The following is a 72,089-nucleotide window of genomic DNA, read 5'->3' on the forward strand; positions in this document are numbered from 1 at the left end:
GCTAAAAAGTCTTGGATAGATGAGGAATTCAAGGCCCATATATAAACATAATAAAAGCCGGGGCTGGGGATTTAGCTCAGTGGTAGAGCGCTTACCTAGGAAGCACAAGGCCCTGGGTTTGGTCCCCAGCTCCGAAAAAAAAGAACCAAAAAAAAAAAAAAAGCCATATACAGTAAACAGGTACCCAACATCAAAACAAATGGAGAGAAACTTGAAAGAATCCCACAAAAATCAGACACAAGACAAGGTTGCCCATTCTCTCCCTACCTATGCAATATAGTACTTGAAGTCTTAGCCAAAGCAAAGAGACAACAAAAGGAGGTCAAAGGGATACATACAAATTGGAAAGGAAGTAGTCAAAATATCACAATTTGCAGATGATATTACAGTATACTTAAATGACCCCAAAAATCCACCAGAGTATTTCTACACTTGAGAAGCAACTTCAGCCAAGTAAAGGGCTACAAAGTTAAGTAAACAAATCAGTAGCTATCCTCTCCTCAAAGGATAAAAAGGTTGAGAATGGAATTAGGGAAATGCCACCATTCACAATAGTCACAAATAATACAAAATACATGGTGTGACTCCAAATAAGTGAAAGATTTGTATGATAAAAGCTTCAAGTCCCTGGAGAAGAAATTGAAATAGATCTCAGAAGATGGAACAATCTCTCATGCCCATGGGTTGGCAGGATTAACATAGTAAAACTGGCCATCTTGCCATAAGCAATCTACAGATTGAATGCATTCTCCATCAAAATTCCAACTCAAATCTTCATAAATTTGGGAAGAGCAATTTGCAAATTCATTTTGAATAACAAAAAAACCCAGGATATCAAAAAGTATTTTCAACAGTAAAGGAATTTCTGGGAAGAATCACCATCCCTAACTATAATTTGTATTACAGAGAAATCATGATAAAAACCTGAGAGACACAGCCAGAATACAGCAAATACAGAGGCGAATGCCAGCAGCAAACCACTGAACTGAGAATAGGACCCCCGTTGAAGGAATCAGAGAAAGAACTGGAAGAGCTTGAAGGGGCTTGAGACCCCATATGAACAACAATGCCAAGCAACCAGAGCTTCCAGGGACTAAGCCACTACCTAAAGACTATACATGGACTGACCCTGGACTCTGACCTCATAGGTAGCAATGAATAGCCTAGTTAGAGCACCAGTGGAAGGGGAAGCCCTGGGTCCTGCTAAGACTGAACCCCCAGTGAACATGATTGTTGGGGGGAGGGCAGCAAAGGGGGGAGGATGGGGAGGGGAACACCCATACAGAAGGGGAGGGGGAGGGGTTAGGGGAATGTTGGCCCGAAAACCGGGAAAGGGAATAACACTCGAAATGTAAGTAAGAAATACTCATGTTAATTTAAAAAAAAAACTAATGGTATTGGTACAGAGACAGGTAGGTAGATCAATGGGATAGAACTGAAGACCCAGAAATGAACCCACACACCTATGGTCAATTGATCTTTGACAAAGGAGTTAAAACCATCCAGTGGAAAAAAGATAGCATTTTCAACAAATAGGACTGGTTCAACTGGTAGTAAGCATGTAGAAAAATAAAAATTGATCCATTCTTATCTCCTTGTACAATTCTCATCAATGACCTCCACATAAAACCAGATACACTGAAATTAATACAAGAAAAAGTGTGGACGATTCCCCAACACATGGGCACATGGAAAATTTTCCTGAAAAGAACACCAATGGCTTATGCTTTAAGATCAAGAATGGACAATGGGACCTCATAATATGGCAAAGTTTCTGTAAGGCAAAGTAAAATGTCAATAGCACAAAATGGCAACCAACAGATTGGGAAAAGATCTTTACCAATCCTACATCTTATAAAGGGCTAATATCAAATAGATACAAAGAACTCAAGAAGTTAGACTCCAGAAACCAGATAACTCTATTAAAAATGGAGTACAGAGCTGAAGAAAGAATTCTCAGCTGAGAAATATCGAATAGCTGAGAAGCAACTAAAGAAAAGTTCAACATCCTTAGTCATCAAGGAAATGCAAATCAAAACAACCCTGAGATTCCACCTCACACCAGTCAGAATGGCTAAGATCAAAAACTCAGGTGACAGCTAATGCTGGTGAGGATGTGGAGAAAGAGGAACACTCCTTTATTTTCGGTGGGACTGCAAACTGGTACAAGCACTCTGTAAATCGGTCTGGCAGTTACTCAGAAAATTAGACATAAGACTACTTAAGGAACCAGCTATACCTCTCTTTGGCATATACCTTGAAATGCTCCAATATAACAAGTACAAATTCTCCAACATGTTCATATAAGCCTTATTTATAATAGTGAGAAGCTGGAACAAACCCTTCAAGAGAGGAATGGATACAGAAAATGTGGCACATTTACAGAAAATGTGGCACATTTACAGAATGTAGTACTCTACAGCTACTAAGAACAATGACTTCATGAAATTTGCAGGCAAAGGGATGAAACTAGAAAATATCATCCTGAGTGAAGCAACCTAGTCACAGAGGAACACATATAGTATACACTCACTGATGAGTGGATATTAGCCCAAAAGCTTGGAATACCCATATCAAGTTTAAGAAGAAGGAAGACTAAAGTGTGGATGCTTCAGTCCTTCTCAAAAAGGCAATAAAAATGCTCAAGTGAGGTAGAGGGTGGGTGCGAGTCAGGAGAAAAAAGGGGGTGTGGTGAAATTTGGGCAATATCAGGTATGGGAGGGATGATATTCTGAGGGTCATGAATTTGATCAGAGGTGTGTAACAATGGGGGATGGGTAACTGGGTTAGCCACTAGCCAGATGCCAGGAAAGCAAGAGACTCCTAGGACCCAGCAGGGATTAGATTTGCTGAAATAACCAACAAAGTGAAGGGAGTACCTGTAGAGACCATATCTAGAGGTTAGGCATGGTTCCTGATTTGGCAATGGTGCACACACTCATTTCCAATTTTTCATTCAGAATGGCTACTGTCTTATTCAAATAGGAGGACAAATTGTGTAGCAGAGACTGACAGAAATGCCATCCACAGACTGCCCCACCTGGGGACACAATCCATATAGAGACACAAAACCCAGATAGTGTTGCAGATGCCATGAAGTGATTGCTGGCAGAAGGCTGTTATAGCATCTCCTAAGAGGCTCTGCCAGAGTTTGACAAATATAGAGATGGATGCTAGCAGCCAATCATTGGACTGAACATGGGGTTCCCAATGGAGGGATTAGAGAAAGATTTGAAGGAGCAGAAGAGGCTTGCATCCCCATAAGAAAACCACAAGGCCAACCAAACAGACCCCTCAGAGCTTCCAGGGACTAAACCATCAACCAAAGTGTGCACATAGAGGGACCCATGGCTCCAGCCACATATGTAGCAGAGAATGACCTTGTCAGGTATTATTAGGAAGCGAGGCCCTTGGTCCTGCGAAGACTCAATTCCCCAGCATAGGGAGTGCAAGGACAGTAAGGTGGGAGTGGTTGGGTGGAAGGACACTCATAGAAGTAGGGGAAGGAGGGATGCAATATGGGGTTTCCGGAGGGGAATCCAAGAAAGGGAATACATTTGAAATGTAAATATATGAAATATCCAATAAAAATATCAGAACTGTTTAAATAACTTCCACATTTGTATTATAGACATTTACAGTAAAGCACATAGTACATGGCATATTCTATTTCAGAAATCTTTAAATTGCTTATGAAAGGACTCACCTGTAAACCATAACATGTAGAGTCATTGCATTACTTTCACAATTGAAGTCATGTAACAGGAAGTAAAGCAGAAAGTTAGAAAGAACTCATATCTTGAATAAATGAGTATACAATTGTGGGGCAGCGGGAAGTGAAAATTACCCTGATTTCTAGTCTAGACAGGCTGAATTTTCAGGAGACCCTAAAAGGGATGGCAGATCCATCTCAGTCTCTCAGATCAGGGCCTCACTAGCTGCAGCCCCCCACAAACCCCTGTAGAGAGGTTTGAGACAGACCAGTCACATAGAGCAATGCCCCAGGCCCCTCCCCTACAGGTGAGGGCGTGACCTTAGGTTACATAGGCTAAAGACAGATCAGTCACAGAGGACAATACCCCAAAGTCCTCCTCCACAGGTGAGGACTTGACCACAGGTCATGAAGCCTCAAGACAGAATAGTCATAGAAAGAGGATCACGCCCCTGCATATGTAGATGAGGTCTGACCCACCCATAAAACTGTATTTAAGGATCATGTTCAGAATTAATGATATGAAGGAATTATTCCATCATCTGAGAGCTTCCATCATAAGAGCTCTAACACTGCAGCTTGGGGATCTGTACCCCTTGCTGGCTAGTAAGTCTCTTGCTGACTCAGCCCACCTGAGCAACCAAAGCAGTAGTCAGCGATAGAAAGGAGAATGACTGGCATCTAGGGGTAGGAAGGCTGCTCCCCCTCCTTGCCCCAGTTCTCCCCCCCTCACCCAAACCTGAGCCCTAGTATGGCGAGAGGACCCGGCACCAGAGCCCTACATAGAGTAACAGCACTCTCTGTTCCAGTTTCATGTTTTGCTTGTATTCCATCAAGTTCGATGAATATTACTCCCTTTCTTTCATTAAGAAAATGACTTTTTGGTTAGCTTTCCTTTCTTCTGCTCCTCGATTCCTCTGGGTCATGCCTGGCTGCACTGAGCAGCCTGCTATCCCCTCTTGACCTCAATTCTCTCCATACCTCTCCGCTCACCTTCAATCAGACCTGGGGACCCTGAACCATACAGGTTAGCTTCCCGTTACCAACCCATCTTTTCTGCTGTCTGAGGCTTCTGGCTCACCCCAAGCTGCCCTGATTATCCTACTATCCCCTCTGGTTCTCCACTCTTCCCCAAACACATCTCTTTCCACAATACTAGACTGACAGAGCTTGGCATACAGGTTAGCTTCCTTTCCCCAACCATCTCTTCTGCTCATTGAGTCCTCTCGGAGTACTCCAATCTTCCCTAAACCACCTGTTATCCCTGACAAACCTGATTTACCTGCCACCTCTCTGCATTTTCATCAGACTTGCTGTTCCTGAAACATACAGAACTGCAGATCCTGAACCAAACAGCCCAGGAATGTCTATCAAAGTCTTGCCATACCAGGATCATCCAGGTTAATCCTCCCACATAATACCTACTACAACATGAACATCCAGGGACGAAAGCCACCCAGATAGCTGAAGACCCTTGAAAGAACAAATTCAACAAAAACCATGGCAGTATGGTATCTTTGGAGCACAGATATTCTAATGAATATCCTAATACAATCAAAGCAAAACAAAGTGTCCTTAAATCCAATCTTATAAAGATGATAGAGGCCTTTAAAGATGAAATGAATTTCTTAAAGAAATATAAGAAAATACAATTAAATAGGTGAAGAAAATAAATAAAACTGTGCAATACCTGAAAGTAGATTATAAGAAGTAAATAAAACACAAACTGTGGGAATTGTGGAGTTTGAAAACCCAGGGTAAGAGAACAGGAACAAGAGATGCAAGTATAACAAACAGAACATAGGAGTCAGAAAAAGCAATCCTAGGTGTAAAAGACACAATAGAAGATAACAATGTATCAGTCAAAGAAAATGTTTAATCTAAAAAAATTCCTAGCACAAAACATTCAGGAAATCTGAGATACCATGAAAAGATGTAACTTAAAAACAATAGGAATAGAGAAGGTGAAGAGTTCCAGCCCTAAAGCCTAGAAAATATTTTTCAATAAAATCATAGAAGAAAATTTTCCTAACCTAAAGAAAGAAATGCCTATAAACATACAAGAAGCTTATAGAACACTAACTAGACCAAACCAGAAAATAAAATCCTCCAGGCACATAATAAACAGAACACAAAATTCACGGAACAAATAAAGGATATTAAAAAACACCAAGGGGGAAGGGGCGGCACAGGTCTTCCTGGTTGCTGCCGCTGCAGAGAGCCCCTGGGCAGCACCCCACGAGCAAACCTGAGCCTCGGGACCACAGGTAAGACCAAATTTTCTGCTGCAAGAAAGCTGCCTGGTGAGCTTGGGACACAGGAAAGCAGAATTTCTCTAGGACCGGGCACGTTCTGTGTTTACCGGAAGTCCCACACCTGCGGATCCCGGCCCGCAGCAGCTCTCTGCTCCCAGACCCGGTGAGAGAGACCCAACCGCCTGGTCAGGTGGGCACTCCTGAGGCTGCAGAGGGGAAGAGACCACCAACACTGCTCACCCCTGCCCACATCCCTGGCCCAAGAGGAAACTGTATAAGGCCTCTGGGCTCCCGGGGGGGGGGAGGGCCCAGGAGCAGCAGGACACCTGCCAGAGACACCGCTGGACCCTGAAGGAAACAGACCTGATAAACAGTTCTCTGCACCCAAATCCCGTGGGAGGGAGAGCTAAACCTTCAGAGAGGCAGACAAGCCTGGGAAACCAGAAGAGACTGCTCCCTGCACACACATCTCGGACGCCAGAGGAAAAAGCCAAAGACCATCTGGAACCCTGGTGCACTGAAGCTCCCAGAAGGGGCGGCACAGGTCTTCCTGGTTGCTGCCGCTGCAGAGAGCCCCTGGGCAGCACCCCACGAGCGAACCTGAGCCTCGGGACCACAGGTAAGACCAAATTTTCTGCTGCAAGAAAGCTGCCTGGTGAACTCAAGACACAGGCCCACAGGAATAGCTGAAGACCTGTAGAGAGGAAAAACTACACGCCCGAAAGCAGAACACTCTGTCCCCATAACTGACTGAAAGAGAGGAAAACAGGTCTACAGCACTCCTGACACACAGGCTTATAGGACAGTCTAGCCACTGTCAGAAATAGCAGAACAAAGTAACACTAGAGATAATCTGATGGCGAGAGGCAAGCGCAGGAACCCAAGCAACAGAAACCAAGACTACATGCCATCATCGGAGCCCAATTCTCCCACCAAAACAAACATGGAATATCCAAACACACCAGAAAAGCAAGATCTAGTTTCAAAATCATATTTGATCATGATGCTGGAGGACTTCAAGAAAGACATGAACACACTTAGGGAAGCACAGGAAAACATTAATAAACAAGTAAAAGCCTACAGAGAGGAATCGCAAAAATCCCTGAAAGAATTCCAGGAAAACACAATCAAACAGTTGAAGGAATTAAAAATGGAAATAGAAGCAATCAAGAAAGAACACATGGAAACAACCCTGGATATAGAAAACCAAAAGAAGAGACAAGGAGCTGTAGATACAAGCTTCACCAACAGAATACAAGAGATGGAAGAGAGAATCTCAGGAGCAGAAGATTCCATAGAAATCATTGACTCAACTGTCAAAGATAATGTAAAGCGGAAAAAGCTACTGGTCCAAAACATACAGGAAATCCAGGACTCAATGAGAAGATCAAACCTAAGGATAATAGGTATAGAAGAGAGTGAAGACTACCAGCTCAAAGGACCAGTAAATATCTTCAACAAAATCATAGAAGAAAACTTCCCTAACCTAAAAAAAGAGATACCCATAGGCATACAAGAAGCCTACAGAACTCCAAACAGATTGGACCAGAAAAGAAACACCTCCCGTCACATAATTGTCAAAACACCAAACGCACAAAATAAAGAAAGAATATTAAAAGCAGTAAGGGAAAAAGGTCAAGTAACATATAAAGGGAGACCTATCAGAATCACACCAGACTTCTCGCCAGAAACTATGAAGGCCAGAAGATCCTGGACTGATGTTATACAGACCCTAAGAGAACACAAATGCCAGCCCAGGTTACTGTACCCAGCAAAACTCTCAATTAACATTGATGGAGAAACCAAGATATTCCATGACAAAACCAAATTTACACAATATCTTTCTACAAATCCAGCACTACAAAGGATAATAAATGGTAAAGCCCAACATCAGGAGGCAAGCTATACCCTAGAAGAAGCAAGAAACTAATCGTCTTGGCAACAAAACAAAGAGAATGAAAGCACACAAACATAACCTCACATCCAAATATGAATATAACGGGAAGCAATAATCACTATTCCTTAATATCTCTCAATATCAATGGCCTCAACTCCCCAATAAAAAGACATAGATTAACAAACTGGATACGCAACGAGGACCCTGCATTCTGCTGCCTACAGGAAACACACCTCAGAGACAAAGACAGACACTACCTCAGAGTGAAAGGCTGGAAAACAACTTTCCAAGCAAATGGTCAGAAGAAGCAAGCTGGAGTAGCCATTCTAATATCAAATAAAATCAATTTCCAACTAAAAGTCATCAAAAAAGATAAGGAAGGACACTTCATATTCATCAAAGGAAAAATCCACCAAGATGAACTCTCAATCCTAAATATCTATGCCCCAAATACAAGGGCACCTACATATGTAAAAGAAACCTTACTAAAGCTCAAAACACACATTGCACCTCACACAATAATAGTGGGAGATTTCAACACCCCACTCTCATCAATGGACAGATCATGGAAACAGAAATTAAACAGTGATGTCGACAGACTAAGAGAAGTCATGAGCCAAATGGACTTAATGGATATTTATAGAACATTCTATCCTAAAGCAAAAGGATATACCTTCTTCTCAGCTCCTCATGGTACTTTCTCCAAAATTGACCATATAATTGGTCAAAAAATGGGCCTCAACAGGTACAGAAAGATAGAAATAATCCCATGCGTGCTATCGGACCACCACGGCCTAAAACTGGTCTTCAATAACAATAAGGGAAGAATGTCCACATATACTTGGAAATTGACCAGTGCTCTACTCAATGATAACCTGGTCAAGGAAGAAATAATGAAAGAAATTAAAAACTTTTTAGAATTTAATGAAAATGAAGATACAACATACTCAAACTTATGGGACACAATGAAAGCTGTGCTAAGAGGAAAACTCATAGCGCTGAGTGCCTGCAGAAAGAAACAGGAAAGAGCATATGTCAGCAGCTTGACAGCACACTTAAAAGCTCTAGAACAAAAAGAAGCAATTACACCCAGGAGGAGTAGAAGGCAGGAAATAATCAAACTCAGAGCTGAAATCAACCAAGTAGAAACAAAAAGGGCCATAGAAAGAATCAACAGAACCAAAAGTTGGTTCTTTGAGAAAATCAACAAGATAGATAAACCCTTAGCCAGACTAACGAGAGGACACAGAGAGTGTGTCCAAATTAACAAAATCAGAAATGAAAAGGGAGACATAACTACAGATTCGGAGGAAATTCAAAAAATCATCAGATCTTACTACAAAAACCTATATTCAACAAAATTTGAAAATCTTCAGGAAATGGACAATTTCCTAGACAGATACCAGGTATGGAGGTTAAATCAGGAACAGATAAACCAGTTAAACAACCCCATAACTCCTAAGGAAATAGAAGCAGTCATTAAAGGTCTCCCAACCAAAAAGAGCCCCGGTCCAGACGGGTTTAGTGCAGAATTCTATCAAACCTTCATAGAAGACCTCATACCAATATTATCCAAACTATTCCACAAAATTGAAACAGATGGAGCCCTACCGAATTCCTTCTACGAAGCCACAATTACTCTTATACCTAAACCACACAAAGACACAACAAAGAAAGAGAACTTCAGACCAATTTCCCTTATGAATATCGACGCAAAAATACTCAATAAAATTCTGGCAAACCGAATTCAAGAGCACATCAAAACAATCATCCACCATGATCAAGTAGGCTTCATCCCAGGCATGCAGGGATGGTTTAATATACGGAAAACCATCAACGTGATCCATCATATAAACAAACTGAAAGAACAGAACCACATGATCATTTCATTAGATGCTGAGAAAGCATTTGACAAAATTCAATACCCCTTCATGATAAAAGTCCTGGAAAGAATAGGAATTCAAGGCCCATACCTAAACATAGTAAAAGCCATATACAGCAAACCAGTTGCTAACATTAAACTAAATGGAGAGAAACTTGAAGCAATCCCACTAAAATCAGGGACTAGACAAGGCTGCCCACTCTCTCCCTACTTATTCAATATAGTTCTTGAAGTTCTAGCCAGAGCAATCAGACAACAAAAGGAGATCAAAGGGATACAGATCGGAAAAGAAGAGGTCAAAATATCACTATTTGCAGATGACATGATAGTATATTTAAGTGATCCCAAAAGTTCCACCAGAGAACTACTAAAGCTGATAAACAACTTCAGCAAAGTGGCTGGGTATAAAATTAACTCAAATAAATCAGTTGCCTTCCTCTATACAAAAGAGAAACAAGCCGAGAAAGAAATTAGGGAAACGACACCCTTCATAATAGACCCAAATAATATAAAGTACCTCGGTGTGACTTTAACCAAGCAAGTAAAAGATCTGTACAATAAGAACTTCAAGACACTGAGGAAAGAAATTGAAGAAGACCTCAGAAGATGGAAAGATCTCCCATGCTCATGGATTGGCAGGATTAATATAGTAAAAATGGCCATTTTACCAAAAGCAATCTACAGATTCAATGCAATCCCCATCAAAATACCAATCCAATTCTTCAAAGAGTTAGACAGAACAATTTGCAAATTCATCTGGAATAACAAAAAACCCAGGATAGCTAAAGCTATCCTCAACAATAAAAGAACTTCAGGGGGAATCACTATCCCTGAACTCAAGCAGTATTACAGAGCAATAGTGATAAAAACTGCATGGTATTGGTACAGAGACAGACAGATAGACCAATGGAATAGAATTGAAGACCCAGAAATGAACCCACACACCTATGGTCACTTGATTTTTGACAAAGGAGCCAAAACCATCCAATGGAAAAAAGATAGCATTTTCAGCAAATGGTGCTGGTTCAACTGGAGGGCAACATGTAGAAGAATGCAGATCGATCCATGCTTATCACCCTGTACAAAGCTTAAGTCCAAGTGGATCAAGGACCTCCACATCAAACCAGACACACTCAAACTAATAGAAGAAAAACTAGGGAAGCATCTGGAACACATGGGCACTGGAAAAAATTTCCTGAACAAAACACCAATGGCTCATGCTCTAAGATCAAGAATCGACAAATGGGATCTCATAAAACTGCAAAGCTTCTGTAAGGCAAAGGACACTGTGGTTAGGACAAATCGGCAACCAACAGATTGGGAAAAGATCTTTACCAATCCTACAACAGATAGAGGCCTTATATCCAAAATATACAAAGAACTCAAGAAGTTAGACCGCAGGGAAACAAATAACCCTATTAAAAAATGGGGTTCAGAGCTAAACAAAGAATTCACAGCTGAGGAATGCCGAATGGCTGAGAAACACCTAAAGAAATGTTCAACATCTTTAGTCATAAGGGAAATGCAAATCAAAACAACCCTGAGATTTCACCTCACACCAGTGCGATTGGCTAAGATCAAAAACTCAGGTGACAGCAGATGCTGGCGAGGATGTGGAGAAAGAGGAACACTCCTCCATTGTTGGTGGGATTGCAGACTGGTAAAACCATTCTGGAAATCAGTCTGGAGGTTCCTCAGAAAATTGGACATTGAACTGCCTGAGGATCCAGCTATACCTCTCTTGGGCATATACCCAAAAGATGCCTCAACATATAAAGGAGACACGTGCTCCACTATGTTCATCGCAGCCTTATTTATAATAGCCAGAAAATGGAAAGAACCCAGATGCCCTTCAACAGAGGAATGGATACAGAAAATGTGGTACATCTACACAATGGAATATTACTCAGCTATCAAAAACAACGAGTTTATGAAATTCGTAGGCAAATGGTTGGAACTGGAAAATATCATCCTGAGTGAGCTAACCCAATCACAGAAAGACATACATGGTATGCACTCATTGATAAGTGGCTATTAGCCCAAATGCTTGAATTACCCTAGATCCCTAGAACAAACGAAACTCAAGACGGATGATCAAAATGTGAATGCTTCACTCCTTCTTTAAATGAGGAAAAAGAATACCCTTGGCAGGGAAGGGAGAGGCAAAGATTAAAACAGAGACTGAAGGAACACCCATTCAGAGCCTGCCCCACATGTGGCCCATACATATACAGCCACCCAATTGGACAAGATGGATGAAGCAAAGAAGTGCAGACCGACAGGAGCCGGATGTAGATCGCTCCTGAGAGACACAGCCAGAATACAGCAAATATAGAGGCGAATGCCAGCAGCAAACCACTGAACTGAGAATAGGTCCCCTATTGAAGGAATCAGAGAAAGAACTGGAAGAGTTGAAGGGGCTCGAGACCCCAAAAGTACAACAATGCCAAGCAACCAGAGCTTCCAGGGACTAAGCCACTACCTAAAGACTATATACATGGACTGACCCTGGACTCTGACCCCATAGGTAGCAATGAATATCCTAGTAAGAGCACCAGTGGAAGGGGAAGCCCTGGGTCCTGCTAAGACTGAACCCCCAGTGAACTAATCTATGGGGGGGAGGACGGCAATGGGGGGAGGGTTGGGAGGGGAACACCCATAAGGAAGGGGAGGGGGGAGGGGGATGTTTGCCCGGAAACCGGGAAAGGGAATAACACTCGAAATGTATATAAGAAATACTCAAGTTAATAAAAAAAAAAGAGAAAAAAAATAAAGGCACAAGGTCTTCCTACCTTAAAAAAAAAAAAAAAAAACACCAAGGAAACAAGGCCAGATAACATACAGATGCAAACCTATCAGAATAATATCTGACTTCTCAAAAGAGACTCTAAAACTAGAAGGGCCTGGACAGATACCATGCAACCTCTAAAAAACCCACAGATGTCAACCTAGATACTATACCATGCAAAATTCTTAATCACCATAGATTGAATAAAAAAACAAGACATTTAAAGACAAAATCAAATTCAAACAATATTTATCCAAAAATCAAGCACCACAGAAAATACTAGTAGGAAAATTCCATCCCAAGGAGGATAACTACATCCAAGAAAACACAGAAAATAGGTAATTCCATACCAAATCAAAAATTAGGGAAGCACACTTATACACCACCACCACCACCACCATGACCAACAAAAACAACACAACAACAACAACAACTACTACTACTACTACACTACTACTACTACTACTACTACTACTACTACTACATCAAAATAACAGGAAGTAACAATCAGTGGCCATTAATATCTCTCAACATCATTGGACTCTACTCCCAATTAAAGCGACACAGGCTACCAGAATCCATCATTTCACTGCATACAAAAAATGCACCTCAAAAATCAATGATAGACCTTACCTTCGAGTTAAGGGTTGAAAAATCCATTCCAAGAAAATAGACTAAAGAAGAAAACTTCTGTAACTATTCTAATATATAACAAAATAGACTTTGCACCAAGATCCACCAAGATGGAATCTCAATTCTGAATATTTATTCATCAAATGCAAGGACAACCACATTTGTAAACAAAACATCACTCAACCTTAAATCACATCAAATATCTCACAGTAATAATGGGATACTTAAATACCCCACTGTCAACAGTAGACATGTACAAACAAACAAACAAAAAACTAAACAGAGAAATAATGTAGTAAACAGACATAAACCAAATGAACTTAATATAGCTACATAATATTTCATCTAAACCTAATAGAATGTACCTACTTCACAGCATCTTATGAAGCTTTCTCCAAAATAGACCATAAGCTCATTAACAAAGCAAGATTTAACAGCTACTAGAAAATTGAAATAACCCGATGTATTTTATCAGACCACCATGAATTCAAGCTGCATTTCAAAAACAGAATCAACAGAAAACTTACAAACTCATTGAAACTAAATAGCTCTTTACTGAATGATCCTGGGTCAAGGTAGAAATAAAGAAATTAAATACTTCCAAAAAATTTAATGAAAAGGAATGTACCTATTAAACAAAGTGACAGTGGTGCTAAGAGTGATGTTTACAGTCCTAAGTGCTTTTCAAAAGGCATTAATTCCTAGCAGTAAGTGCCTTCATTAAAAAATGAAGAGATCTCATACTAACAATTGAACACTACGCTTGAAAGGGCTAGAACAAAAACAATCAAACAGACCCAAGAGGAGTAGACAGTCAAGGCTGAAATAAATAAAATAAAATAATAGAGAACAATATAAGGAATCAGTGAAGCAAGGTGTTGTTAGTTTGAAAAAAAAATCAACAAGATAGAAAAATTCTTCTTGTTTTTAAATTGGATATTTTATTTATTTATATTTCAAATATTATTCCCTTTCTCTGATTCTCCTCCAGAAAACCCCCATTCCATCTCCCAACCCCCTGCTTCTATGGGGGTGTTCCCTTGCCCAACTACACACTCCTGCCTCCTTGCTCTGGCATTCCCATACATTGGGGGCATTTAACCTCAGGACCAAGGGCCTCTCCTCCCACTGATGCCTGATAAGGCCATTCTCTGCCACATATGCAGCTGCACACATGGGTTCCAACATGTATACTCTTTGATTTGTGGAGCTCTGAGGGTTCTAGGTGGTGATATTGTTTTTCTTCTTATGGTGTTGCAAACCCCCTCAGCTCCTTCAGTCCTTTTTCTAAATGTGCCATTGGGGTTGCTGTGCTCAGTCCAATGTTTGGCTGCCAGCATCCACCTCTGTAATTGTCAGGCTCTGGCAGAGGCTCTCAGTAGATATCTATAACAGGCAGCAAGTACTTCTTGGCATCTACAATAGTGTCTGGGTTTGGTGTCTGTATATGGGATGGATTCCCAGGTGGGGCAGTATCTGGATAGCATATTCTTTAGTCTTTGTTCTATACTTTGCTTCCATATTTCCTTTAGACAAGAACAATTCTGGGTTAAAAACTTAGAGTTGAGTGGGTGGCCCCATCCCCCAACTAGGGGCCTTGCCTGCTTCTGGGTATAGACTCCCTCCCCTTTGTTGTGTTTTAATTTATCTAATCCTCATTAGATCATCTGAGTCTCTTGTTTTCCTGGCATCTGGGACTTGCTGGTGGCTACCCGCATTTTCCCATCCCCCATCACTACACACCTCTGTTCAATTTCCTGACCCTCTTCTGTTTATCATTCCTGTCTCTTCCCATACCTGATCCTTCTCCCCACTTTTTCCCTCTATCCCTCCTCTCTTCCTACCAAGTCCCTCCCACCTTCTACCTCCCTTGAGCATTTTGTTCCCCTTTCTGAGAAGGACTGAACCATCCACACTTTGGTCTTCCTTCTTGAGCCTCATGTTATCTATTAATTGTATCGGGTATTCTGAGATTTTGAACTAATATTTACTTATCAATGAGTGTATGCCATGTATGTTCTTTTGTGACTAGGTTACCTCACTTAGGATGATATTTTCTAGTCTCATCTATTTGCCTGCAAATTTCATGAAGTCATTGTTTTAATAGCTGAGTAGTAATCCATTATGTAAATGTACCACATTTTCTGTATCCATTCCTCCGTTGAAGGGCATCTGTGTTCTTTTCAGCTCTGGCTATTATAAATAAGGCTGCTATGAACATAGGGGAACATGTGTCCTTGTTATATTTTGGAGCATCTTTTTTTGGATATATGTCCAGGAGTGGTATAGCAGGGTCCTCAGGTAGTCCTATGCCCAATTTTGTGAGGAATCCCCAGACCAATTTTCACAGTGGATATAGCAGCAGGCAATCTCACCAACAATGGAGAAGGGTTCCTCTTTCTCCACATCCTTACCAGCATTTGCTGTCACCTAAGTTTTTGATCTTAGCCATTCTGACTGGTGTGAGGTGGAATCTCAGTGTTGTTTTGATTTACATTTCCCTGACAACTAAGGATGTTGAACTTTTCTTTAGGTACTTCTCAGCCATTTGATAGCCCTCAGCTGAGAATTCTTTTTGCAGTTCTGTACTCCATTTTTAATAGAGTTGTTTGGTTCTCTGAAGTCTAACTTGTTGATATCATTGTATGTATTCGATATTAGCCCTCTATAGGATGTAGGATTAGTAAGGATTTTTCCCCAATCTGTAGGTTGCCATTTTGTGCTATTGGCATTGTACTTTGCCTTACAGAAGCTTTGCCATATTATGAGGTCCCATTGTCGATTCCTCATCTTAGAACATAAGCCATTGCTGTTTTGTTTAGAAAAATTTCCCCTGTGCCTATGTGTTCAAGGCGCTTCCCCACTTTCTCTTCTATTACATTCAGTGTATCTGATTTTATGTGAAGGTTTTGATTGACTTGAACTTGAGCTTTGTACAAGGAGATAAGAATGGATCAATTTTTATTCTTCTACATGCTGACTGCCAGTTGAACCAGCACCATTTGTTGAAAATGCTATCTTTTTTCCACTGGATGGTTTTAGCTCCTTTGTCAAAGATCAAGTGACCATGGGCATATGGTTTCATTTCTGGGTCTTCAATTCTTTTCCATTGATCTACCTGCCTGTCTCTGTACCAATACCATGCAGTTTTTATCACAATTGGTCTGTAATACAACTTGTTGTCAGGGATGGTGATTCCACAAGAAGTTCATTTATTGTTAAGAACAGTTTTTGCTATCTTGGGTCATTTGTTATTCCGAAGAATTTGCAACTTGCTCTTTCTAACTCTATGGAAGATTGAGTCAGAATTTTCATGTGGAATGCATTCAATCTGCAGATTGATTTCAGCAAGATGGCCATTTTACTATATTAATCCTGCCAATCCTTGAGCATGGGAGATCTTTCCAACCTATGAGATCTTAAATTTCTTTCTTCAGGGCTTTGAAGTTCTTGTCATACAGATTTTTCACTTGCTTGAATAGAGTTATACCAAGGTGTTTTATATTAATTGTGACTATTGTGTGAGGCTGTCTCTCCTATTTTCTTTTTCAGCCTGTTAATCATTTAAGTAGAGGAAAGCTACTGATTTGTTTGAGTTAATTTTACATCCAGTCACTTTGCTGAAGTTATTTGTCAGGTTTAGTTCTCTGGTTGAATTTTTGGGGCCAGTCAAGTATATTATCATATCATCTGCAAATAGTGATATTTTGACTTCTTCCTTTCCAATTTGTATCTCTTTGACCTCCTTTTGTTGTCTGATTGCTCTGGCTAGGTCTTGGAGAACTATATTCAGCACATAGGTATGCAGCCTTGAAGCTAAGAAACACATACTGAATACCTAAATTAACAAAATTTTAAATGAAAAGAGGATATAACAACCAATACTTAAGAAATCCAACGAATCATTATATAATACTTCAAAAGTCTATACTTCTCCTAAAAAATACTAATAGATACTCTGGATGACTGCCCTGATTTTAAGAAAATGGACGTGTATTCAGGTGAAACACATTGAGAACCAGGAGAGTATAATTATACCAAAACATTGGACATTGGTAAAATGACAGTATTTTACTACCATCATAATTGCTAGCAATGGACTCTGTACATTTTTGCTTAAATGATACTCTTTTCTAAGCATTTAATCCTTTGAAAGAGTTCCTTTCCTTAATTTTCCCTTTATACATTTTAGAATATCTTCCTTTCTGGATATTTCTTCTCTATATCTTTCACACATCATGTGATAAGAATGAACCATATGAATTAATCTGTGTCCACCCCAAGGAACCAATTAATTTAAGGAGCTTGCTTACTGTGCATAGGTGAAGGGTTACTGACAGGAACAGGTACCCCCAACCAGATACTCTGCAGTGTCTCTACTCAACATGTATAATGGCTTTCCCAGTTTTATAAGTGAACCTTCCCTGTCCTTGGTCTTACCCAGCCTATATACACTAGCTTCTCCCCAAAGCCATGAAACAATATGTGACATAACTGCAGAAGAGAGGCTTTAAGAGAGGCTGAATACTTTGAATGAGGGTCCAATGACTCTTTCTACCCCTTATATAAAGGAATGCCAACACTCTAAAAGTTTAGTTATGTTTGGTCTACCTTAGGTCTATGGGTTATCCAATATCTGGTTCCTGCCCATCATGAGTTTTCTCTCATGTCTTAGGTCTCAAGTTAAACTAAACATTGGTTCACCACTCCCACAAGTTCTGTGCTACAATTGCTCCAGTAAATTTACCAGGCAGGACAGATAGTCAATTGAAAGTTTTGTGATGTGTTGGTATCCACGTTTTTATTTTATTTTATTTTATTTTATTTCATTTCATTTTATTGATAGCCTATACCATAGTGAGTAGTACATTGGGGAGAAGACCCCATCATGGAACCTGTTCAACCTCTCCACTTTCAATGAGCTGTGTGGATGAGTCCACATTAATGAGGACTCACTGTAAATTTTTAGAGAGGAATCCTCTGTCCTAGCATCTACCTAGGTTTTTGGTGATCTCCATGGAATCCCCATGGCCAAGAACTTGACTGCATACAATGCTGGTCCATGACTGGAAGCCTTGATAGCAAGTTTAGACTTCACATCTTCCAGTACCGAACACAACTGATCAAAAGACATGGATGAAATGATTCCTAATGATATTCTGTTAGACTCCTAGATGCCTTGTCCAGTTATAAAGGATTCTTCCAGCAGTAGATGGGACTGGATACAGCGACTCATAGCCAGACATTATGCATAATGTTCTAAATTAGATTTCTCCATTAGGTTCCTCCATTGGGAGATCAGGGAACCCTGTGGAAAATAGGAAAGAAAGATTGTAGAAGTTAGAGGGGATTGAAGCCACCAGAAGAACATGGCCCACTGAATCAACTAAGCAGGGCTAATACAGGCTCAAGGAGCAAGCTGGAACCTACATTGATCTGAACCACATTCTCTGCATATATGTTATAACTCTTAGCTTGGGATTTTTGCAGGATACCTAACTCTGGGAGTAGGTGTGTCTCTGTCTATTTTGTCTGCACTTGGCAGTCTTTTGCACCTATTGGTCACTTTGTAAAGCTTCAATATGGGGGCTTTTGCCTTGTTTTCTCATATCTTGTTATGTAATATTTGGTTGCTACTTTTGGAGACGTGTTCTTTTCTTAAGAGGAAATTGAGTGGGTGGATTTTGGGAAGAGGGGAAGTGGATGAGAGATGTGGGAAATAGAGGAGGGGGATCTGTAGTTGGGATGCAATGTTTTGCTCCTTGATTCAATTAGAAAGAAGGGGGCAAACTCTAGCAGGTTGTGGTAGGAGGTGGTAGTGCAGGCTCTGGTAGCTATTGATGCAAGCGTGAGCTGGCACAAGAGGATGACACGGTGCACCATCTGCCATGTCCCTCTATTTTCTTTAGACAAGAACAATTCTGGGTTAAAATTTTGAAGATGGGTGGGTAAAAGACAATGAAATAAGTTAATATTACCTGGGTATATAATGTTAACTTATGAGGTTTTAAAGTTCCCAGGTAAATCTTATAGAAAACATAAGATATTCTTTATGCAGTACATAGACTTCCTAGCATATCAGAGCCACGGGTTTTGAATGAATTTTTATTGGCTATTTTATTTATTTACATTTCAAATGATATCACCTTTCCCATTATCCCCTCTGTAAACCCCTTTCCCATATCCCACCCCCTGCCTCCCTGAAGATGCTCCCCAACCCACCCACACATTCCATCCTGTCTCCCTTCCCTGACTCCCTATGATGGGACATTGAGCCATCACAGGATCAAGGTCCTCTCCTCCTGTTGATGCCCGACAAGGCCATCCTCAGTTACATATAGAGCTGGAGCCATGAGTCCCTCCATGTGTACTCTTTGGTTGATGGTTTAGTCCCTGGGAACTCTGTGCGATCTGATTGGTGGATATATTTTGTTTTTATGGAGTTGTAAACTCCTTCAGCTCCTTCAGTCCTTCCCCTAAGGGAACAGTAGAGGAACAGGACTCCTCTATTGGGGTCCCTGTGCTCAGTCCAATGGTTGGCTGCAAGCATCTGCATCTGTATTGGTCAGGCTCTCGTAGAGCCTCTCAGGAGAAAGCTATAACAGGTTCCTGTCAGCAAACACTTCATGGCATCAGCAATAGGGTCTGGGTTTGATGTCTGCAGATGGGATGGATCCCCAGGTAGGGCAGTCTCTGGGTGGCTGTTCCTTTAGTCTCTGCCCCACTTTTGTCCCTCTATTTTCTTTAGACAAGAACAATTCTGGGTTAAAATTTTGAAGATGGGTGGGTAAAAGACAATGAAATAAGTTAATATTACCTGGGTATATAATGTTAACTTATGAGGTTTTAAAGTTCCCAGGTAAATCTTATAGAAAACATAAGATATTCTTTATGCAGTACATAGACTTCCTAGCATATCAGAGCCACGGGTTTTGAATGAATATATGTTTCAGACATAAAGAAGCATCAAACATATAACAAACCATCTTCATATTACAGTTACAGAATCCAGTAAAACCTTAAGAAATCCCTAGTACACCTGTAATTCTGGAGTTGTTAAGAGATCTTTAGACATCTTTGTCCTCTCTATGATCAATATCCATCCCCCTAGCTGTTTTCACTACATCTTTATTTTTTATATCATCTTTATATTTTAGGATAAATTATAGTACACATGAAATGTTTTTAATATAAAACTGAATCTATTGGTTTACATTGGACAAGAGATTTGCTGTAGAGTTCCATGACAACTAGCTAGACAAATTCACCCATCTTCCTTATAACCTGTACAGATTTGTCCAGGTGAGCCCTATCATCTTTGGTTGTGCAATGAGAAGAGAGGTCAACAAGAGATAGAAAAACAAATAAATACATTAGATTCTTCTACCAGACATAACACTTACTTTGAATTGGCACCTCTGTTATTTTTAGTGTAGGTGGCAGTTAGTATTGATACTGATCATTGAGGAAGACCAAGCCATCAATCAGTAGTATCTGCCTTTACAAAAGCCCAGACTTGCTAGACTTGGAGTGAACATCATCCATAGTCAGTTTAGGTATGTCTGTAAATGAAGGTAGAAAACCTAAAAACAACAACAACAACAACAATAATAATAACAATAACTCTTAATGCGCCCCCTCCATCCTATACAGCGATCAAGTTGTAGAACAATATAATATTCTGTTATTTCTTCATAAAAGAATCATCTTTCCTTGTAGTCTATGTTCAGGCAAACCTGTGTATAGAAAAATAGAAAACATCCCTCTCTTGATGCACATGGATATAAAAGATTTCAATAGGTAATGATAAAGAGAGGAGTCTTTACTGATAATTTCTTGTCTGTAAGAAAAAAGATGTATTGGAATGTCTTTCATAAATTCTTTGTTTAGCTCTCCAGAGGATACTTTGGAGAGTTCCTTGCTTTTGTTCCATTTCTCACTAGTAGCAAAGAGAAAGCAATTACATTAGTTGCCTACTGATATGGACCTGGAAAACTGTATTCTCCCATTTTCATTAGCAACCACGAAGAAGGCAGAGTCTGTTGGCATTGTACATGCTTACAGATGTGTCTCCTTACTATTCTTTGACTTTACTAAACGCTCTCTGTATTTTGTCTGGCTTACATTAAATTGTTTTGCTGGATCCTCATCCAGCAAAACTCCAGGAATATATATTCACATCACATACAATCTTGGATTAACTACCAATGATTTAGAGATAATGGTACATAAGAATCATCTAAAATAGCTTGGATAGAGATAATATCAAAATACACTTTTTCCTTAGCATGTTTATGTGATAAAAATTGGAATGTGAAAACAAAAGAAAGGCTTCTCAGGGCATGATGGTGCTGAAAAAAGTGAATATCAAGCATGGAGCAAAGGAGTTCTGAGTATTTTAAGAACAGCAGCCTTGGAGATTCCAGTCAAAAAAAGCAGGCTTCAAGACCCATCATATACCCAGCCTCCTGCAAAAACAAATAGACTCTGCTTTGCCTCTAGCTTCTGTACAAGTTACCCATTGTGAATAAATTCTCTATTTCTTAGAAATCTATTCTTTAGGTTCCCCTTGGGATCAGTTTTTACCTAAAACTCTCATCTGGGCTGATCCAAATGCATATGTGCTTTCTACACCTGACCATTTCAAATTGTCAGCTTTTTTTGATAATCTAACTAGTATTAAAGACACATAACTAAGGAAACTCTTTAACAACTCATCTAGAAATCAGTATACATATTGTGCCAATCAATGATTCATAATTAAAACAATACAAAAAAATCACCATAGAAGCACTGGTTTTATTTCCTGAGTATAATATAAAAGGAGTAATATGGTAAGTGTTCAGTGGCTCAGGCACATTTAAGGATGCTGCCATTTTAGTTTGTGCCATATGGTTAATTAACTAGGACAGTGATGAAATTACATGGTATTCACTATTTTTACAAGCTCATTAGCAAAGACTGTGGCAAACCACATGATTAGCTTTGGCTCATGAGTTCATGGTAGAGTTTCATCAACTACATGGTAAATTTATCCTATTTTCCATCAAGAAATACATACTCTTGGGATCTAGATTGAATGTGAACAGTTTTACCCATTACTTTAAAATAACACACCATAATTGGTTTAGCATGGATCTATCAGGAGATGGTGTCTGTGGCATAGATAAGTAGGCCAAACCTACCAATGAAATAGAGGAAAAAAATTCCATGATCTCAAACCAAAAAAGGTTTTACCACACAAATTGAAACAGTGAACACCAAGCATTGTCACCTGGATCTTGTTTTAATTTCCCCTCTTTCTCTATGGACAAGATGTTGTTTAGTGCCATTTTATCCCACTCATGCATGCTGTGTACTGAGATCATATGGATCTAAGCTGTTACCCAGTTGCTGGAAGGCATCATCAACCACAGTGAGATTTTTTTTTTATCTTTATTAACTTGAGTATTTCTTATTTACATTTCGATTGTTATTCCCCTTCCCGGTTTCTGGGCCAACATCCCCCTAACCCCTCCTCCTCCCCTTCTATATGGGCTTCCCGTCCCCATCCTTCCCCCATTACCAACTCTCCCCTGAACAATCACGTTCACTAGGGATTCAGTCTTGGCAGGACCAAGGGCTTCCCCTTCCACTGGTGCTCTTACTAGGCTATTCATTGCTACCTATGAGGTTGGAGCCCAGGGTCAGTCCATGTATAGTCTTTGGGCAGTGGCTTAGTCCCTGGAAGCTCTGGTTGCTTGACATTGTTGTACATATGGGGTCTCTAGCCCCTTCAAGCTCTTTCAGTCCTTTCTCTATTCCTTCAACGGGGGTCCCGTTCTCAGTTCAGTGGTTTGCTGCTGGCATTCGCCTATGTATTTGCTGTATTCTGGCTGTGTCTCTCAGGAAAGATCTACATCCGGTTCCTGTCAGCCTGCACTTCTTTGCTTCATTCATCTTATCTAGTTTGGTGGCTGTATATGTATGGGCCACATGAACCACGGTGAGATTTAACCATGCCAAGAGACTGCAATCGTTCCTTCTACCAAACCCAAACCAAGGTTTCCCATGTTCTCTGAGGGTACTAAATGGAGAAGGAAAGTAAGTAGAGAAAATCTCATGGCGAGAGAGAGAGAGAGAGAGAGAGAGAGAGAGAGAGAGAGAGAGAGAGAGAGAGAGAGAGAGAGAGAGAGAGAGCTTAATTGAAGCCACACATTTTCTATCTCTCTTATCTCTCCTTTGTTAAATCATTCAATGGTGTGAGAAAGCCTCAGATCCAACCAGAGGAATTGGATATCCCTGTTTAACCCTGTTTGAGAGAATGTTTCCTATTGTTTCTCATTTTATTTTCTTTATAGCTCTTTTACCTAGGTTATTTTACCATTTTAGTTTATCTTGTGCTCAAGGGCACATTGTGGATAATTCTCTGACACTGATTTTCATAACAAAGGTATCTCTCAAGCCCTAGGTTGACTTGACCATCAAAGGAATACTTTGATGTTTTCCACAGCCTTACTTACCTTCAGTCTGTTCTGAATATTCTTGGTATCCATGGTGATTTCTTTGGGGCCAACCCAACCTTCATTGTCCAAAGTCTTCCATACTCCAGGTTCTATGGATGACCTGGTGCATACCAAAGGGCAGAGCACTCAGGTGCTACTCCCCCACCCCACCCCTACAAAATAAATAGAAGCAAAAGTAAAATAAGAGCTTGTGGGATGTGTATCCCCTAGGAGGGTGATTGAGATAGTTCTTCCCGTGAGCCATGTTCTCAAACTGAGACCATAAAGTTTTAGAAATATATTTAGGGTCCCAAAGAAAGAGACCGTCACACTTATTGAAGTGTCTGTACAAGACAAAACTTACTCTTCATCAAGAGTGAGTTCAGAAAAATTGATACATCTTTTTATTCTTTTTGATGGATACCTAAAACCTAACTTGAAATGAAAGCTTTATTATACTGAGGGCAAGTAACAAAATAATGCACACAGTTTCTGTTGATCAAATTTGAGTGAGAGGACAATGAATGCTTTTCTTGGAATGTCTTCTTGAAACATAACATCTTAGAATCTAGAATGTGGTTAGGATTAAGTAATGTATTATGGAGATAGCAGGGAAAATCCTTATTCTTGGATTTTTTTTTTTGGCTTACTATTTGACCAATAAGTTCTCTGGACTACTGAAAATTGAAAATATCATACCATGTTTAAAGGAAGAAGAAAGTCATGCTCTCCTGCAATTTATTTGCCAAGAAAGTACCTGAAGCAGTTGCAGTTCTCTCTAATCTTGTGTACATAATGGTCAAGAGATGACTCTATAGGCATTAACATGTTGATCAAGCATTCATTATGATTTAACTCGGTAAGCCTATTATATACAATCACCAATTCTTTTCTTCATCACCTGTAAAATGGGGATGTGAAATTGTCAAATTTGTTAGTCATTGTAAAACTGAAATGCTTGGTCTGGATATAGTGGCACACACATTTAGTCTCATCATTCTGGATGATGAAAAAAAAATCACACTCACAAACTCAATCCCAGTATGAGCTAAATAGTAAGAATCTGCTTCCAAAAAATAAATTGATGCAGGGAGAGAAATAATGAGAACACCAATATCATACCACATATAAAATAAATTTCCCAGTGTAGGGGAATGTCAGGATGGGAAAGGGGGATGGTTGGGGAAGGGGAATGCACTCATAGAAGAAAGGGGATGGGGATGGGATAGGGGGCTTATGGACTAGAAACCTGGAAAGGGAATAACATTTGAAAAGTAAATAAAAAATTTCAATAAAAAATAAATTTCAAGTCAACGATAAATCGTACTTTTCTTTTTTATTTTTTATTAGATATATTTCTTTACTTATATTTCAAATGTTATTCCCCTTCCCGGTTTCCTGTCCATAAGCCCCCATTCCCTCCCCACTCACTCCCCCATATGTGTATTCCCCACATACATACCCTTTACTGCCCCCCATATTTCCCTGCACTGGGGATCCAACCTTGGCAGGACCAAGTGCTTCCCCTTCCACTGGTGCCCCAACAAGTCTATTCTCTACTACATATGCAGTTGGAGCCCTGGGTCACTGCCTGTATAGATTTTCAGTAGTGGTTTAGTCCCTGGAAGCTCTGGTTGGTTGGCATTGTTGTTTTTATGGGGTTGCAAGCTCCTTCAATTCTTTCAATCCTTCCTCTAATTCCCCCCAAGGGGATCCTGTTCTCAGTTCAGTGGTTTGTTACTAGCATTGACCTCTGTATTGGACATGCTCTGGATGTGTCTCTCAGGAGAGATCTATATCTGGTCCCTTTCCGCATGCATTTTTTAGCTTCATCAATCTTATCTAGTTTTGATGGCTGTATATATATGGGCCACAGGTGTGGCAGGCTCTGAATGACCATTCCTTGAGTGGCTGTTCTAAACTTTGCTTCCATATCTTCTCCTATGGATATTTTCCCCCTTTTAAGAAGGAATGGGGTGGTTGGGGATTTGGCTCAGTGGTAGAGCACTTGCCTAGGAAGCGGTCCCCAGCTCCGAAAAAAAGAATAGAAAAAAAAAAGGAGTGGGAACATCTACATTTAGTCATCCTTCTTCTTGAGCTTCCTGTGGTCTGTGGATTACATCTTGGATAATTCGAGCTTTTGGGCTAAATATCCACTTATCAGTGTGTGCATACCATGTGTATTTTTTTTTTTTTTTGTGATTGGGTTACCTCACTCAGGATACTTTCTAGTTCTATCCATTTGCCTATGAATTTAATGATACAATTGTTTTTTGATATCTGAGTAGTACCACATTTCTGTATCCATTCCTCTATTGAAGTGCATTTCAGTTCTTTCCAGCTTCTGGCTATTATAAATAAGGCTGCTATGAACATAGTTCAACCTGTATATTTGTTGTATGTTGGAGCATCTTTTGGGTATATGCCCAAGAGAGGTATAGCTGTCAGGCCTAACTATCAATGGAGGTTTGGTGATGATGGCATTCTAATGAAAACAGTCTTTTTAAAAGGTTCACTGATTTGTAGTTGATTCTAAAATGGATGTTTCCTGGTAATTTTTCATAAAGAACCTTAACTGTTACATAGTTTGTGCATCCATAGATAAACTTAATTGTAGGGATTCAATGTAAAGCATCATTAATACCTATACTTTTATGTAGGCATAATTATTTTTGCAAGCTATGTTTAATAAGGGTTCAACCTCTCCTCTAGCCGACCACCTAGCAGAGGTAGTAGAAGAGAAAAATGTATTAGGATATGGAGGAAATGGACCTGTTGCACAATAATTCTTTGAGGGGCAAGCTCAATCTTCTTTCTCAGCAATTCAGTCCTGTAGAAAACACCAAATACAATTTAGCAGCTGTAGACCAGACCTTAAGGCAGGCAGACACCAGGCATGAACCAGCAGCTGTAATTCTATCATGAAGGAATCACAATGTTCACCAACCAGACTGAGGTGAGGACACAGAAGCTGCAGCAGCAGCATCAAGAACCTCAGAAGCAGTTCTTTGGAGAGTTTCTCTCTGATGTTATCACTGGTAGAGTTCAGCAATGCTATGTAAGGTGATCCAATATATGCATAATTTAGCAAAGAATATCAAGGCAGGGTAAAGCAAACCATTGCTCATTGCTTATTTCCCATTCTCAGTGGAGACATATTTATACTCCTTCATCACAGGTCCTTTCACATGTTTGCTATATCAAAACATTCTTTCACCTGTGTCTGCTTCAGGAAAATAGTATTAGCATTTTGAAATGATCTTGTAATATAATATATAAAACATTAGTAAACCCAAGGCTTTCATGGTGTAATATTAAAACATAAAAATAAAATGACAATTATGAATTATCAATTGATTATCATGTATGTGGTACAGAAGTAATGCTATTTGCCCAGGAAGAATCTTAAAACTAATGTTGAAATACATAAGAAGTGATAAATTAATGATTTCAATATCATGAGCTTGATACCCAGATACTATACAATTCAGAGATGCCATTAGACTGCATCCATGTACATAGAATTTCAATATAGTAAATTTCACTTGTGAAAGTAATTCTGTAAGGGTTTATCCCCAAAAGTTCAAACTTGGCTGAGAAACTTTCTGCAGGAATTTCCTCCATTTCCAATTTTATATGTTCCAATCTTGCCTTTTATGGATTATTTAAATATAATTTCTCTTTGTCTAACTAAATAGTTCTGTCTTCTTATTTTCCACTTCATGTATATTGTGGTATTATATATGTCTTAGGTAGTTCTTACAATATGTGTACTTTTTCATTATTTGAAGACATTGAAAGTTTCAAGGGGTAACAGGCTTTGCCAATTTTGTTATCTATGTTTTCACATTACCTCTACATATATCCTATGTCATAATTGCTTGCTCATTACATACAGAATGAATGAACAAAGACGTGCAAAATAGTACGTATAAGTAGGATATTTTTATTTGAGTTTAAAACGACAGTTGTTACACTGAATTCTATGGGATGAGGAAATTTTCCAGGTTGTGTCCATTTGCTCCCTTGTAATAATACTTTTTCGTCTTGTTATAACTAATTCCACAAAGGCAACCCTTATTTCAGGAAATTCATAATTTTCTAACATCCATAATAAGAAATTGTCTAACTGGTCACAGATGGCCAATCTTCATTTGTAAGGGAACTACGGAAGCATGATCTTTCAATATATTAAAATGACACTTGGACTCAATTATATTAACTTAAAACAGTAATAAAATTTCGTTGCAGAGTAACTAAAAGCTTTAGGTCATGATTTTCTATCTGTCACACAATATGGAAATTTTCTCAATGGATATTGTTTCCAGATTATTCATTTCCAAATTTAAATCCGACAATAAGAGAAAATTTTACTTATGTAATTAATACTGCAAGACTCTTGTATTTTCTTTAACATATTCTTCCATTTATCTAAATATGTAACCTGTACTAAAAGATCAACAATGACTTTGCTATGATATTAGTAAAAGAAAGTTCTATTGACAACAACTTCAATTTAATTAAGATAACTAGAAAAGGACCTTATGAAGGAGGAGAAGGCCACCTACAATTTTAGGCATTCAAGAAAACATTCAACTTGCTAAAATAGAAAGTATTACAGCAAAAATAGTTATATTATCAAAAATGCCTATAGACTAATTGCAATCTCCATCCAATTTCCTAAAACATTTTTCCAGGGAAAAACACCTAAATTCATATGGAAATAAAAAACATCTAAATATCCAAATTCAATCTTAGCAAAGGAAAAATGATACAGTTATGACAGCACCTGAATTCAAATTAGACCACAAAGTGATGACAGCAAAGTAAGCATAGTTGTGGCATGAAACCATGTGTGGGCCAATGGAAGATAAAGGACAATGATGTTAAGAGATGTACAAAAGACAATCTATTTAGAAATTTATTTTGTGAAAACTCCTTACCCATATATAGAAGAATTGTATTAAATCCATATTTTTATCTTGTATAAAAATTAATTCATAATGAATTAAAATCTGAAATGCTGAATCTTGGAAATGAATACCTATAAGATTCACCTCTACATATAGGCAATAATTTTTAAAAAATAATGAAAAGTACAGGAAATAATCCCTATAATTGACAGAGTACCATAAAATTTGAGGATGATCCTCATATAGCAAGGGAAATAATTAGATGTGTGAAGAAATAGCCCACAAAATGGAAGGACATCTTTGATAGCTGTGCATCAGTAAGAGGATCAGTATCTAGACTACATAAGTAACTAGAATACTAAATATCATACACCTTTCAACTCAACATCCCAATCAACATGGTAAGAAGGCAAATAGTGCTTACAAAATGAATTCATTATAAATGACCTACAAGCATATGAAAAAAATTCAATGTTATTGGCTTGTTTTCATCACTGCTCTATTGCTAAGAAGTGATGCCATGACCATATCAACTCTTATAAAAGAAGGACTTTATTTGGGATTTGTTTATATTTTCAGGTCTTTAGTCCATTATCAACAGGCAGGAAGCATGCTGGTATGCAGACAGACATGATGCTGGAGAAGCAACTGAGCATTCTATATCTGGAATCACAGACACCTGTAAGAGAGAGCCACCAGAACTGGTTTGGGCTTTTGAAACCTCAAAGCCCATCCCCTTGATACACCTCCTTCATACCTCCTAATCCTTGGCAAATAGTATCACTCCTTGATGACTAAGCTTTCAAATATATGAGCATTCTTATTCCAACCACATTAGCTATCGTATAAGTGCAAATGAAAACAGAATTAACATTCTCCTCTCACACCACTCAGTATTCTATCATCAAGGAAAATAACACCACCAAATGCTAAAGAAGAAGCAAAGAGACTAAAGCCCTTATATGCTAGTGGTAGAATATGAACATTTTAGCTTTACAGCTGTAACTATGGACATTTACTCAAAAGCTAAACAAATTTACTGTATAGTGCACCTCTAATGATAGAGTCTAAGTCAAGATATAAAGCAGAGCACTGTAGATCCATAGTATTTACTGCAGTATTTGTAATGTCCAAGTTATGGAGAAAGGAAATAATTTGCATATACGTACAAGGAAGTGTTATTTAACTACAAAGAAGAATAAAATTCTGTCTTCTGACTGAGAGTGGATACAACTGACGAGCATCATAGTTAGCCCAATTAAGGACAGTAAATATCACCTTTGTGTCAAAGAGAAAAGGGGATTTAGATCTAAAAATTTAAAGAAATCTAAAACTTCCAAGCCATATTATAGTGCAAACCCATTTCATCTCTTAAAGTTTCAGATTCCTTATCAAATATATAGTAATAGTAAATGCTTTCTGATAGCACTGAAGTCACTATTAAATGAGCTATGGTATAACCAGTTCAATAAAACATTTTGTTCTTAGGTAAAATCAGTCAGTGGGCTTTGTCCTGGCCAGTAAGGAAAAAAGGCTCAGAACTGGCTTCAGATTACTTACTTGGTTGATCATCTAGGAGATGAATAATCAATATTTTCTAATGTGTAGTTTGAAAGTGATAGTGGTTGTGCTGACAATGCTTTGGAGACAAAGTTAAGACAATCACTATTAATAGAATATACTGTTCAAAAATTTAGGCAAGAATAACTTATGAAGCTTAAACATATCTCATGAAGGACAGTATTTAGTAATAATAAACTATTTATTTCTAAATAACTTGGTAAATTTAAAGACTTCAGTATAAAAATAAGATGATACATATGTCAACTCACTTGATATAACTGTGCAATGTATACATCACATGTTTTTAATTATTAATTAAAATAGTAATACAAATATATTTTAAAATGTTATAGTATATTGCTAATTTTTAATATCTTAAAGTATAGATAATTTTTAAACAACTTTTAGAATTGTATCTCCTTTTCTACTGAATGGCATTTTATAATACATATTTATTTTCATTATTCTCTTTTTTTACATACACCTTTAACCTTGCAAACATTCTACCTAGTTCACACTAAAATAAAACATTTTTGTGCCTCCATTGCAGCTCTTGGCATAATCTTTGTCAGAGCAGACATTTCTGTTTGCCTGCTAGATCAGGAGTTCCTTAAGGGAGAAATGTCTATGGGGCATTTCACATACCCTAGATAATACCTAAAATGTAATAGTGTCAGCTACATATTAGGCTGTTAATACATGTTTGTAATGTGTCTCCGTTGGATTATAAATTTTTCTCATTATAAATTTTCTGAATTTTTGTGCAAATTTTTCCATTCATGGGACTCTTGGAGAGTTAGAGCAGCTTAAGCAGCTAAATAGTCACCAACCTCATGTCCACAAAACTCTTTATAGTTACAAGACAAAGATTATTATTTTTTTGATCATTCCCTGTGTGATACACTTAGTTAATTTACACCTTACCTATTCAAACATCCAAAAAAGCCAAAATTTTTCCTGCTATATTTCACAACCCTATGTGAAGATTTGCTACTGTACTATTTTCATTCCCAGGCATAAGTTATAGATATAACAGAAAGGGGGATTTCTTTGTGTGTCTCATTGGTTTCAGCTCACTGCCTTAAACAGACTGAGTCAAGGCCATGTTTTCATGCCATAGACATGCTATTCAAATACCAGTGTGACCACATTTGAAAAGCCACTCTGTACCACTTCATTGCCACAGATGTCTTTTACATCTGGCAAGGGCCGTTTCTCCGCATGTCAACAGTAATTCAGTTTAACAGCTGTCTCTTTTGACAAGCTTAGTGTCAGACTCTAAAATGACAGGGTGACAGTTTTCTTTTTCTTGAACAGAACATACTGCAAATTAACTATTTGAATACGGGATCATTGAATAGATTTTGAACACTTTTTTTTTTTTGAGTAAGCTGAATAGGCTTTGGAATCTTATTTAGATGATTACATGGTCTACAAAGCCATTGAAGCTGATATTTTAACGGACTTTCAGGGTGTTTCAATCAGTACCTGTTATCTCCTTATATATAACTAAAATGAAGGTAAAACAATTATTTTAAATAGATCATGGAATTTCAGTATAAACATTTGAATTGCATTGTTGAAACTTAACAGAGTTCTCAATGGATTGATGCTATACAACCAAATATGTGTTAATATCACAGATTTGGACAGCATGAAAATTATGTCTCCTAGATAAACCTATATACCTGTGCTAGTCTATGACAAATATCCTGAATAAAATCACAGTGATGGATGTGTGTGTTTTCTAGCATTTATGCTTCCCTTCTTTTTGATGCTTGCTTGTTCCTAATAAGACTTGGAATCCTTCTTGTCTTGCTTTTTTTTTTTTTGAGCTAAAAATGTAAGGTAAATAACTAAACTTGACAGGTTCTAAATTTCAAATTGCACTTACTGTGGAAAGTAATGGTAGTCATAACACACTAAAGTTTCTCATCTTCATCTTTACTGGTTTTCATATTTAATTCCCAAATTAGCATTTGAGAACACTACAAGTTTATTATGCCACAGTCTATAGGTCAAAAGAAGATTTTGCAGAATGTGGCTCAACTATTCCTTCAACTTATGGTCAGAAAACAGTAAAATCAAAATAATTATAATGTTCTACTCCCTTCAAGAGGATGTAATAAATATGCTTATTCTCAGTAAGTTACTGAAGTATTAATTATCTTGTGATTGCCAATTGAGGCTATTTTCTCCATTCTAGAAATTATCTTTCACGTCATACCCTTTATCTAACAGAGATGGAAAATATAGGTTCTCTCTCTCTCTCTCTCTCTCTCTCTCTCTCTCTCTCTCTCTCTCTCTCTCATTGACTTATTCATTCCTCTTCCATCCTGTTGATGTCTTCAGCAGGGAAATTATTTTTTTAGTTAATGACTATTGATTAGGATGTACCCACCAGAACAGTTCAGATAACTTCAACTTTCATTAATTTATAACATCTGAAAAAATACTTTTATATGTAGCAAATACTTTCAGGTTCTAGGAAAGCCATGGATACCTTTCGCAAGTGTTACATAAGCAGAAACAAAGATTGCTATTTGGAAAATGTGACAAGAAGGTGATCATATAGAGATTCAGAAAAGAATTTCTTGTGAGAGAAATTTCTAACCTGAGACTTAAGCATCTAATAGAATATAAACATGCTGAAAGAAAGATAAAAATGTGTGAAAACTTTATATTAGAAGGAGATGAACTATAGAGAAATCGGTGCTTTGATTAAAGTCAGTTATGTCCTAAACTAACTCTGTTGTTGACTTTGGGTTAAAACAATGCCAATATTCTATTCTGAAATTACTAGCCATAATTGTGCAAAATCTCTTCTCATTTGCCATCCCCCTTTTTGAATTTTTTAATTGGATATATTTCTTTATTTACATTTTAAATGTTATTCCCTTTCCCAATTTCCTGTTCAAAAGCCCCCTATTCCCTCTATAAGGATGCCCCCCAGTCCTCCTTACAACCCCACCCTTGACATTCCCCTGCACTGGGCATCCAACCTTGGTAGGACCAAGGGCTTCACCTTTCACTGGTACTCAACAAGACTACCCTCTGCTACATATGCAGCTAGAGTCATGGGTCAATCCATGCAGTCTTTCGGTAGTGGTTTAGTCCCTGAAAGCTCTGGTTGGTTGGCATTGTTGTTCTTATGCGAATGCAAGTCCCTTCAGCTCTTTGATCCTTTCTTTAATTCCTCCAACGGGGGGGGGGGTCTCTTGCACAGTTCAGTGGTTTGCTGCTAGCCTTTGCCTCTGTATTTGACATGCTCTGGTTGTGTCAGGAAAGATCAGTCTTCGGTTCCTGTCAGTATGCACTTTTTAGCTTCGTCAATCTTATCTATTTTTGGTGGCTGTATATATATATGGGTCACATGTGAGGCAGGCTCTGAATGGCCATTCCTTCAGTCTCTGCTCTAAACTTGGCCTCCATATCCCCTCCTAGGGATATTTTTGTTCCTCCTTTTAAGAAGGACTGACACATCCGCATTTTGGTTGTTCTTCTTGAGCTTCATGTGGTCTGTGGATTGCATCTTGGATAATTCATACTTTTGAGCTAATATCCACTTTTCCGTTAGGGTCATTTGTTCTCCTAATGGCACAACAAAATATAGATAATCACCCCTCTGCTTTAAAAATGGTTTACCATATATTTTTTGTCAGTCATACAGTCTACTGATAATCAGAAGTTCTGATGGAAAGGTTTGATGAGATTAGTCATGTTTTCTGATTCAGCATTTTTCAAAAGACTCATGAATAAATAATAATAATTTCAACTTTTAAGAAATTTTAAACAATGTATTATTTAATACCTAACATAGATATTTACCACTCTGAATGATCTGGCAAAAGTACATGTGAATGGATTACTTGTGCCTCATGATAAAACTTAAATTGAAGAACTGTTTCTTATCAATGAGCAAAGAGAATAGTATCTTGAGGTAGGAGCTACTGTTGGTAAAATTCCAGTAGTTTCATACTGTTGAAAAAGTTGAGTAGTACATAAATTTTGTTGATCACTGGAGAGTTTTGAAAGAATTGAGTCCAACTCTGAAAGTTCTTCTGTATTAAATGCCATCAAGCATCACCACATACACTGAAAATCTTTCACTAAATGAATTAATACATGTCAGACTTTTCTTATTAAGTTTCATATCTGTCTCAAATTTCAGTAACCATGACTTTGATTAGTTAACAACCACCATTAAAACAAGATCTTCCAATATTAAAAGATTATAACCCAATGTGTTGAGAGGATATACTTAATATTTTAGGAAAATTATACTTCTTAATTCGTAATCCATACCTTATGGACATACATCACCTGTTTTATATACTATTATATAGGAGAGACTTAACTTTTAATATGTACTACATTTACTTTATTTGATATTGTTATGTGTTTGATATAATACTGTAGTGAACTTGGATTCTTTGGTACCTCTGAGATAAATGAGTGACATGGTATATACAGAAGGTAGAGGAAAATCATTGGGAGTTGGTTATCTTCTGCTATAAATCAGTGTGTTGAAGTTGGATCATCAGGCATAAGTGGCAAGTACTTTTTGCCCATTGAGTCATCCTGCTGGTCCTGTTTCCAATATTTTAAGAGTCTCTGGGGTTTTATGTGTTCAAGAGTATGTCTCCTCCAAACACTGACAATATAGCTTTATTCGCTAATTTTAATGTCTTTTATTCTTTAGCTTATACTACCTCTACAAAGGATATAATATGTTTAATAAAATATTAATGAAGCTTTTATAAACTTTGAAATCAGCAGAAAATGTCTTTGTGCTTTGTTGTTCTATTTCAGAGTTGGTATGTCAGTATCTCTTGACAGTCCATTTAAATTCTAGAATGAAGCTGTAGTTTACTTCATGAATACACCATTACTATTACATTGAGTCTGAAGATCATGGTGATATTGACCTCTTAATAGTTCTTTTAATCAGTTGAACAATGTATTTTTTTACTTTCTGGGTCTATAATAACTTAACATTTTCAAGTATATTTCGAACTATATAGCTTTGCTTCTTGGTTTATTATAAATATTTTATTTTTGATACCATTAAAATATAATCAACTTTGGACTCTCTATTTGTCGTGTTCAGTGTTAGTACTTACAAGAACTTCTGATTTTTGAGTGTTTATCTGTTCTAATTTTGCTATTTGTTAAACTCTGTCAGCTCTATGGTGAGATTTGTATGAATACGTTTTATATCTTTTATCTCTTCTACTTGTAATGTCATTTTTATTTTCTGTATTTACAGGATTTCTATTTTACTACTTTTGTTGAGTTATGCTTTCATGTTATTTTATTAAAAGCAGAAACTTTTATACTTCAAACTTTTCAAATTTATTAATATTTTTGTAGTCCATAATTGTTTCCTGCACTTCAATATTTATTTTTAGTCCCAAAATTCTAATATTGAAGTGCACAGTTGACCTTTGGTTATATATCCAAAGAAAATTAAAACAATATTTGAAGGGATATTCAAACCCTTATATTTTTTGATTTCAACAATAATAAAAATATGGGTATAACATAAGTATCCACTGATAGACTATGAATAGTAAATATGCCACATACTAGTCAATGATCATTAATTCCTTGCAATACTAATCTCAATTAAAAAGGAGAGCTTACATTTGTGAAAATAAGGATATTCTAAGAAGATGCTATTTAATGTGAAGTGAGCCAGAGACAAAAGATCAACACTGAGTAATCTAACATACATTCTATATGACAAATGGTGTATCTAAACATAATAGCGTAAAAAGTAGAATGCTGTCTAAAAGACGGTCCAGCTGGGAGAATGAAAAGGCATTTCTCAAATGACATAAATATTTAGCTCTAGTATGAACATATTCTAAAGAACTAAAGTATAGCATAATAACTACAATTAATTGTGCATTGGGTTGAGAATAGCTATTGATACACTCATTATACAAAGTGAGGCAGCTCTGTGAATTCTTAGTCATTATTCAGGTATGCTTATATGAAAATGACACATTGCATTATTAAGTATACTCATAAATTTATCTTTGCTAATCAGATTTCAAGAAAACTGGAAACAAAAATTGTTGTGTATTCACCAACTATTGAACAATATTCTTTCTCCATATTCATGCCTGTATTTTAATATATTCTGCAGTTCTGCTGTTTGGTGAGTGTGTTTACAAGTGTTATATCTCCTTTGTGAGTTGATACTTTTGTCATTAGTAATAGTTATTTACCTTACAAAGTTGCAATGTTTTAATTTAAATTTACTTTATCTTCTATTACTGTGTTTTTTTCCTATGAATGTGTTTTTTTCCTATTTTAGTAGATTCAGGAGTTGTATTGTAGATGTATCAACTAGCGCTAGGCATCCAATGGTCAGATGTTCTCTGAATTTTGACTAGTTCTGGTATTCTTTAATGGTCTATATATGCCTCAAGAAAAAATATAAGAGTTTTCAATGAAGGACTGAAGGGTGAAATCTACTCTTACCTGTGGATACAAGGATAATATTTAGTTTGCAGTTAGGTTAGGAAATTATACTGGTTTCAGGTTCTCCTTTCAATTTTATGACCTCTTTGGCTGTGGGTAGCTGCCTAGGTTGATAGCATCTTGCACAGTTGCAGAAATAATTTATCTCCTGTTGAGTGGGACTTAAATACAATTAGATAGCTATTATAAACCCCAAAAGAAAAGTACAATGCAACTATTTTACCATTATGGGAATGTTGCTGGTCAAGTCATTGTTGTAGTTCACAGGTTTTACGTGCGGTTGGGACACCTATTGCTTTTCTCCCTTGGCAGTTTGAAGAACAACTTTTGATCCTTTTGGAGCTAGTCCCCAGGGGGGCTTTCAGGTCAGTTCCATCTCAGTTTCTTTAGCAATAGAATCTTACCTTCAATTCCTGGTAGGCAACCAAGGGTGATAGCAATAACATATATTATTTTATCTTTTGGATTTCTGTGACTAACAACACAACAGGGGCTTCTCATACATGATACTTGGGGCTGTGTTACATAGCCCATTCCTTTTTTTCCCGCCCCCTGAGCCCATTGCTCTTAAGAGGAGAAACACCACCTTAAGTGGCATAACTTCTTTAAGTTTATGTATGTATACATGCATACTTCAAGTAGTATATTGAATATATATGGGGAGAGTAGAAATCTTTGTCTTGTCCTTGATTTTAGTGGGATTACTTCAAGTTTCCCTTCATTTAACTTATATTGGGTGTTAGTTTGCAGTAAATTGCTTTTGTTATGTTTAGGCATGAGTCTTGAATTCCTGATCACTCCAATACTTTTAACATGAAAGATGAACATGATCCACTATGTTTATAGTGGCCTTATTTGTGATAGCCAGAAGCTAGAAACAACCCAGATGTCCCACAACAGAAGAAGGGATACAGGAAATGTGGTTAATTTACACAATGCAATACTACTCAGCTATTAAGAACAGGGACATTCTGAGTTTTGCAGACAAATGGATGGAACTAGAAAATATCATCCTGAGTGGGGAAACTCAGACCTAAAAGGACATGCATGGTATGTACTCATTAATAAGTGCATATTAGCCACAAAATTACAGAATACCCAGGATACAATCCCCAGAACTCAAAAATGTTAACAAGCTGAAGGGCCCAAATAGGGATGTCTCAATCCCGCTTGGGAGAGAGAAGAAAGCAATTACATGGCAGTGGAAGGAAGAAGGGACATGGGTGAGAAAAGTGACAGGGAGGGGAAGAGAAGAATATGATTAGGTATTGGGTAGAGGGAACAGGACTGAAGCCCCTAGGGCCAGGAAAAAGAATGGAAATAGGCAACCTCAGGAGGCAGGAGGTGCAGGGACATTCTAGAATGTACCAGAGACCTGGGAGGTGAGAGAGACTCTCAGACCTCAAAGGAAGGGACCTTAAATGAAATGCCCTACAGTGGAGAGGGGAACTTGTAGAGCCCACCTCCAGTAGAAAGACAGGGCATCAAATGATGGATGGGGTTGCCACTGTGATGGTTTATATATGTTTGACCCAGGGAGTGGCACTATTAGGAACTGTGGCCTTGATGGAGTACGTGTGGCATTGTGGGTGTGGATTTAAGACATTAGATGTCTGGAATTCAGTCTTTCACTAGCAGCCTTCATTCAGATAAAGATGTAGAACTCTCAGCTCCTCCTGCACCATGCCTGCCTGGATGCTTCCATGTTCCTGCCTTGGTGATACTGGACTGAACCTCTGAACCTGCAAGCCAACCCCAACTAAATTTATTTTATAAGACTTGCCTTGGTCATGGTGTCTGTTCACAGCAGTAAAACCCTATCTAAGACAAACACTAAGGATATATAACTAAGAAAATATATTTAATTCTGCAAGTGAGAAAATTCAAGTCACATATAAAGGAGACCCATCAGAATAACAGGTGATTTCTCAATGGAAACTTTGAAAGCCAGAAAAGCCTGGAGTAAATGATTCAAATTCTTAAAAGTCTATGAATGCAATACTAAACTAATAAGCCCAGAAAAATATCAGCCATAAACAAATGAGAACTTTTTCCACAATATAAACAGCCTAAAAAGATTTAACTATCAAAGTAAATTTAAAGAAAATAAAGGAAGCAATATTTAAAACTGAAGAGAGAAATGAACTGAAGATAAACAATGGAAAGAAATACAAGACCATAATTATTTCAATACAAAACATACTGAGAACATAAACAAGAACACCAAAGACCAATAACATGATAATCAAAATTAAGGCACAGAATTTCAATACTAACTTTAAACATTAATGGAATCAATTTTCCAGCCAAAAATTGGGTGAATAGTTAACTAATAAAATCTATCATCTTCCTATAAAAACATATCTTCATTTAAAGATAGGTACCACTTTATAAGAAAAGAATGAACAAAAAATGCTTCAATCAAATGGGACCAGGAAGCAGGCAAGCATCATTTTCTTAAGAGCTGATAAAATATACTTCAAACTAAAACTAATCAGAAGATATAAGGTGTCACACTTCCTTATAATGAAAGGAAGAGTTAATGAAGAAAATATTAGTATCCTGAACTTTTATGCCAACTAAACCCTAGTGCACTCAATTTCATAAAACAAAAACAAACAAAAAACTGTGCTATAGGATTTGAAGACATGGTAACATCAATACATCAATGACAGTTGAGTAGAATTCTCCACTTTCTACAGTAGATGGTTCATCTGGATGAAAAGTAAACAAGAAAACACCAGAATTAACTGACATAATATATCACATTGATGTAAAATATATCATCAAAGTATTCCACTCAAACACCAATTAATGCACATTCTATTCTGTAGTATATCAAAGCTGTGTAAAAAAATCACATTCTGAGACAAATAAAACCAAACCATTACAAATTTTAAAAAGTGAAATAACTTCCTGTATCTTATTTGACTACAATGTGAACAAACTTATAATTTACAGCCAAGAAATCACTAGTAAATTTTCAAACTCATCAAAATTAAACACCTTATTACTGAATGATGAATGGGTCAAAAAGGAAATCAGTAAAGTTATTATTAACAAATGCTGGAACTAAATGAAAATGAAAACATATCACAACAAAATGTATGAAATACATTGAAAGAGTCCTCTGAGGGAAATTTACAGCTCTAAGCAGTTGCACTAAAAATTCAAAAAGAGTGCAAATGAATAACTTAATGATGCAACTCAAAACATTGGAAAAGCACGACCAAACCTAATCTGAACCAGGATGACAGCAAGAAACAATAAACACCAGAACAAAAATCAACAATGAAATCCAAATAAAGAAACAAAAATACAGAAAATCAGAGATTCTAAGAGTCAGTTCTTTAATAAAGGTAAACAAGATTAACACAGCTTTGGATCCACTAACTAAAAGAAGCAAAGAGAGGACCCAAATTCACAGGATCAGAAATAAACAGGCAAATATTACAACAGACATCAAAGAAAGTTAGAGTATTATAATGGAATATTTACAAAATCCTGTACTTCATTAAGTTGGAAAACCTAAAAGATTTTCTATAGTTATCTAAAGCACTAAACTTAAATCAAGAATTTAAAACAAGCTTACCAATAGCAAATGAGGAAAATAAAATAGTAATCGGAAAAAAGTTCAGAAATAGATGGAGACACAGTATAATTCTACTAGATTTCAAAAAAGATCTATAGCTAATCTTCTTAAACTACTAAAAGTATATGAATATATCACTCCAATACCAAAACCAAGAAAAGACACAATAGAAAAAGAAAACTATAGACCAATGCTCCTAACCAACATAGACTCAGAAAAGCTAAATAAATAAAATATCTGCAAACAAAAAGTACATGTCTATGAACCATAACAATAACAATTGCAAGATAACTCTGAGTGGCTTAGTAGCACACATACGTCAGCTACACCTAGACAGTTCTCTAGTTGGATTTAAGACACAGGAAACAAAAGGGAAATTATACCTAGTACTGGAAACCTAGTCAAGTACCCAGGGAGAGTGCAGTCGTGGATCTTGGAAGAGAATTTAGAACCACCAACTTACTAAACCAGCATAATCCCTAACTACAATATAAGTATTTTATCCTTACAAGTGTAGTTTTCATCCTTCGTCAAGAAAACTTCACAATAGCAAAGATCACAACAGAAAACCAAAACAAATCAAAATGCAAGAGCTGTGAAGCTCAGTCCCACTGAAAATATTCTCCACTGCCATACACACGGAAGGATCCATGTCACATTGCAGAACATAGAGTGGATACATTGCAAGAAAGATCAGGGAGTTTGCTATGCGATTGTGTGTCCTAGAAATGTCAGCAACATTACTGCCCAAATGAGAAATGGCAACAATGACCATACCAAACTGGAAGGGAAAAGCCCACAAGGCCTCAACACTATACAAAGAACTACAGCTAAATTTATAAATCTGGCAATGGGAGATACAGCCTTTCCTAGGGAAGAGTATAACTGGTTGTCCAGTGCAAATCACCATTCCCCAAAGCATTCATACAGATAGAATTATACAGAGGTAAAGGAAGTGCCTGAGAATTGGAAGGAAAATTGTGATGGGAAAGTTTGGAGGGTTTAAAGGGAGGAAAGGGAATAAAGAAATGTTCTAATTAAATTATAATCTCAAAAATATATGGTATATATTATATATAAATGTATTCTACATTATATAATAAATATATATAAGTATATATTCATATATAAATTATATGTATACACTTTCAGTATATATAGTAAATATATTGCCCAAATGTCTGTGGTTTAAGGAAAAGCATGACATGTATACAAAAAATTGACAAACTGAAGTAATTCTTTGCTCTTTGACAGCTACTGCCTAGAAAAATATTTCCCCAAGATCATCAACAGTTGTTAGCAGAACTTGGCATTCTCATCCATATGGTATTGATTTTACAAGAAAGAATGGACAATACAAAACTATGAGGACCAAGGAGTCCTTTTCTGTTGTTACAAAGCAGAACTATTGCCAGGAAATTATGGCTAGAATAAATTCCTTCAAGGAGGTCCCAAGAGGCTGTTGTGTGATGAAGTGATGGCGAAGCTAAATTGCAATGGAGACCTTGGAGGATTGCTGATGCCAGGATCATGGGACATCTGCCAAAACAAGCTACTGGAATGGAGTACACCAAACCTGAGAGAGAACTTGCATTGCTATCAGCAAAGCTAGAAGTATGGAGATAGCTAACCGTTACAGAGACTAGCCAATTTCATCATGTGTCACAGATCCTGTCCATAAAGTTGTAATATTTACTCCCTGAACTTGCATTTACCAAGGTGTTTTATAACAACAGCAAATGTCACATGCCCTATGAAGCGAAATATAAATTTAATCATTACTATCAAAACAATAAAACTTTCTAAGCATGGTTATGAGCCTAGAAAAGGGATACTGAAAATCAAATACATGTCTTTGAAAATCTAAGATTAATTAAAACAAATGTACAACTGATGAGTAAAGAGTATAGGAACAATAAATACACTTAAAATAAGAGAAAACAGATGTAAAACAATCTCCATGAACCTTTGATAGGACATAAGTGGGAGACAAATGACATTATCAAAAGCAGAAAAATCACAGAAATACAGTTGATTAGATAGCATGTGTGTGGGGACACTGGGTTTTATCACCAGCAGCATAAGAAAAAGATTAAAAGTCAGCCTCCAAAAATATTTATTAAATAATTTAGATAAGAAAATATCTATAAAAATACAAGGTCTGAAACTGTATTGGGAAAACCTTTAGATATAAATTACGTTTGTTAAGGACTGAGAAAAGGTCACGGGAAATTTCTGTTGACAGGTACAGAATTTCCTTTTAGTGGTAAAACATCTCCCTGAAAAGACAAAGGCATAGCTCTTTGTGTAAATAAGACACTTTTGAAGCTAACATTTTCTGATAGGTAGATCATATCTAAGTAAATTTTATTAAGATAATGTCTGTGGAAAAAGAAAGCGCATGATCGTATCATATCAAATACAGAGTTTACAAAAACCACTCTTGCACCATAGTTGCTGCAACTCTCACAGTTGCCTCTTGGTACCTATAGAATTAGTGACTTACATACTGGAAACAAAAGTTTTATCATTATAATTATTTCCTAATATTTACATGCCGGTGATATTCTCTGCCAAAGCACATGGTGACTGGGAGAGGCCACTATGTCTTTTTCTCTTTTTCTTCTTCCTTCCTTCCTTCCTTCCTTCCTTCCTTTCTTTCTTTCTTTCTGTTTTACTTTCTTTTTTTTTAATTACTTATTATTTTACATTCCAGACTTTATCCTTCCTGGTCTACCTTTTGACTACTCTACATCCTGTATCTTCTCCCCCCACCACCATTATCACTACAGACCTCCCCACTCCCTGAGGGCCTCCAGTCTCTTGAGAATTAGGTGCAACTTCTCTGACTGAACCCAGACCCAGTAGTCCTCTGCTGTCTATGTGTTTGGAGACTCATTGCATCTGGTCTATGCTGCCTGTTTGGTGGTCCAGTGTCTGAGAGATCTCAGGGGTCCAGGTTAATTGAGACTGTTCTTACTCCTACAGGATTGTCCTCCTCCTCAGCTTCTTCCAGCTTTTCCCTAATTCAACCAGAGGGGCCAGCAACATTTTAAATGGTTGAACTCTACTACCAAGGACTAAAGGAAAAGGATTTTAAATACATAGTACTTGGTTTTGTGCAATTTATTTTTCCTTAGCTCTCCAGAATTGGCATTATATAAAACTAAGGGTAATGTGATTGTTTGAGGATTACAGTATTCAATACCGATCATGGAAATCCTGTCTAGGAATGGGCAGTCTGCAATATCAAAACTTAGAAAAGGTCACTCATCAGTGTAAACATCTAAGGATATAGGATTCTAGGCAGAAATAAGACGATGAATGAGAACCTTGAGGTAACTACTGATTTTGGGTTAAATTCAAAAACAAAATGTTTATATTTTTATTTTCACTGATATTTTTCTTTCATTATCATTCTGTAATGCATTCAGAAAATTTATCCTAGCTTATCTTCAAATTGAATGAGTTATGTCTTCAGTAATGTCAATTTTTTTAATGAATCTGGAAATATTTTTTAAATATGTTTTCATTCCTGCCAGTTCTATTTGGCATGTTTTCAAATATCTAGGTCATATTTAATAGTATCTTGTTCCTTGTGGGGTGTTAGTACATTAAACATAAGCTAGCATGTTTATTTTATAATCTGTCTGATAAGATAAACGTTTGAAGGGTATATGAAAGTTTTTTTTTATTTTCTCATATTTTGTTGCCTTGTTCATGCGTCCAACTATTTTAAATAGGTGACATGGTTAGTCTTACAAACTAGTTTATAGAGCTATGAAATTTAGTATAAATGCCTTCTCTCCAGTGTGAACCTATTGTTAATTTTAGTATATATTTATAGATATTTCCTCTCTAGATTCACTATAGTTACAGCCATATATTCTTTTTGACCAACTTATGTTATATGAGTCTAGGCTATTAATCCATAGGAGGGATCAACTTGAAGTTATATTATTTTAGGAACAAACTTCTCAAACATATTAATCTACTCACGTGGTACACAAAAGTTTAATCATCCTGGAAAGTGTAAACTGGACTTTTCTGCCAAAAATGTTAACTTCTAGGATAAAGTAAATTAAAAAAAAACTATTTCTGTTACTCCATTTCGTTAGTAGAAGTTTTCCTGATAGACTCCATAATTAACAATTTTAATTTACTGGATTTTAAGTTTGCAAAGATCAAGTTTATTAGGAATGGAAAACTCTTCAGAGAGGAAATGAGTTGCAGTGCTAATTTATTTTCTGGATTATTACTCTTAATATTTTGGGCTGTCCTCCTACTGTTTTTTCTGCTATTATTAATACTCTAAGATGTTTTTAAATATATGCTATTATACCCATATGTATATTCTTATTGTTCTGAATAACCTAATTATTATTCACTAATACTAACTTGGTCCTAATTTTATATCTCAATCTTTATTAAACTGACAAGACAAAACATGACTATTAAAATAATGATTTCTTGGATGGGCATGGTATACCTATAACTCTAGCATTCATGAGACGGAAAGAGAGTGATAGGGTGTTTGAAGCCAGTTGGCCTATCCAGTCAGATAATGAGAAAAAATAGTGCATGGTCGTGTGTGTGTGTGTGTGTGTGTGTGTGTGTGTGTGTGTGTGTGTATGTATGTGAGAGATAATTTCAAGTTATGTATAAGTTTTCCCAAGGAACCTATCTAGTGGTATTCCAGAACCTACAAAGAATATTTGAAAGTCCAACCTTGGCAGGACCAAGGGCTCCTCCAAAATATCATCCAAAATGTATTTCAATCATTTCACTACCTTTCTTTTACTTATTCAATACTGTTTATTGGTTAAGGTTCAAAATAATGATTGATTATGGCCTTCCAAAGATATTCATGATAGGGCTCATTTCCCAAGTCTTGTCTTCAGTTTCTCCATCTTAGTCTGTCCCATGAGTACTATATCTTTCTTTCTTCCTTTCTTTCTTTTTAATTCATGGTAATGACTTTCTATACAAGAGCCTATGTCCATTGCCTACAATAACTTCCCTAATCATGTTCACTTTAACTATTAGTCATAAGCTCCAAATGTTGATACTTATGGACATCTTTCTTAACTATCTTAATCTAAAGTTTACATAATTACATGTATATAGTTTCAAAAACAATTGAATTGTGCTTGCTTCGGCAACACATATACTAAAATTGGAACGATACAGAGATTAGCATGGCCCCTGCGCAAGGATGACACGCAAATTCGTGAAGCGTTTCATATTTAAAAAAAACAAAAAACGGCAGCAGCTCTCTGCTCCCAGACCCGGTGAGAGAGAGACCCAACCGCCTGGTCAGGTGGGCACTCCTGAGGCTGCAGAGCGGAAGAGACCACCAACACTGCTCACCCCTGCCCACATCCCTGGCCCAAGAGGAAACTGTATAAGGCCTCTGGGCTCCCGTGGGGGAGGGCCCAGGAGCGGCAGGACCCCTGCCTGAGAAACCGCCGAACCCTGAAGGAAACAGACCTGATAAACAGTTCTCTGCACCCAAATCCCGTGGGAGGGAGAGCTAAACCTTCAGAGAGGCAGACAAACCTGGGAAACCAGAAGAGACTGCTCCCTGCACACACATCTCGGACGCCAGAGGAAAAAGCCAAAGACCATCTGGAACCCTGGTGCACTGAAGCTCCCTGAAGGGGCAGCACAGGTCTTCCTGGTTGCTGCCGCTGTAGAGAGCCCGTGGGCAGCACCCCACGAGCAAACTTGAGCCTCAGGACCACAGGTAAGACCAACTTTTCTGCTGCAAGAAAGCTGCCTGGTGAACTCAAGACACAGGCCCACAGGAACAGCTGAAGACCTGTAGAGAGGAAAAACTACACGCCCGAAAGCAGAACACTCTGTCCCCATAACTGACTGAAAGAGAGGAAAACAGGTCTACAGCACTCCTGACACACAGGCTTATAGGACAGTCTAGCCACTGTCAGAAATAGCAGGACAAAGTAACACTAGAGATAATCTGATGGCGAGAGGCAAGCGCAGGAACACAATCAACAGAAACCAAGACTACATGGCATCATCGGAGCCCAATTCTCCCACCAAAGCAAACACGGAATATCCAAACACACCAGAAAAGCAAGATCTAGTTTCAAAATCATATTTGATCATGATGCTGGAGGACTTCAAGAAAGACATGAAGAACTCCCTTAGAGAACAAGTAGAAGCCTACAGAGAGGAATCGCAAAAATGCCTGAAAGAATCGCAAAAATCCCTGAAAGAATTCCAGGAAAACATAAATAAACAAGTAGAAGCCCATAGAGAGGAGACACAAAAATCCCTGAAAGAATTCCAGGAAAACACAATCAAACAGTTGAAGGAATTAAAAATGGAAATAGAAGCAATCAAGAAAGAACACATGGAAACAACCCTGGATATAGAAAACCAAAAGAAGAGACAAGGAGCTGTAGATACAAGCTTCACCAACAGAATACAAGAGATGGAAGAGAGAATCTCAGGAGCAGAAGATTCCATAGAAATCATTGACTCAACTGTCAAAGATAATGTAAAGCGGAAAAAGCTACTGGTCCAAAACATACAGGAAATCCAGGACTCAATGAGAAGATCAAACCTAAGGATAATAGGTATAGAAGAGAGTGAAGACTCCCAGCTCAAAGGACCAGTAAATATCTTCAACAAAATCATAGAAGAAAACTTCCCTAACCTAAAAAAAGAGATACCCATAGACATACAAGAAGCCTACAGAACTCCAAATAGATTGGACCAGAAAAGAAACACCTCCCGTCACATAATTGTCAAAACACCAAACGCACAAAATAAAGAAAGAATATTAAAAGCAGTAAGGGAAAAAGGTCAAGTAACATATAAAGGGAGACCTATCAGAATCACACCAGACTTCTCGCCAGAAACTATGAAGGCCAGAAGATCCTGGACTGATGTCATACAGACCCTAAGAGAACACAAATGCCAGCCCAGGTTACTGTATCCAGCAAAACTCTCAATTAACATTGATGGAGAAACCAAGATATTCCATGACAAAACCAAATTTACACAATATCTTTCCACAAATCCAGCACTACAAAGGATAATAAATGGTAAAGCCCAACATAAGGAGGCAAGCTATACCCTAGAAGAAGCAAGAAACTAATCGTCTTGGCAACAAAACAAAGAGAATGAAAGCACACAAACATAACCTCACATCCAAATATCAATATAAAGGAAACAATAATCACTATTCCTTAATATCTCTCAATATCAATGGCCTCAACTCCCCAATAAAAAGACATAGATTAACAAACTGGATACGCAACGAGGACCCTGCATTCTGCTGCCTACAGGAAACACACCTCAGAGACAAAGACAGACACTACCTCAGAGTGAAAGGCTGGAAAACAACTTTCCAAGCAAATGGTCAGAAGAAGCAAGCAGAGTAGCCATTCTAATATCAAATAAAATCAATTTCCAACTAAAAGTCATCAAAAAAGATAAGGAAGGACACTTCATATTCATCAAAGGAAAAATCCACCAAGATGAACTCTCAATCCAAATATCTATGCCCCAAATACAAGGGCACCTACATACGTAAAAGAAACCTTACTAAAGCTCAAAACACACATTGCACCTCACACAATAATAGTAGGAGTTTTCAACACCCCACTCTCATCAATGGACAGATCATGGAAACAGAAATTAAACAGTGATGTCGACAGACTAAGAGAAGTCATGAGCCAAATGGACTTAACGGATATTTATAGAACATTCTATCCTAAAGCAAAAGGATATACCTTCTTCTCAGCTCCTCATGGTACTTTCTCCAAAATTGACCATATAATTGGTCAAAAAACGGGCCTCAACAGGTACAGAAAGATAGAAATAATCCCATGTGTGCTATCGGACCACCACGGCCTAAAACTGGTCTTCAATAACAATAAGGGAAGAATGCCCACATATACGTGGAAATTGAACAATGCTCTACTCAATGATAACCTGGTCAAGGAAGAAATAAAGAAAGAAATTAAAAACTTTTTAGAATTTAATGAAAATGAAGATACAACATACTCAAACTTATGGGACACAATGAAAGCTGTGCTAAGAGAAAAACTCATAGCGCTGAGTGCCTGCAGAAAGAAACAGGAAAGAGCATATGTCAGCAGCTTGACAGCACACCTAAAAGCTCTAGAACAAAAAGAAGCAAATACACCCAGGAGGAGTAGAAGGCAGGAAAAAATCAAACTCAGAGCTGAAATCAACCAAGTAGAAACAAAAAGGACCATAGAAAGAATCAACAGAACCAAAAGTTGGTTCTTTGAGAAAATCAACAAGATAGATAAACCCTTAGCCAGACTAACGAGAGGACACAGAGAGTGCGTCCAAATTAACAAAATCAGATATGAAAAGGGAGACATAACTACAGTTTCAGAGGAAATTCAAAAAATCATCAGATCTTACTATAAAAACCTATATTCAACAAAATTTGAAAATCTTCAGGAAATGGACAATTTCCTAGACAGATACCAGGTATCGAAGTTAAATCAGGAACAGATAAACCAGTTAAACAACCCCATAACTCCTAAGGAAATAGAAGCAGTCATTAAAGGTCTCCCAACCAAAAAGAGCCCAGGTCCAGACGGGTTTAGTGCAGAATTCTATCAAACCTTCGTAGAAGACCTAATACCAATATTATCCAAACTATTCCACAAAATTGAAACAGATGGAGCCCTACCGAATTCGTTCTACGAAGCCACAATTACTCTTATACCTAAACCACACAAAGACACAACAAAGAAAGAGAACTTCAGACCAATTTCCCTTATGAATATCGCCGCAAAAATACTCAATAAAATTCTGGCAAACCGAATTCAAGAGCACATCAAAACAATCATCCACCATGATCAAGTAGGCTTCATCCCAGGCATGCAGGGATGGTTTAATATATGGAAAACCATCAACGTGATCCATTATATAAACAAACTGAAAGAACAGACCCACATGATCATTTCATTAGATGCTGAGAAAGCATTTGACAAAATTCAACACCCCTTCATGATAAAAGTCCTGGAAAGAATAGGAATTCAAGGCCCATACCTAAACATAGTAAAAGCCATATACAGCAAACCAGTTGCTAACATTAAACTAAATGGAGAGAAACTTGAAGCAATCCCACTAAAATCAGGGACTAGAGAAGGCTGCCCACTCTCTCCCTACTTATTCAATATAGTTCTTGAAGTTCTAGCCAGAGCAATCAGACAACAAAAGGAGATCAAAGGGATACAGATCCGAAAAGAAGAGGTCAAAATATCACTATTTGCAGATGACATGATAGTATATTTAAGTGATCCCAAAAGTTCCACCAGAGAACTACTAAACCTGATAAACAACTTCTGCAAAGTGACTGGGTATAAAATTAACTCAAATAAATCAGTTGCCTTCCTCTATACAAAAGAGAAACAAGCCGAGAGAGAAATTAGGGAAACGACACCCTTCATAATAGACCCAAATAATATAAAGTACCTCGGTGTGACTTTAACAAAGCAAGTAAAAGATCTGTACAATAAGAACTTAAAGACACTGAAGAAGGAAATTGAAGAAGACCTCAGAAGATGGAAAGATCTCCCATGCTCATGGATTGGCAGGATTAATATAGTAAAAATAGCCATTTTACCAAAAGCAATCTACAGATTAAATGCAATCCCCATCAAAATACCAATCCAATTCTTCAAAGAGTTAGACAGAACAATTTGCAAATTCATCTGGAATAACAAAAAACCCAGGATAGCTAAAGCTATCCTCAACAATAAAAGGACTTCAGGGGGAATCACTATCCCTGAACTCAAGCAGTATTACAGAGCAATAGTGATAAAAACTGCATGGTATTGGTACAGAGACAGACAGATAGACCAATGGAATAGAATTGAAGACCCAGAAATGAACCCACACACCTATGGTCACTTGATTTTTGACAATGGAGCCAAAACCATCCAATGGAAAAAAGATAGCATTTTCAGCAAATGGTGCTGGTTCAACTGGAGGGCAACATGTAGAAGAATGCAGATCGATCCATCCTTATCACCCTGTACAAAGCTTAAGTCCAAGTGGATCAAGGACCTCCACATCAAACCAGACACACTCAAACTAATAGAAGAAAAACTAGGGAAGCATCTGGAACACATGGGCACTGGAAAAAATTTCCTGAACAAAACACCAATGGCTTATGCTCTAAGATCAAGAATCGACAAATGGGATCTCATAAAACTGCAAAGCTTCTGTAAGGCAAAGGACACTGTGGTTAGGACAAAACGGCAACCAACAGATTGGGAAAAGATCTTTACCAATCCTACAACAGATAGAGGCCTTATATCCAAAATATACAAAGAACTCAAGAAGTTAGACCGCAGGGAAACAAATAACCCTATTAAAAAATGGGGTTCAGAGCTAAACAAAGAATTCACAGCTGAGGAATGCCGAATGCCTGAGAAACACCTAAAGAAATGTTCAACATCTTTAGTCATAAGGGAAATGCAAATCAAAACAACCCTGAGATTTCACCTCACACCAGTGTGATTGGCTAAGATCAAAAACTCAGGTGACAGCAGATGCTGGCGAGGATGTGGAGAAAGAGGAACACTCCTCCATTGTTGGTGGGATTGCAGACTGGTAAAACCATTCTGGAAATCAGTCTGGAGGTTCCTCAGAAAATTGGACATTGAACTGCCTGAGGATCCAGCTATACCACTCTTGGGCATATACCCAAAAGATGCCTCAACATATAAAAAGACACATGCTCCACTATGTTCATCGCAGCCTTATTTATAATAGCCAGAAAATGGAAAGAACCCAGATGCCCTTCAACAGAGGAATGGATACAGAAAATGTGGTACATCTACACAATGGAATATTACTCAGCTATCAAAAACAACGAGTTTATGAAATTCGTAGGCAAATGGTTGGAACTGGAAAATATCATCCTGAGTGAGCTAACCCAATCACAGAAAGACATACATGGTATGCACTCATTGATAAGTGGCTATTAGCCCAAATGCTTGAATTACCCTAGATCCCTAGAACAAACGAAACTCAAGACGGATGATCAAAATGTGAATGCTTCACTCCTTCTTTAAATGAGGAAAAAGAATACCCTTGGCAGGGAAGGGAGAGGCAAAGATTAAAACAGAGACTGAAGGAACTCCCATTCAGAGCCTGCCCCACATGTGGCCCATACATATACAGCCACCCAATTAGACAAGATGGATGAAGCAAAGAAGTGCAGACCGACAGGAGCCGGATGTAGATCTCTCCTGAGAGACACAGCCAGAATACAGCAAATACAGAGGCGAATGCTAGCAGCAAACCACTGAACTGAGAATAGGTCCCCTATTGAAGGAATCAGAGAAAGAACTGGAAGAGCTTGAAGGGGCTCGAGACCCCAAAAGTACAACAATGCCAAGCAACCAGAGCTTCCAGGGACTAAGCCACTACCTAAAGACTATACATGGACTGACCCTGGACTCTGACCCCATAGGTAGCAATGAATATCCTAGTAAGAGCACCAGTGGAAGGGGAAGCCCTGGGTCCTGCTAAGACTGAACCCCCAGTGAACTAGTCTATGGGGGGAGGGCGGCAATGGGGGGAGTGTTGGGAGGGGAACACCCATAAGGAAGGGGAGGGGGGAGGGGGATGTTTGCCTGGAAACCGGGAAAGGGAATAACACTCGAAATGTATATAAGAAATACTCAAGTTAATAAAAAAAAAAACAAAAAAACAAAAAACAAAAAACAATTGAATTTTATTGGGATAATTTTCATGTCTATATTATGAAATTATGAAGTTCTTAATGTTATAGGCACTGTTTTGATCATTGGTATAGATAAAACAACTTCATTTTACCATTTGCATAATACCTTATCTATGAACTTTTTCTTTCTTTCTTTTTTTTTTAGTTTCTTTTTTTTTTATTAACTTGAGTATTTCTTATTTACATTTCGAATATTATTCCCTTTCCCGGTTTCCGGGCAAACATCCCCCTAATCCCCCCTCCCCTTCTTTATTGGTGTTCCCCTCCCCACCCTCTCCCCATTGCCGCCCTCCCCCCAACAATCACGTTCACTGGGGGTTCAGTCTTAGCAGGATCAAGGGCTTCCCCTTCCACTGGTGATCTTACTAGGATATTCATTACTACCTATGAGGTCAGAGTCCAGGGTCATTCCATGTATAGTCTTTAGATAGTGGCTTATTCCCTGGAAACTCTAGTTGCTTGGCATTGTTGTTCATAAGGGGGAACTTTTTCTTTCATAGCCTACTACTTCAATCACTCATTTTAAATTTTAGTTCCACTCTATTATAACTGTCCTTTTTACTAAATCAGGAAACTATACTGACGTCACCTTGGTGATAAGAGTCTTTCCACTCACAAGAAAAATAATTTCTATTTTTACTTTGTAGTTATGAAATGATATTCAGAAGATAAGATTCCTTATTAATGGTTTAGATTAATTGGGAAATCTGAATTTTTATAAACTGTTTCAGCAACAGTTTTTCATATTTTTATAAATCATTTCCTTACATGAACTAAAACTTTTAAAATAATACTTCTCAATAAAAGGTTTAGCCATCTTTATTAAAATAGCAGTGTGTTTCTATATGAATGAGATTTCAGTTTATTTAAGGATTCAGATGATTAAACGATTTAGTTTGGTTTCTCAAAAAATGTCTCTGATGCCTCTTTAGAATATCTAATCAGCTACACATATATAATTTACAAAATATATTAAAAACAAATTTAGTGAGTAAAAAATTAAATAAGGTGAGGCAGAATTTAAGCTGGCTGATCTCATATAGATATAACAAAATCATGAGTGTTCTATAACATTTCCAAATTTCTATTCTTAATGTTCATTTCTCTTTTTTCACGAGCCTCTAGCTTCATTGACCTTTTTATTGACTAAATGGCAGTTATGGGAAGTATTTAATCATCACTTTTAAAATTTTTACTTGCACATGAATCATCTTAGGATATTGTTAACACATAATAGTTCTGAAGTTCAGTGGGAAGTTTAGCATTTCCCACAAGTTACCAGCCTAAAATGTGGTGTTCTATAGACAATTAAAAATTATTAGCTCTTAGGAGAAGGAAGATAGAAACAAAAATGTTATGAAGTGGGAAGAAGATAATGAAGCAAAAGGGTGAAGTCAAATGGAGGATGGGAGGATAGGCTAGAGGATAGTGTGTATAGAGGTAAAATAACACTCAAGACTATTTTAAAAACTCACATGGAAACGTACTATTGTAGTACTTTCCTAGACTATATACACATTCATGTATTTAAAATAATTTACATACAATGAAGCCATACAAAATCCTAACTTGGGGGTGAGAAGGAAGTCAAGATATCTTACCCCTAGCTAAAGAACTATATTAGCAGTTGATGGCTGCTGAGAAAGATACAGTTCTAAAGATAAGGCCACTGGGAGCAACCAATAGGCCAGTAGTCTTATACTCATACACAGACCAGCAGTACTGGATAGATTTGCTCACCTTGGAAAAAGAGAGAATATATGAATAATGGTATGGGTATAAGGGAGGAATTGGAAGAGAGGGAATGGGTGTGGACTTGATAGACCATATTATATGTATATATGCTATTATCCAATAATAAAAAATATGTGCATATAAATAAAAGAAATTCATATATTCCTTTAGAGTGGAAATAGGTGCCCAACAAAGTCTATTTTTTGTATGTTGTAAAAATCTGAAATTTTATGAATTGCCATTTTATCATGTATTCTCTACATATAAAATAATGATTGAAGCAGTGCATTCCTTGAATATATATGATCCACTCTGATGTTTAGTAGAAAATTTCCTCATAGAATAATTAATTTTAATACAATAATAATGTAGCTGCCATTTGAATACATGTTTAGAATTTTGTATTTATTTTCTATTTCACTTTCTTGACTGCACTGATTACAGTGACATGTGAAATTGAACATATAAGCCAAATAACAGGAGGTTTCTTAAGTCTTAGCAGCTAAGAGACAACTTCCTTGAAATCTATTCTGAGTGTTCTCTTAATTTTAGTAAGATATTATCTTCTAGCTGTGACATATTACGAAGTTTGTGACTCATGTCACTGTCACCAAGTGTGTCTGTCTTGTATCTAAATTTTCTTGGCAAATTGTAACTTAGTGGTTTTAGACAAAGTAGCTATCCAAAAGCTTGTAAAAGTTCCCATAAGTCTCCTCTAGTTTCATATAATTCAGTCAAAAGCCATACATACATGAACCTACTCTTTAAATCATAACAAATGGCCTTTTGCTTTTTTTCTTTTTAAAATTATTTATTTATTTACTCATTTGTTTTGGGGGGAGGAAAAATTGTGCCATAGCATATGTGTGGAGGATCAGAAGTCAACTTACAGTAGTCAGTTTTCTACTTCCCTCATTTGGGGAATTGAGATCAAACTCAGTCAGGTTTGGTAGCAAACAACGTTACCTGCTGAGTCATCTACCAAGTCCCCCAGTAGGTCTGACTTGTTTAAGCTTTTGTTTGAACAAACTTTATACAGTTACAAAAAAAACCCACTCCAGGCTTTAAGTAATACTTACAAACAAAACAATACAAAAACAAAAACAAAACAAAATCCAAAAAACAAAACAACACAAAACAAACAAACAAACAAACAAACAAAAAACCACTCCTGGCTATAGTAAGATATTTTGTATAACTTTCTGGGTTCTAGATTCTGTTACTAATAATTTGCTGTAGATTTTTCTGTCCAAGTTCTTGTCAGATTACTCAGGAGTTTGGCAGGGAATGGGTACTATCTGATTAATTTTGGTATTAGAAAAATACCAAATGCTGATCTCATAAAATGAGGCAGGAAGTTTTGTAAAGGAAAAGGCCAGTCGCCAAAAGTGCTGACATATTGAGAGCAGAGGTAATACCAACACTTCTGCTACAATCGACCTTCCTGGTGACCTAAGAACACACAAAGGCAGAAGTCATCTGGGACAGGACACTTCCAGTTTCTACCTGCACCCAGAGCTGAACCACTCCCACAGCTCTCTGTATCCTTATCCTATTGGGGAGAGAGCTGTACTGGCAGAAGTTCAGACAATCCTGAGAGCTCAGAGGACACCTCAATTTCTACTCATGTTCCTGGCCCAAGAAGAACCTGCCTACTGCCCTATGGATAATGGAACCTGGGAGCATTCAGGGATACGGCCCTTCCTGCAGAACTCCAAATAGATTGGACCAGAAAAGAAATTCCTCCCATCACATAATAGTCAAAACACCAAACACACAAAACAATGAAAGAATACTAAAAGCAGTAATGGAAAAAAATGTCAAATAACATATAAAGGCAAACCTATCAGAATTACACTAGACTTCTCATCAGAGACTATGAATGCCAGAAAATCCTTGGCAAATGTAAGACAGACACTAAGATAACACAAATGCCAGCCCGGCCTACTATATCAAGCAAAACACTTAATTAACATAGATGGAGAAAACAAGATATTCCATGACAAAATAAAATTTACACAATAACTTTCTACAAATCCAGCCCTACAAAGGATAATAGATGGAAAACTCCAACACAAGGAAGAAAACAATACCCTAGAAAAAGCAAGTAATCTCCTTGCAACGAAACCAAAAGAAGAGAAACACACAAACATAATTCCAACTCTACCAACAAAAATAACAGGAAACATCAATCACTATTCCTTAATATCTCTTATTATTAATGGACTCAATTTCCCAATAAAAACACATAGATTAACAGACTGGATACATAAAGAGGACTCTGCATTTTGCTGCATACGGGAAACACATCTCAGTGACAAAGACAGATACTACCTCAGAGTAAAAGTTTGGAAAACAAATTTTCAAGCAAATGGTCCAAAGAAAGAAGCTGGATTAACCATGCTAATAACAAATAAAATAGACTTTCAACAAAAAGTTATCAAAAAAGTTAAGGAAGGGCATTTCATATATATCAAAGGAAAAAAATCCACCAAGATGAGCTCTCAATCCTGAATATTTATGCTCCAAAAGCAAGGGCGACTACATTCACAAAAGAAAACTTACTAAGCATAAAAGGAGACATTGCACTTCACACAATAATCGTGGGAGATTTCAACACCCTTCTCTCTTCAGTGGACAGATCATGGAAACAGAAACTAAACAAAGACAGACAAACTAACAAAAGTTAGGAACCAAATGCATTTAACAGATGTTTATAGAACATTTCATCCTAAAACAAAAGAATATACCTTCTTCTCATCAAATCATAGCACCTTCTTCAAAACTGATGAAATAATGGATCACAAAACAGGCATCAACAGATATAAGATGATTGAACTAATCCCATGCGTTCTATAAGACCACAAAGAACTAAGGCTGTTCTTCATTAACAACAATAACATCAGAAAGCACACATATACATGGAAATTGAATAACGCAATGATAACTTGATCAAGGAAAAATGAAGAAAAAAATTAAAGACTTTTTGGAATTTAATGAAAAGAAAGGCACAACATACCCAAACTTATGGGACACAATGAAAGCAGTGCTAAGTGTAAAACTAATAGCTCAGAGTGACTCCAAAAGGAAATTGGAGAGAGCATACATTAGCACTTTGACAGTACATTAAAAGCTCTAGAACAAAAAGAAGCAAATGCAGACAAGAAGAGTAAAAGGCAAGAAATAATCTCAGGGCTTAAATCAACCAAGTAGAAATAAAAAGAACTACCCAAAAATTCAACAAAACCAGGAGTTTGGTTTTTTTTTTTTTTGTTTTTTTTTTGTTTTTTGTTTTTTTTTTTTGAGAAAAATCAGAAAGATAGATAAACCCTTACCCACACTAACCCCAGGGTACAGAGACAGTATCCAAATTAACAAAATCAGAAATAAAAAGGGAGACATAACATCAGAATCTGAGGAATTTCAAAGAAATCATCAGATCCTACTACAAAAGCCTATATTCAACAAAAATGAAAAATCTGGATGAAATGGAAAATTTTCTATAAATACCAGGTACCTAAATTAAATCAGGAACAGATAAACCATCTAAACAACCCCATAACTCCTAAAGAAATATAAGCAGTTATTAAAAGTCTCCCAACAAAAAGAGCCCAGGACCAGATGGATTTAGTGCAGAATTCTAGCAGACCTTCATAGAAGACCTCCTACCAATACTATCCAAACTATTCCACAAAATTGAAACAGACGGAGCACTACTGAATTCTTTCTATGAAGCTACAATTACATTATCTTAAACCACACAAAGACCCAACAAAGAAGGAGAACTTCAGACCAATTTCAATTTTGAATATTGACGCAAAAATGCTCAATAAATTTCTAGCAAACAGAATTCAAGAATACATCAAAATGATCATCTATCATGATCAAATATGTCTCATCCCAGGAATTCAAGTATGGTTCAATATACATAAAGGCATCAAAGTAATCCACTATGTAAACAAACTCAAAGGAAAAAAAATATGATCATTCATTAGATACTATGAAAGCATTTGACAAAATTCAACACCCCTTCATGATAAAAGTCCTGGAAAGATCATGAATTCAAGGCCAATACCTTAACATACAGCAAACCAGTAGCTAATATTAAACTAAATGGAAAGAAACGTGAAGCAATCCCACTAAAATCAGGGACTAGACAAGGCTGCCCACTCTCTCCCTACTTATTCAATATAGTACTCAAAATCCTAGACAGAGCAATCAGACAATAAAAGGAGGTCAAAAAGATACAAATTGGAAAGGAAGAAGTTAAAATATCACTATTAGAAGATGCTATAATAGTATACTTAAGTGACCCCAAAAGTTCCCCCACAGAACTACTAAGCCTGAAAAACAACTTCAGTCAAGTGGCTGGGTATAAAATTAACTCAAACAAATCAGTATCTTTCCTCTACTCAAAGGATAACCAGGCTCAGAAAGAAATTTGGGAAATGACATCCTTCATAATAGTCTAAAGTAATACAAAATACCTTGGAGTGATTCTAACCAAAGAAATAAAAAATCTATATGACAAGAACTTCAAGTCTCTGAAGAAAGAAATTGAAGAAGATCTCAGAAGATGGAAAGATCTCCTATGCTCATAGATTGGCAGGATTAATATAGTAAAAATGGTCATTTTGCCAAAAGCAATCAACAGATTCAATGCAATCCCCATCAAAATTGCAATTCAGTTTTCCATAGAGTCAGAAAGAGCAATTTGCCAATACACTTGGAATAACAAAAAACACAGGATAGTGAAAACTATCCTCAACAATGAAAGAACTTCTGGAAGCATCTGGAACCTCAAGCAGTTTTATAGAGAAATAGTGATTAAAAACTGCACGGTATTGGTACAGAGACAGGCAGGTAGATCAATGGAATAGAATTGAAGACACAGAAATGAACCAACACACCTATGGTCACTTGATCTTTGACAAAGGAGCTAAAACCATCCAGTAGACAAATGATAGCATTTTCAAATAATGGTGTTGGTTCAACTGGAGGTCAGCATGTAGAAGAATGCAAATTGACCCATTCTTTTCACCCTGTACAAAGCTGAAGTCCAAGTGGATCAAGGACCTCTACATAAAACCAGATACATTCAAACTAATAGAAGAAAATGTGGGAAAGAGTCTCAAACGCATGTGCACTAAGGAAATTTTCCTGAACAAAACACAAATGATTTATGATCTAAGATCAAGAATCAACAAATTGGACTTCATAAAACTGCAAAGTTTCTGTAAAGCAAAGGACGTTGTCATTAGGAAAAAATGGCAACCAACAGATTGGGAAGAGATCTTTAACAATCATACATCTGATAGAGGACTAATATCATATACATATATATATATATATATGTAACTCAAGAAGATAGACTCCAAAGAGACAAATAACCCTATCAAAGAATTCTCAAATGAAGAGTATCAAATGCCTGAGAAGCACCTAAGGAATTGTTCAACATCCTTAGTCATCAGAGAAATGCAAATCAAAACAATCCTGAGATTTCACCTCATACCAGTCAGAATGGCTAAGACCAAAAACAAGTAACTACAGATGCTGGCAAGCATGTGGAGAAAGAGGAACACTCCTCCCTTGTTGGTAGGATTGCAAGCTGGTACAACCACTTTGGAAATCAGTCTGGAGGTTCCTCAGAAAAATTGAATATTGCACTGTATGAGGACCCAGCTATACACTCCTGGGCATAAACCCAAAATATGCTCCAACATATAACAAGAACACATGCTCCACTAAGTTCATAGCAGCCTTATTTATAATAGCCAGAAGCTGGAAAGCACCCAGATGCCCTTCAACAGAGGAATGGATACAGAAAATGTAGTACATCTATACAATAGATTACCAATCAGCTATTAAAAACAACAACATCATGAAATTCATAGGCAAATGGATAAAACTAGAAAATACCATCCTGAGTTATGTAACTCAATCTCCAATTACCCAAGATACATTCCACAGACCAAAAGAAGCTCAGGAACAAGGATGATTAAAGTGTGATTCTTCTGTCCTTCTTAAAAGGGGGAACAAAAAAATTCATAGGAGGGGATATGGAGACAAAGTTTGGAACAGAGACTTAAGGAATGGCCTTTCAGAGCCTGCCCCACCTGAAGATTCAGCCCATATACGTATAGCTAACGAACGTAGATAATATTGATGAAGCCAATAAGTGCATGCTGACAGGAGTCTGATATAGCTGTCTCTTGAGAGGCTCAGCAAGAGCATGACAAATACAGAGGCAAATGCTAGCAGCCAACTATTGAATTGAGAACTGAGTAGCTGTTGGAAGAATTAGGGAAAGGATTAAAGGAGCTGAAGGGACTTGCAACCCCATAAGGACAACAATACCAACCAACCAGTGCTTCCAGGGACTAAACCACTACCCAAAGACTATACATGGAGAGACCCATGGCTCCAGCTCCATATGCAGCAAAGGATGGCCTTTTTGGCCTCCAATGGGAGTAGAAGCCCTTGGTCCTGCCAAGGCTGGATCCCTCAGTGTAGGTGAATATCGTAGGGGAAAGGGTGGTGGGTGGGTAGGGATGGGGAGCACCTTTATAGAAGAGGGGGAGGAGGATGGATAGGGTGCTTATGGAGGGAAAACTGGAAAAGGGAATAGCATTTGAAATGTAAATAAAAAATATCCAATTAAGAAAAAGGATTTTGCAAAAAATAAAAACTAAATAAGTAAGTAACAGTGGGAATCTAGGAACTTTGATCTTGGGAATGTCCTTACTGTTTCCAGGACTGATATTTGTGGTTTACAGTGCATAATCTGTCTGCACAAGCTGCTGAAGAAAGACTATATAGCCAACCTGTTTTATAAGGCTCAATTGCAAGGTGAATCCTTGAATAGCATTTGGAACATGGGTTAGGGAAGGGTTCCTACCATTTCCAGGACTAAAGAGTATGCTCACTGTAACTAAACTATTCAACAATATGCTTTATGGTGACTGCCTATCTGCTTTCCTATTAGGAACTAGAATTTTAAGCGCTAGGCAGGAAGAGCCTACATAACCAACCCTCAGTGTTGCCTCAGGAACTGAGTTTCTAACAGTTTCCCTTGAAGACAACATTTCACACATGTCACAACCTGTCCCAGCAAGAAATAGTTCATCGCTTGGGTCTCTACTGGGAGGAATTCCTGGAAGATTGCACCTGGTTTCCTCCGGACTTCATCCTTTGCTGGGTTTGTTCTGTATTCTTTAGCTGTAATGAATCATGGCCAGGAGCATGGCTCTCTGCAGCATTATGTGAGTCCTTGTGCTGAATCAAGCACGGGAATGACTTGGAGAACTCTTGACACAAATGTGTTCCCTTTTCTTTCTTATTCTAGAATTGATTGTGTTTTTTACATGTTTGGCAGCATTATCCACTGAAACCTAGCAGGCCCACAGCCTTTGATTTTGGAGACCTTTAACATTTCAAATACTTTTAAAAATAGCTATTGGACTGAATAGATAGTGAATCTCATGTCAGTTGAGATTTGGCAGTTTGTGATTTTCAAAGATCTATTTCTTCAGAATTGCCATATTTATATGCATAATATACCTCTATTTCTTATACCTATAAGGGCTACAGTGAGATCCCTTGTGAGGAACAAATCATTTTGTAGTAAATAGTGCCGTGAGAACCCATAAATTGTTTAGAAAGTATCTTATGGTTGCATACTTTTGGAGGGGTTCCCAGGAGCCATTTTTATCATTGATACCATTAAATTTCTAAAGCCTTTCCTTTATAGGAAAGATTTTAATCTTTATTTATTGAGAAGTGTCACAGGAGCTGAAAGTAGAACTATAAAAATTACTACTATTGACAAAAGCAGGATATAGACCACCATAAAGGACAATCATGGTCTTTTTTGGTGGAAGGATGAAAACTATCATACTTTTGGTATTTGTGATATTTATGGCAGCATTTTAGGCCATACGTTTATAAGGTCAATAGACAGGGCTTTTGGCTCTTTCACAGAAATGCTAATTGGAGAGAAATCTTCAGCTGAAGCCATCAAGTGGAAAGAAGATGGAGACATTACTGGTTGAAAGTGATGTCTGGTTACTTCCTAACCAAACCAAAGGGAAAGTTTCCATTGGGTTTTTAAATACACTAACTACTTTTCCGTTACTTTAAAACTCAACCTCATACAAATTTTCAGAACTTGAGAAATAAAAAAGCTCCATTCTTTGCTAAACTATCATATACATGGCCTCTAGCCTAGTTACTAATAGAATACTTATTTTCCTCTAAAACTTCACAAGCAATGCTTTTCCCATGAGCATTATTCTAAGTTGTATTGTCTTTCTGGACTAGAATTACCTGTTAAGGAATCTCTGCCTCTAGCACTCAAACACTTTTCAAGTCCCAATTTCTAAAATCTTTCACATTCCTCTGGAAAAAAAAACATAGTAGGTTCCTCAGAGCTTCAACTACACTCTTTAATACTTCATTGTTGTAATTCTTTGCTGTTGCAACAAAACTTCATGGTCAAAAGTAATTGTAAACAAAATAGTTTATTTTAGCTTTTAGTTCCATAGACTTTGTGTCTATAACTGAGATTGGATCATGGAAACAGGCAGACATAGCAGGAAATTCAAAGATCACATTTTCAACCATAAACACAAAGCAGAGAGCACACAGTGGAACTAAAGTGAGACTTTGAACTCTCAAAGCATATCCACTTTGAAGCAGTTATTCCAACAAGCCTCTACGTCTTAAGGTTCTATAAACTATTTCTACAAAGAGGGCTAAAAAGAATATTTCAGTCTGAATAGAAAGGTAAACATACCCAGGAAGTCTTATGGGTAAATAAACAATTCCAGAACAGTTCATTAGAAGAGATCTAAGATAATACCAAACAAAAGATGTCAGGAATTGATAGATACTGTTCAATAGTAGTCCTTAATATTAATGGCCTCAATTCTCCAATAAGAAGCCATAACACCAAATTAGATTAAAATGCACCACGCATCATATTTTTGCTGGTTCTCAGAAACATCTGCTGAAATAATGATAAGCATCATCTTAAGGAATAAAAGTTTGGTGCCTTTGTTTGCTTTCTCTTGCTGTGACAAAAAACACAGCTTGCTGAAGAAGTGACTTATTGGGACTCTGTCCCAATCAGAGTCAGTCATTGAGACCTATCAGAGCATGAACTCAAGTTAGGAACCTGATGTCAGGAATTGAAGCATAGACCATGGAGAAATTCTACTCACAGTCTTGCTGCCCCTGCATTGTTCAGTTTGCTTTCTCATACAATGAAGAACCCTGTCTCCAGGAGTGGTTCTGTCAGCCCTGTGCTTCCAACTTCCTAGCTCACCCTATTTTCTGTCAATTAGCCAAACGCTAGCCACTACAACTCACCCCTTGCCAATTCTGCACAAAATGTATCACTGTTAAATCCTAACCTGTCCTTTTTTGTTTATCCTTACGATCTCCTGTTAATGTCACAAGACACAACACAGGATAACATTAAAATTCCCACAGTCTTTAAAATGTTCACCATTTTAAAGTACCCCAATATGTCGTTAAAAATACAAAGTCTCGAGACTGTGAGCTCCTGTAAAATTATAAAAACAAAACATTGCATGCTTCTTATTTCAGAACGGAATACCCACCTCACAGTTGCAAGTAAATAAATGTTCAACCAACATACAGCACTGCAATTGAGATCTTATAGTTCAGTAACCTGTACCTGAGGTCACTCTCCATCTAGTGGACTCCAAAGAGACTGAGAGCTTCTCTTATCTAGCTCTGCCATCCACAGCACACACGAGTCTTCTGGTAGTCTTACGCCACATCTGTTGCTGTACTTGTCAGTTATCTTATGGTACTTGTGTCTCCATTATTGCAGGATCTCCACTGCAACCAAATCTGTACCTTACTCATTGGTCCCAACTGCTCTGTCTTCTGGGAGACTAAACACTTGCCACAGAGTTGCAAACCTAAGCAGCTCTCCATGATACCATAAATTAAATGGACCTAACTGACATGCTTCCAACCTTGAACCTTGAAGGAGAGATTTGATGAAGACATTCCATTTAAGACTAAGTACTCCCAAAACTTCTCTATATATTGCTCACTTTCAGGTCTCTGTGCTAAGAAAAAGCTTCTCTGATGGGGACTGAAGAACTGATATGTAGTATAGCATTATAGTATATGTTATTAGTGTGTTACTTTAGTAAAAGAGCAGTAGTAAGTAGTTTAAAAGGCACTAACAAATGTATTTGTCAACAGTAGCAATAAAAAGTAAATATCATATTTTTAAAAAACAGATATCAGTCAAAGGATCTTTCTCTAAAATTGACCATATTATGTCATAAAGCAAGGGATTTTTATCAAAATTTTTTTATATTAGGTCAAGCAACATAGGAAAACTGAAAAACCATCCTGCCTTTTATTGGCCCAAAATGGAATAAATCTGAATATCAATGAAAAATGCAGAAACTCGGGAAGACTAAACAATGCCTCATTGTATGATAATTGCTTTAAAAAAAGAAATGAGGAAATAAATTTAAAAATTTCTATAATTGAATGAAAAGAAAAATATAATGTAACAAAACCTATGGAACACAATGAAAGCAGCCATTAGAGGAATGATTACAGTGCTAATTGCCAACATAAAAATTCTAGAAAGCTCTCAAATCAACGATTTAATGACTTAGTGGTATACCTGAAAGCCTTTGAAAAACAAGAATAAACAATACCCCAAAACAGTAGAAGGGATAAGATATGCAAATGAAAACAGAAATTAAAGGACAAAACTTTAGCCAAATAAGCAGAAAGGAGGAAAAAGAGTACCTAATTTAATAACATTGGAGATGAGAAAGGAGATTTTATACCAGACACTGGGGATTTCTCCCTAGTTGGTTTCTTAGCCCCAGATCACTAGCATTAATCAACGTAGTGAAGCAGGTTTCAGAGAATAATAAGGATGCTTAAATTTTTTATATTTCATTGAACTGGAAAAATCCAAAAGATGGATAAATATTGAAATAGATACTATCAAATTTAATCATAATGAAAGAAATAATTTAGAGACCCATAAGAGCAAAGGAGATAGAAATAGTAATTAAAAACCCTTCATCTATAAAATGTCCTCTATTTACATTTCAAATGTTATCCCCCTTTTCCCCTCTCCCATACTCCTCCCAGTTTCCCCTGTCTCTGTGAAGATGGTCCTACTCCCACCTCAATGCCCTGGAATTCCCCTACTTTGGTGAAACGAGCCTTCACAGGACCAAGGGCTTTTCCTCCTATTGATACTGAACAATGCCATCCTCTGCTACATATGCAGCTGTAAATACATAAAATATCCAAGAAAAATAAAATTAAAATAAAAATGTCCTCTATACCATTTACAAAGTCAGTTAGGCAAACAATCCTGTAAAAGAAATTCAATCTAACAGCATGGCTGTTTTGGCATGAGATCACATCCAAAGATATAATCCAACTGTAATGTAGACATGCCGTTAATATAATCTTGATCCCTCTGTTTGCAATACAGACACACCATTAGTATACACCTCTAATACAAAACAATGATGTCTAAATAAGAGGCAGAAAAAGTGCAAAAATCAGAGAAAATTTTGACAGAATGAGTCAGAGATACAATACACCGAACTCCCATGAGCACAGACAGGGAAGTGAGGCTCCTTATAGAGCAATAAGGGAGAGAGAACTGAATTCAGTTTAGTTCTGAGCAGTTCACTTCTTTGCAGTTAAATGAGTGCAGTTGCACTCAGTTCAGGTCATGGAATTCAGAGATAGTCTTTGCAAAACAAAACTGTTCAATGGGAATCTGAGAGAAGCCAATTTGAATCAGTCAGTATGGAAAGGAATTTGAGCCAGAACAGCTGAGTTGAGCCACTCAGCCACATTTCAGAAAGCACAAGAAAAAGTATGTTTACTTATCTCTAGTCCCAGAAGCTGAAACGTTCTACGCCTAAATTGGGAGACAGCAGACAAAGGCAGGAAGCTGAAGCCTTCAAGGTTAGGGCTTACTGAAGATTCCATTGTATGGAGGAGACTAGAAGCTTCCAGCCTAGGGCTAAGGGCTATTAGAAGGAAACTCTTCTGGTTTCATCTCAAGCCATATATTCACTCATTCATTCATTCCTTCATTCATTCATCTCATCAGTTAATCTGAGGAAATAAAAGCAACATGCACATTTACATAATCCTGTTCACAATAGCCTTTAAAAGGGTCTTGGAACAAATCTAAGCAAGGATGTGAACTATTTATTTGTAAAATAAAAACTTTAGGTTACTGAAGAAAGCCTAGCATATTCATGCATGCCTTTAATTCTAGCACTTGGGAGATGGAGGCATATTGATCTCTGTAAATTCAAGACCAGCCTAATCTACATAATGAGTTTCAGGACAGTCACAGCTACTTAAGAGAGACACTATTTCAAGCAAGCATACAAACAAACAAAAAAACCCTACCACCAACACAAAACAAAAGAATATTGAAGAAAGGAGATGAAGAAGATACCAAAAGATAAAATACTTCTCATGCTGATGAGTTGTTAGGTATATTATTGGTGGTGAAATGGCCATACTACCAAAAACAATCTATAAATTCCTCCCCCCAAAACTTCCAATGCAATTCTTTCAAGAAATTGAAAGAATAATTTTAAAAATTGATATGGAAATACAAAACATCCAACATACCCATGACAATGCTTAGTAATAAAAACACTGCATGGGGGGCTAGAGAGATGGTGGAGCTGTTAAAGACTAAGGTTTACAACCAGAACTCTGCTGGAAGCATCATTAATTATCTCAAGTTATATTTTAGAGTTATAGTAATAAAAACAGCATGATATATTATAAAACTAGGCACACTGATTAATGAAATCAATTCCATTAATTGAAGACCCAAATATAAACCTATACTCCAATAAATACCTTTTCTTTTCATTTTCAGAAAAAGGCCCAAAATACACATGGAAGAAAACACAGAATCTTCAAAAAATTCTGCAGCTCAAACTTAATATAGCTACATGTAAAAGAATGAAATTAGATCCTTATGTCTCATCCTGTATAAAAACTCAACTCCAAATGAATTGGAGACATCAATGTAATACCTGATGGCTTGGTTCAGTCAGAGTAGAAAGCAAGGAATAAATTTCGACACATAGACACAGAAAATGATTTTGTAAATAGGACACAAGTAGTACAGTCATTAAAGCCAGCAATTCACATATGGGATGACATGAAACTAAAAAGTTTCTGTATAGGAAAAGACATCAGTATTCAAGTGAAGAGGTAACTCATGTATCTGACAGGTGACTCATGTATGGAATATGCAAAGAACTAAAAAATATAGATACAAAGAAAACAAATAGCTCAATTTAAACATGGTATACTGAAATAAACATATTTCTCAAAAAGAGATAAAAAACCCTATAAATGACTGAGAAAAAAATTTCAATGTTAACATTCTTTCCTGTCATGGAAATGCATATTAAAACTACTTTGAGATTTCATCTTATTTTAGTTAAAATAGCTAATATTAAAATAAAAATGGGGAACAAATACTATGGGAAAGGGAATACTCAGTCATTCTTAGTGGAAGTACAAATTGGTGCATCCCCTATGGGCATCAGTGTGGAGGTTCCTCAGAAATCTATAAACAAATCAATAATATAACCTAACAATAGTACTCATTGGGCATATTCCTATCTGTATCCTATGTTATATGATATCCTACTACAGATATTCTATATCCTACTACATAGATCTTTGCTTATCCATTTTCATTTCTGTTCTATTCATAATAGCCAGGGAATGAAAATAACATAGATATTGCATATGAACTCATTAATGGAAAATGAAAGTGTAGTACATATATGTTATTATTATTATTTGGCTACAAGAAAATTGAAGTTATAAAGTTTGTAGGTAAATAGATGTAGTTGAAAATAATCATTATGTGTGAGGTAACCAAAACTTAGAAAGACAAATGTTACATGTTCTCTCACATATGTGTATGGTAGCCTTGAATATTTGGTTATGTATAAAATAAGAGTACACATAAGAGTCAAGAAGCTAGAGATGTATGGGGCACTTCAAAACAATAAAAATAGAATAAAGATAGTACAAAGTGGGAAAGGGCAACAAAGAAGATTAAATAGGGTTGTAGTAGGAGGGTAAGATAGATGAGATAGTATGGAAAGGACGAAGTAACATTAAAAATACTCTAAAATATGTATAAAAGTCTATTTGAAAACCTACTGCTTTACAATTTTCCTAAATTACATACAAATACACACATACAAGGAAATTAAGTGGGGTTAGTTTGGATATGCTTGGCCCAGGGTATGGCACTATTTGGGGGTATGACCTTCTTAGAGTAGGTGTGACCTTCTTAGAGTAGGTGTGGTCTTCTTGGAGAAGACAGTAGATTTGAGGATTTTAGATGTGGAAAGCATTGGAATATGTTAAGTGGGAACGAATGAGCCATTCTAATAAGAATATGGAAGAATTTGTTTCTGTGAATGATTTGAACTGTGCAGATCTGGACCAGAGATTCAGTGTAGAAGAATTTCAGTATATGGCCTAGAGACTGTTTTGTGGTATTTTGGTGAAGAATGTAGCTTCTTTTTGCCGTTGTTTGAAGAGATTGCCAGAGGCTAAAGTGAAGAGATTTTTAGATTTATTGCTTTGAAAAAGGAAGTCTCAAACAGCTTCATATAAATTCTGTTGTGTGGTTACTAAAGTTCACTCTTCTGAAGAGTGTTTTAATGAAAAGGAGCAAGTTGAGAAAGGAAAAATACAAAATATATGGTTCAAGTACTAAAGGAGCACCAGGAAGTAGAGTAGAGCTGAATCTTATGTTCTAGAAGATACCAGATTAAGGGAGTGGGACTCTCGGGAAAGATTCCACCCAGCTAAATTTAGGTCCAGGCATGTAGTACATCCCTTTAGTCATAGGAGACAAAGCCAAGCAGATCTCTGAGTTCAAGGCCAAACTGGAACAGAGCACATTCTAGGTGAAGAAAAATCCAGGTACACACTTTTAATCCCAGGTGACACAGCCATGCAGGTCTCTGAGTTCAAGATCAATATATTGAGCAAATTCCAGGACAGCCAAGCTTAGGCAGTGTGGGGATTGGAAAACAGAACACTGGTAATAAAATAAGGGGGGAGGCATATTTCAGTCCCAGCAAGTAAAAAAATCTCTGCAGCATTGGCCATGTGGCACTGGCTTTGGAATCAAGAAGAGAAGGAACTACTGAGATAATTGATCCTGTTCAGCTGTAGCTAAGAAATTAGGGGTAATTAAGAGAACAGCATCACAAAGGTGAAATCTTCTGGGAAGTGTTTTGTTTTGTTTTGTTTTGTTTTGAGAGAACAAAGAAACTGTGTTCCACAGATAGCCAAGGTTGTACTTCATGCTGCAGCTGTACTTGCCAATATGTAACAGTCATCCAAATGGTACTAGTTTTGAAGGCACGAAGGGATCATGAAGAACAGATGAGACTTGGAACTGTGAGAAGCCGAGGAAGGCCATTCATGAAGCCTCAGTTGCAGTTTACTGCCCAGGCCTGAAGGAGGTGTCATGCAAAGAAGTTGAGGCTTGGCACTTTGAAGAGAGCCTATGAAGGCTATTGGTGAAGCTTAGTTGCATTGGAAGAGCAAAGCATATTGGAGATACCAGTATCATAGACTGAACACCAAAAACAGCACCAGTGGAGTGGAATCAACTAGCGTCTACAATGCAATAGAGGGCAGAGCTGGAGAAGTTATGCAAGGCCTTTGGAGGAGCCCAGAAGATCATGTGTTGATTCCAGACATTGGAACAAGAAGTTGCCTTGGAGATTCCAAGATGTACAAGATGCTAGAGCCATGGAATACCTTCCAAGGAAAGCTGCTAAGAGGAAATGGAACCAGCCCAGGAGAAAGAACTTTGTTGCAGTCAAAATATGAAAAAGAAGTGATCTGAAGACCACTTTGACACCAGACATGGAGATGAAGAATATGGAGTTTGCCCAGTTTGTCTCCTGTCTAGCTTTGGGGATTATAATTAAGTGACTGGGTGAATCTCAGAAGAGACTTTGAACTTTAGACTTTTAACATTGTTGACTATAGACTATGGGGGGTTGGAAGTTGGACTAAATGTATCTTCTTATGCTATGACTAGGTGTGGCCCCCCATAGACTCATGTGTTTGAACAAGCCCATGTGGACCATGGAGTGGAATGGGATAGTTTGAATATGATTGGTCCAGCGAGTGGCACTATTATGGGTATGGCCTTGATGGAGTAGGTGTATCAGCTTAAAGACACTTATCCTAGATGCCTGGAAGTCATTTGTCTGCTAGTGACCTGCAGATGAAGATGTAGAACTCTCAGTTCCTCCTGCACAGTACCTGTTTAGATGCTGCCATACTTTACCTTGATGATAATGGACTGAATCTCTGAACCTGTAAGCCAGCCCCAATTAAATGTTGTCCTTATAAAACTTGCCTTGGTCATGGTGTCTGTTTACAAAGTAAACCCTAATTGAGACACCCTATAATGGGAGGACAATGCCTCTCTAAGACACTATAGACAGTCACATGAAAGGTCAGTGTGGGTCATTAGCTTCCTCTTGTGTAGTTTCTGGTCAGTGAGGTCTCATAGTTTCTCCTCAAACATTACAAGCTATTAATATTGCTCTATGTTACTCACCACAAATTAATGATAAGACCCTACTGCTGAAGATACTACACCATGAGTTATATAACATAGATAAATATAGCTGCTATGCAGAGGACAGCATTGTCTGGTCTCCATAGAAAAAGTCATTGGTTCTGTGAAGACTCGTTTCCCCAGTGTAGGGGAATGTCAGTGGGTGGGTGAGAAAGGGAGCATCCTCATAGAAGCAGGGACACATGGGATGGGAGAGGGAGGAACCTGGAAAGGGGATAGCATTTGAAATGTAAATACATAAACTATCCAATAAAAAATGAAATAAATATATATATATATATATATATATATATATATATATATATATATATAATAGCTGCTATGGACCATCCCTACTGGCTGGCAGTTAATAGTGCTTTAAAGTTCTTTAGACAATATTAGTGTAGAAAAGTTATCAAAAATCTTCCTTAGCTATGACCCATGAAAGGTTTAATAATGACTGGTCAGGTAAGATACCCCTACTCGTACAATAGAGACATAATTGTTATGGGAATAACCAACCACTTTCTGAATAGATTTAAGGACTGAGCCACAAAAAAAATCCCACTCATTCCTAGTACATTTTGACTGAGCCCACCCCCCCCACTAAACCTTAGTTTCTAGGTCATAGGCCCTAGGAAAGAATCTATTACTCTAGTTCTGCCAAATGAACAATAGTAACAAACTGCTTCCTAAGTTCGTTTTTACAATCTTATTTTATGTGCACGCATGTTTTGCCTGAATGTATGTCTGTGTACCAAAAATATACCAAGGTGCTTGTGCTCCCTTGGAACTTGAGTTAAAAATGGTTGTGGGCCACTATGGATATACAAAGAATCAAATACTCATTCTGTGTTTTTAACCACAGCTGTTGTTGTACAAATATAAAAAATAAAATAAAATAAAAATATTGTCTTTTATCCCCCACTAGGTCTATACTGCAATGCCCCCAAGATATCTGCTGGATATCTTAATTCTCAGTCAACAAAGCCTCTCACCCACTTTGTTCCATCCCATGGAGCCCTCTGAGCCCAGCAGCAATCTCTCTACCTATTTCGTTCCCAAAGCAGGTTTCCATGACAGAAACACACATCCCAATTCTGTGGTGGCCCAGTGTCTCTAGCTGCCGCACATTTTCCTACACTCAAACCATCACATAAAAGAACACACAACACAATAACCTTTGACTCAATTGATAAGATATAATTGCCCACCTAAACATACAAAGCCCAGTACACATCCATCCCTTAAGAACATTAATAACGGGGTTGGGGATTTAGCTCAGTGGTAGAGTGCTTGCCTAGCAAACGCAAGGCCCTGGGTTCGGTCCCCAGCTCCGAAAAAAAGAAAAAGAAAAAGAAAAGAACATTAATAACTACTTATAAGGGTACAGCATTGAATCTTAACATCAGCTTCCATTTTCTCTCCACTGAGACTACCCTCTTTGTCCCTCCTGTCTCTTCCTGTTTCCGTTCCAGTCTCCACCTCTTTCCTTCAAACTTTTCTCCTGTCCATCCTTCCTTCTCGTCCAATAACAGGCCTCCTTCTATCCTGTACCTGTCCTCACCTGTATTTTATAAATTAAATGGTAAGAAGGTTCTGGTGAAGTCAACTGTGTCCTGAGTACTTGATTAGGCAGCCATCCTTGGGGCAGTAGAATTAGCGTCAAAATACAAATAACTCCAGGGCA

The 72,089-nt window shown here is 37.4% G+C and overlaps 1 long non-coding RNA gene and 1 other non-coding gene across 2 annotated transcripts; one reads left to right on the top strand and one right to left on the bottom strand.

Annotated features, from left to right (window-relative positions):
• Positions 1-17,940: 17,940 nt before the first annotated feature.
• On the bottom strand, positions 17,941-23,754 carry LOC102555876 (uncharacterized). The gene is made up of 3 exons (XR_015647086.1): positions 23,670-23,754; positions 20,571-20,750; positions 17,941-18,475 (listed from the first exon to the last, which is right to left on the bottom strand). It is a non-coding gene; the product is annotated as an uncharacterized LOC102555876 (long non-coding RNA).
• A 21,603-nt stretch (positions 23,755-45,357) lies between these two features.
• On the top strand, positions 45,358-45,461 carry LOC120099393 (U6 spliceosomal RNA). Its single transcript, XR_015647243.1, has one exon. It is a non-coding gene; the product is annotated as a U6 spliceosomal RNA (small nuclear RNA).
• Positions 45,462-72,089: the final 26,628 nt, after the last annotated feature.

Source organism: Rattus norvegicus, chromosome X (assembly GCF_021556685.1).
Source record: "Rattus norvegicus strain SHRSP/BbbUtx chromosome X, alternate assembly SHRSP_T2T, whole genome shotgun sequence".
NCBI classification, from domain to species: Eukaryota; Metazoa; Chordata; class Mammalia; order Rodentia; family Muridae; genus Rattus; species Rattus norvegicus.